This window comes from Benincasa hispida, chromosome 1 (assembly GCF_027475165.1).
Source record: "Benincasa hispida cultivar pf3 chromosome 1, pf3_genome.v1.1, whole genome shotgun sequence".
NCBI lineage: Eukaryota > Viridiplantae > Streptophyta > Magnoliopsida > Cucurbitales > Cucurbitaceae > Benincasa > Benincasa hispida.
The window spans coordinates 38,008,025-38,079,079 of record NC_143478.1 but is presented as its reverse complement, the minus strand read 5'-3'; the positions used below and the strand labels follow the sequence as shown (position 1 = coordinate 38,079,079).

At 33.5% G+C, this 71,055-nt stretch overlaps 4 protein-coding genes across 6 annotated transcripts; 2 read left to right on the top strand and 2 right to left on the bottom strand.

Annotated features, from left to right (window-relative positions):
* Positions 1-15,984: 15,984 nt before the first annotated feature.
* On the bottom strand, positions 15,985-19,187 carry LOC120090408 (peptide methionine sulfoxide reductase (Protein of unknown function DUF829, transmembrane 53)). The gene is made up of 7 exons (XM_039048047.2): positions 18,685-19,187; positions 18,317-18,374; positions 18,004-18,084; positions 17,840-17,875; positions 17,477-17,716; positions 17,255-17,396; positions 15,985-16,994 (listed from the first exon to the last, which is right to left on the bottom strand). The coding sequence occupies exons 1-7, from the start codon at positions 18,870-18,872 to the stop codon at positions 16,510-16,512; spliced, it is 1,230 nt and encodes a 409-aa protein (XP_038903975.1). The 5' UTR covers positions 18,873-19,187; the 3' UTR covers positions 15,985-16,509.
* Positions 19,188-31,046: 11,859 nt separating this feature from the next.
* On the top strand, positions 31,047-35,326 carry LOC120089382 (protein-protein interaction regulator family protein). Its single transcript, XM_039046834.2, has 10 exons — positions 31,047-31,262; positions 31,367-31,474; positions 31,687-31,752; positions 32,001-32,174; positions 32,275-32,388; positions 33,290-33,361; positions 33,444-33,527; positions 33,627-33,727; positions 34,100-34,184; positions 34,593-35,326. The coding sequence occupies exons 1-10, from the start codon at positions 31,179-31,181 to the stop codon at positions 34,980-34,982; spliced, it is 1,278 nt and encodes a 425-aa protein (XP_038902762.1). The 5' UTR covers positions 31,047-31,178; the 3' UTR covers positions 34,983-35,326.
* Positions 35,327-36,710: 1,384 nt separating this feature from the next.
* Positions 36,711-41,471, top strand: LOC120071869 (uncharacterized). The gene is made up of 2 exons (XM_039024281.2): positions 36,711-38,044; positions 41,056-41,471. The coding sequence occupies exons 1-2, from the start codon at positions 37,181-37,183 to the stop codon at positions 41,140-41,142; spliced, it is 951 nt and encodes a 316-aa protein (XP_038880209.1). The 5' UTR covers positions 36,711-37,180; the 3' UTR covers positions 41,143-41,471.
* A 2,788-nt stretch (positions 41,472-44,259) lies between these two features.
* On the bottom strand, positions 44,260-48,576 carry TLP10 (tubby like protein 10). Of its 3 annotated transcripts, none has more exons than XM_039041395.2 (6): positions 48,240-48,576; positions 47,685-47,762; positions 46,613-47,050; positions 46,407-46,494; positions 45,877-46,009; positions 44,260-45,268 (listed from the first exon to the last, which is right to left on the bottom strand). In XM_039041395.2, the coding sequence occupies exons 3-6, from the start codon at positions 46,961-46,963 to the stop codon at positions 44,554-44,556; spliced, it is 1,287 nt and encodes a 428-aa protein (XP_038897323.1). In that variant the 5' UTR covers positions 46,964-47,050; positions 47,685-47,762; positions 48,240-48,576; the 3' UTR covers positions 44,260-44,553. The 3 variants fall into 3 exon arrangements, with proteins under 3 accessions (XP_038897323.1, XP_038897328.1, XP_038897315.1); XM_039041400.2 differs by having other exon boundaries at positions 48,232-48,504; XM_039041387.2 differs by having other exon boundaries at positions 48,029-48,290.
* Between the last annotated feature and the right edge of the window lie 22,479 nt (positions 48,577-71,055).

Here is a 71,055-nt window from a genome sequence, read left to right as displayed (position 1 = left end):
AGTAGCAGGTATTCCGTAAAACGTCAACTTAAATACCTCCAACCTTAGACAAGATCTCACCAGGTGAGTATTCTTATAACCACTAGTTTTATAAGATATCGACCTATTTTAACTATTAAAATAGGATTGTTTGGATTTCGTTAACCCTAAGTGAGCATGCTTTTATCTTTGTTATAGATTTTTAAATCTATCACTTTTTATAACACTTGTAACATAGACAATGAACCTATAACATGCATCTGACATGCTTTATATAGAAATTATATAAACATCCATTCCATGCATTAATATAACAACTTATATCAAAAACCATGGAATCCTACATATGCATACTATATATTATAACACTTATAACATACTTGCAATGCATGCTACATGCTTATTCTATGGTGAGATTTTAAATCTACATGGCATACAATATGCATACAATAGATAAATTATTTAATTTATATATTCACAATGTATAATTAAATATGCAGACTAAAATGGACCTGTTTTGGCATCTTAAGCTAGTTAAAAGCTAAACAAATTACAATAACAAAAAGAAAACAACCTCAAACAGCCTCTGACCGAATCGGACCTTCAAAATTGTAAAACCGGCTAAAACCACCTAAAAACTAGTAAGAACTGGTCAAACTAGTCGAATCGAACCGGTTTGAACCATCTGGACTGGCTGAGCCACACGCAGGTCTATGGATCGGACGAGCGCGCAGGTTGACGGGTTGACTAGCACGGATCTTAATGCAGACGCAGCTGGGCACGAGTCAATACTTTAGCCGAGAGGGCCTTCGTAAATGGATCAACTAAGTCGTCTTGGGAAGCAATCTGGGTGACGATTACGTCTTCTCTGTGTACAATCTCCCTAATGAGATGGTACTTTCGTTCAATATGTTTTCCCTTTTTATGGCTTCATGGTTCCTTTGAATTTGAAACTGCTTCACTGTTGTCACAATAAAAAGTGATAGGCAGGTGCATATTAGGAACTACTTTCAGATCTGTCAGGAACTTTCTGAGTCATATTGCTTCATTTACTGCCTCGCTTGCAGCTACATACTCAACTTCCATTATGGAGTCAACAATACAATTCTGCTTTATGCTTCTTCACATAACTACTTCTCCGTTTAAAGTGAATACTGACCCCGAAGTTGATTACTTCGAATCAATGTCGATCTGAAAGTCAAAATTAGTGTATCCAGTAAGGATCAAATCCCTAGTACTATACACGAGCATATAATCTCTCGTTCTCCGTAGATATTTGAGAATATTTTTAACAGCAGTCCAATGATCATGACCAGGATTAGACTGAAATATGCTACAATTCCTACGGCATAGCATATATTGGGACGAGTACACAACATTGCATACATCAAACTCTCAATGCATATGCATATGGAATTCGATTCATCTCCTCAACCTCCTGAGGTGTCTTAGGACTCTGTTCCTTAGACAGGTAAATTCCGTGCTTGGAAGGTAAAAATCCTTTCTTGGAATTTTGCATTTTATACCTAGACAACATCTTGTCTATATAAGATGCTTGAGATAATGTTAATGTTTTATTCTTGCGATTCTAAACTATTTGGATTCCAAGAACATACTATGCTTCTCCCAAATATTTCATTTGAAATTGTGAAGCCAGACATCTGTTAACATCAGCTAGATATTCTACCTCATTTCCAATGAGTAGAATATCATCAACATACAACACCAGAAAAATGACAGTTTTGTTGACGATTTTCTTGTATACACAGGGTTCGTCAACATTTTGTTCAAAGCCATAAGATTTGATCGTAGCGTCAAATCTCATATTCCAGGATCTAGAAGCTTGTTTTAATTCATAAATAGATCGATTAAGGTTGCAAACCTTTTGCTCTTGACCCTGCTGTATAAACCCTTCTGGTTGAGACATATAGATACTCTCTCCAAGATAGTCATTCAGAAAAGCTGTCTTGACATCCATTTTCCATATTTCATAATCATAAAATGTGGCTATGGACAAGAGTATTCTAATAGACTTTACCATGGCAACTAGAGAGAAAGTTTATTCAAAATCTACCCCCTCTCTTTGGGTAAACCCTTTTGCCACAAGTACTTTATCTTCCCAAGGATATAAAAGAAACCACCTTTTGTTTCTTTTAGGTAGCCTACAAATAGGCACACTTTTGAACGATTTTTCAATGCTCTAGGATTTTGCACCAATACATGTGCTGGATAATCCCAAATCCTGAAATGATGTAAATTTCCTTTACGTCCCATCCAGAGCTCGTAAGGTGTTTCAAAAACATTTTTCGAGAGAATTATGTTCAAAATATACACCGCAGTCTCAACTGTGTGTCTCTAAACAGAATTTGGTAACTAAGCGTAACTCATCATGGAACGAACCATGTCCAACAAGGTTCTGTTTCTCCTTTTTGCCACACTGTTCTGCTGAGGTGTGCCAAGGGCTGTAAGTTGAGACTGAATTCCATGTTCTATCAAATAGTTCTGGAATTCCATGTCCATATACTCACCATCTCGATCTGATCAAAGTGTTTTAATCTTTTTACCTAATTGGTTATCAACCTCAGTCTTATCCTCTTTGAACTTTTCAAAAGTTTCAGACTTTTGGTGCATTAGGTAAATATGCCCATACCTGGAATAATCATCTACAAAACTGATGAAATATTCATACCCTTCTCTTGCTCTAACATTTAAAGGCCCACAAAGGTCTGAATGAATCAGCTCTAGTTCTTTGGCTCTAAGACCTTTTCTAAAAAAAAGATCTTTTTGTCATTTTACCCTCGAGACAGGACTCACATAGCGGTAATAAGCTATCTTTCAACTTATTTAGATGACCATTCTTAACCAATCTCTCAATCCGATTGAGATTTATGTGATCCAGTCTCAAGTGCCAAAGATAGGCATTTAGAGAAATCTTCCTCTTCTTATGAGTTCCAGCAATTTTAAACATCTCTATGTTTAAAACAACTTTGATGAACACTTGATGAACACTTATTTTCTACTTAGGTGGTGGATAATGGAAAATTTTCTTTTTCCATTTTGTGTGTTTTGCTTTTCTCTTTTTCAATTTTATCATAAAATCAAAAATGATTTTATAAAATCTATTTTGATTTTAAAACCGAAAAAATTAATTATAAATAAAACTTAATTAATTTAATATCAAATATTAAATTAATTTTAACACATATTCATCTTTATATATTTAAATCATATTTAAATATATAAATTCTCCTATTCCGTTTAATTCTCAAATTAAACATGTAATTATATCTCATATAATTACTAATTTCCTTAATTCTAATTTGAACATTTCAAATTAACTTATCACGCTATTCTAGAGCTAGTCCGTTATGAGCTAGTAGGGGAACCTCGCGGACCTACAGATCATGAGCTCCAATGATCCGAGATTAATTGTCTAAACTCATTAGACCAGATTAATCCCCATTCGTTAACTAATGGGTCACTCCACTAAAGCCCATAGTTGCACTCCCCTCACTGTAGATATATTATGTCCACATGATTTAACCATAATAAGCAAGTCGACCCTTCACAGGTTGTTCGTAATAATGGTTGGGTCAAATATCTGTTTTACCCCCGAGATTACCTCTTATTCCTCAAGTCCTTACTGATCCTCTAATGGACAACTGGTTTGTGATCCAATCACTAAACCCAGTGAGAGGGTGAGGCTCCTTGTTCAAGACCTGGATTCAGTACTTGAGAGAACAACCTTTCTCTTATCCCGAAATCGGGTAGGCGTGAATTCTGTCCTACGCCCTATATCCCCAGCTATCTATCCAGTTTTACCCTTAAAATAGGAGTCTTATTGAGCCGGCGCTGTTGAGCCAACCCTCACCTATGCAAATCTAAAGACAATCCTTAATAAACAGGAGTTCATAGTTAGCTCAGGATTAAGATTGAGTTACCTAGGTCATTTAGGTGAAATAGTCAGTCTTATACAGTAAACATCGTTATAAAGTAAGAGTGACTTATTTCTTGGTCCTGATCTTATGCAAACTCATTGCATAGGACGCCCCCACTCCTCATGTCATAACATGTACGAATTCAGACCACGTCTTATGTAGCACTTTACAACTCTTTGTAACAACTACATAGTAGGCCGCATCCAATGGTGTTACTAGAATAAGATACCCAACCTTATTCATGTAACATAGATCATTTTGGCTATTTACTCGAACCTGATCCACTCTTATGTCTCCACATAAAGTTCAAGTACTCATACAATAGCCATGGGTCTTAGTTTATTGGATTTAGACTTTCATACAATATATGAAATCAATAACAAGTATATTGATTATAGAAAATGTTTATCATTTTACAAACTGCGAGTTTTAGGATATAAAACCCAACAGACAAAGCCTTAATAGCATCTTTATTGATAACAGAATAAGTTTATTATTTACAAACCACGAGTTTTAGAACATAAAACCCATTATAATGTTTATTTAATTAATTAGCATATTAATTAAATAACCATCTGTAATTAAATCCAATTTAACGTATATATCTAATTAACATAATAAACATCGTATGTTTATGTGCATCACCTCTCTATTAATTTAATTAATTTATTCTTTATGAATCTAATTCACTTGAATTAAATATTTGAATCTCATTCAAATATTTCTCTCCAACTTTATTTCAATTATAGATCACATCCATAATCAATTGCGTATTAATTACATTAATATACAATTTCCTCAAATTTATTTGAACAATTCAAATCATTCCTTTTTAATATCTTTTAATGAGCTAACAAGGGGTCCTGGTGGACCTGTAGATCATAAGCGCAAACGATATGAGATTAATTGGCTAAATTCATTAACCAAATTAATCAATATTTGTTAACTATGAGTACACTCTACTAAAGACCACAGTTACACTCTTCTCACTGCAGATATATTTCTATGTCCATGAATATAGACTAATAATAGCAAGTTAGTCACGAGTGTCTATAACACTAATTGAGGCAAATTTTACCCTTAGTTTTACCTCTGTATCCTTAAGTATCAATGCTCCTCTAATGAAAAACTTATTTATGGTCCAACCAATAAAAAGAAACCCCTCTCGGGCCAATGAGAAGGTAGAGCCCTTTGTTCAAGTACGGGAGACACCACTTAAGGGAGCACTCATCTACTTACCTTGAAGTGGGAAAGGAATGAATTCTATCTTGTATTATTATGTTCCCAACTCATCACTTGGTCTTGTCCCTCGTTAACAGAAGTTTATAATACACTTAGGATTAAGACTAAGTTGCCTAGGACATCCAATTGAAATAGGAACCAAACTAGTTAACGATGTTACATCTAATGGTTACTATTTCGCGGTCCGATCTTATGTAAACTCATTGCATAAGGTACCCTCGTCTGCGTGTCACCTACACGAACACGTTGAATCATTGCATTTGTATCAAATACAAAGTGGATCATATCTATAGTGTCACCAGGATAAGGTACCCAACCTTATCCCTATACTATACATTCTTTAGGTTGTATCTTAAACATTGATCCCTATATGTCTCCACATACAGTTCAAGACTCATAAGGCAATCTTGGATGTTAGTGTATTGAATTTAGGGTTATTGAGACAAAATAAAATACAACACAATCAATAACATTTATTGAATTAACATTAATAACTCTTTATTGATGACGGTCAATTGATAACATTTACTATCTACGAGTTTTAGGGCATAAAACCCAATAAACTCCTATTTGATCTAAAACTCTAGTCAGTGGGTTGTACATAATATCATAATCCAAAATAGTGGGAATATGGTAAATAAATATAATAAACTAAGGCATCTATACTCTTTGAACTCTTTGAACTTTTCAAAGGCTTCAGACTTATGTTCCATTTGGTATAAGTGATAACGGGCAGAAATGCATGTTATTACAATGCAAAGATATAAACAATGTAGGATTGTGACGGGAAAAAAATGTAAAATCGTGTCCAAAAGCATTAAGTTGAGAACATTGCGTTCGCATGCGCCAATTGCGTTAAAGCAGCTAATTTACATATTTTGTGCAGGAAAATGCGTTGGCACAAGGCAGAATTGCAATCCAGGGAATTCAGCGTTCGAGCGCATTAGAAGATTGTGACCGCAAAGCTATGCGATCATATGCGTTCACGAAGATCTGCTCAAGAAAGTGGCCTCATAGAGACAGCGCATCAAGGTAAAAGCTTAATAAATCATGATGGGACAAAAAGCTGATGATGGCCGAATCCAAATTTAGTTGACAAGCCGTTAATGACACACTGTAGCAAGTACACTCAACTTTTTGGTGACAATTAATTGGTGCATCAGACAGAGAGATTTAATGACATTCCATCAGTGCAATCATTTGAGAGAAAAGTTTCTTCACCTTGATCTCTATAAATACCGAAGGCCACCATCGATAAAAGGGATTGGTCGTATAGAGAGTTCGCCATATAGAAGATAGTTAGCTGTTGTTCATAGTTTTCTTACACTTAGAAGGCGGAGGCGAGTGAAGAATTGAGGACGCCGAGAGATCATTCCTAGGAAGCTCGGAAGACTGCTAGGAGGCGCTGCAAACAGAGAGACGACCGACTCTTGTGGAAGCAAGAACATTCTTTTGGGTAGAGTAGAGAAAAACACAGTGTAAAAGCCTTGGGAAGCAAGACATTGCTACCAGGCTCACTATCCCTACTTTCCATTTTCATTTTGTACCCTGATTCTAATTATAAAATGGAATTTGCATCTCTACATCTGTTCACTCTCTTTACATTATGCATGAGTAATTAAACTTCCAAATGGGTTGAAAAGCACTTAGCTAACATAACCTGAGATCTTCATTTTATGCGATCATCTTGCATTATGTATGCGTCATTCGTCCTTTAGAGATGCTCAAGAGGGTCGTCTAAGGATAGAATCTAGGATTGGGAAAGTCATATTAGAATCTAAGCTCAGGAAAGTCATATTAGAACCGCATAAGTAAGAGATAGAAACTTAGGAATAAGTTCTGTTTACTATTAACACATTGCATGCACCTTAGAGATAGGATATGATAGTATGCAGTCACCTTGTGTATGTGTGCATCATTCATCATCGCATAGACAAGAATAGAGACTTAGGAATAAGTCTTATCGACATCATCGTATACGTCGCATGCGTCCTGGAAATAGGAACTGTGGCATTTGCTTTGGAAGATGATTTGCTGTTATGTGTGTGTAGCATGATCGCATAGCTTGAACGCAATCTTAGGAAGTGTTAGCTAAATCCCTTCTCAACCCCTTTCCCGCATACTCATTGTTACTTTCGCTGTTATCAACTCTTTCTTCAATTCCCTCGCATAGGATTTATATTTTAAACGAACATACTAACCAACTTATTGTTTTGATTGTTACCGTAAAGGAATCTAAAATTACCATCGCATACTGTCTTCATAGTCCCTATGTTCGACCCTGAGCTTACCAAGCAACCTAGTAGGATTTATACTTGGATTTTGCTAGGAAAACTTGCATGTACAATGCATACACCACCATCGCAATATACACCATTATTTCATCATATTCACAACGCATCAATAAGTAACCATCCTCAAATAATCATCTATGAAAGAAATGAAGTATTCATACCCTTCTTTAGCCTTTACATCCATTGGACCACAAAGATCCGAATGTATGAGCTCTAAGAGCTCTTTGGCTCTATAACATTTTCCACTAAAAGTTTTTTTAGTCATTTTCCCTTCAAAACAGAATTTACACGGAGGTAATGAATCATCTTCTAACTTGTTTAGAAGTCCATTCTTTATCAATCTAACGATCCTATCAAGATTTACTTGGAGAAATTCTTCGACTTTTTGTTTAAGTATTTGCAATTTTAAACATCTCATTATTTAAAAGTGTTTTTTATTCAGTTGGTCTTAACACATATAAGTTGTCTTCTAGTTTAGCTAAACTGATAGACACACCATTTTTCATAATTAACACTTCATTAGATGAAAAGGAAATCGAGTACAATTGTTCAATTAAATAGGAAATAGAAACAAGGTTCCTTCTCATTTTAGGAACAATGTATAAGTTTTCTAAAAACAAAAATCTATTTCCAAAAAACAACTTAGCAGTTCCCACTGCAAAGTTGAAATGGCATCTCCCGTTCTAACTTTGAGCATCATTTCATCCTCCTCGAGCTGCTAGAGGGAATTAATTCCCAGGAACAAATGTGATTAATGGCTCCCAAATCAAATATCTAAGCATTTTGGTAATTTTTCACTAAACAAGTTTCCAGAACTAGTAAATCATATTTACCTTCATTCTCTTTCTTTTTCTCGGTGAGATACATGGGACAATTGCATTTCTAGTGACCATTCACATTGTAGTGGAAGTACTTGCCCTTGTCGGTCACCTTGGCCTTACCCTTGCCTTTCCCAGCAGTGGGAGCCTTCCCCTTCCCTCATTTCTTTTTCTGGATCTTCTTAGGACCAGAGGATATAGGAATAAACTTGGTTCCCAAGGATGAACTCTTGTGGAACTTCTTGGAATGGATAACATTTGCCTCTTCTTCTACCAGTCTCTTACCTTTCATAAGGGACTGATAAGCCTGTAACTCATTAAGAAGTGAAATTATGGTGTATTATATTTTGTTCATAACTGCTTTGCTATGGAATTGAAGGAAGCTCTTCGGAAGAGATTTCAAAATAAAAGACATTTGACTCTGCTCGTCAACGACCGTACTATTCATTTCGACAACATTGAACTAGATCATCAGGTCTGACATGCCAACCTCATGACCTCATGCTTCTTGGTAAGAACGTCAGCCAGACTTGCCAAGATGTAGACTCAGACGATGTCATTGGCCTTCGTCCAACGATCACAAGCATCTTTCAATGTTTAGGATGCACTGCGAGCAGGGACTGAAGGACATTCCTCCGTCAAGACGAACCGCAAATCATCAATAACCAGAATCGTATTCAAGTTTGATTTCAACATTGCATAGGTTTCAATGGTTAATTTTTTGTTTTTAAGTAAGTAAATGATTCTAGAAAATATGTTGAAACGAATAACAAACAATTGATCGTATTGGTTATATTTTTCTTAACCTATTACTTAATTATCCAATCAGTTTAGCAAAAATCACGTGTAATCATAAAACCCTAATTAAACTATTAATTTAGTTTTTGTAACGATACTTCAGAGGTTTAGAGCAACAGCCACTAAAGGGTGATCAACTACTCCTCCCCTGAATTGAGACAATCTTAACTAATCACTAATACCGAAATAACTCTGATTCCTATAGTTTATAGCTACCCTTTTTTGGTCAAGGATTCATTAACTAGCTTAATTCATCCCGTAAGTGTGACCCTCTCATTTTCGGTTCCCAAAGGTACTGTTGGGATTGGTATCCTAAATGTCCTTGTAATATCGTAGTTTGTAAACTTTGTATAAACATATTGTTGTTAATAAAATAAGTGTTATTTTATCAACACATACTCAATCCAATAAACTAAGATCCTAGGTTATTTTATGTAATTTAAACAAATATGTAGAGACACAAGTGAATCTTGTTTAAATAATAACCTAAACGGTCTGTAATAGATAAATAAGATTGGATACCTTATCCTGGTGACACTACGGACACGACTCGCTTTGTAGGTGTTACAAGTGTTGTAAAGTGTTACAAATGATATGATCATGATCATTCATGTGGAGACATGTGAGGGGAGTATCCTATACAAAGAGTTTGTATAAGACCGGACCACGAAATGATTAGTCTCTTTATGTAACGTTATTAATAATAGAGACTTACATTTCACTTGGATGACCATAGGTGACATGACTCGAATCCTAAGTGAGTTGTGAATTCCTGCTCATAAAGGCGGTCCTTTGATTTATATGGGTGAAAGTGACCAGATTGTTAACTCATAAGCCTACCATTTTGGGTATTCGTCTGACTAGGGAGTTGGAAACACAGCTACACGAGACAGAATTCACTCATTCTCCGATGCAGGGTCAAGTAAATAAATTGTTTCCTTAAGGGCTGATTCTGGAGCTTGAACATAGTGGCCACACCCTCTCCTAGTCTGAGAGGGACTTGGTTCTAGTTGGACTATGACTTATTGTTCATTAGAGATATTAATGGTACTTAAGGAGTTAGATGCAACTATAGGGGCAAAACGGTAATTTTGGCCCAGTTGTACTTATGAGCAATTTGTGAAGGGGCATCGCACTGTTGATTGGTTATAACCAATGGAGATAGAAATTTATTTGTAGTGCGAAGAGTGTACCTGTCGGTCTTTAGTAGAATAACCGACAGCTAACGGATGTTGGGTAATTTAATTAAAGAGTTTAATTAATTATCCAAGTACCTTGGAGCTTCAATCTACATGTCCATAAGGTCCCTCTATAGCTCAACAGGGATTTAATTGAGAATTATTTTTGGATTAATTTGAAGTGTTCAAATTAATTGAGGGAATTAATTATATATGATATAATTAATTAAATTAATTATATATGTAATATAATTAATATAATGTATTTGATACATTATAATATAAGGTAATATGAGAAGAATTTGAATATAATTTAAATACTAATTATATGAATGAGATTCATGTAATTAAATTTAATATAAATATGATTTATATTAAATACCATAAATAAGTTGAGAGGAATTAAATATTTGAATATGATTCAAATATTAATTATATTTATGGGATGCATGAGTATGCTAATTCAGTCATGGATCCATAAAATATAACCCTTATATTTAATTATGATGCATGAACATGTTTATCCTTAAGTACGATTTTTTGAATCTATATGGCATACAATATGTAATATGAATTCAAACATTAATCTAAACATACATCCAATGCATAATTAAATTAATTTAAACGGAAAAAATTGGACTAATTTTGGCACCCTAATGAAAAATTAATTAATTAAATTAATATCAATTTTATATCAATTTAATTAATTAATCCTATAATTAACAAAAAAAAAACTAGGTCAAAAAAAGTTCAGCACTCCTTAAGCTCGCGCGCGCCGCCAGCTTCCGTCAAACTTCGTAGCATCACAACGCCGAGGAGCAGCGTCACGACACTACAACTCCTTTGCATTATGCCCGAACACCTCTATTTTTCCTGATCTCTTCAACAACACTTGCTCTTATGGTCAACATGAACTTACAAACTCGGAGCAAAAATTAAATGCCCAAAAAAACAATAGGCCCTTACATTTTAATCACATTAAAAGTGATCTAAGTGCCAAAATTGAAAACATCCAATCTTGCAAACCTTCTTTCAAAATGCAGATTTAAAACTCCACCTTTAAACTAATTTTTGTTTCAAAATACAATGAACAAAGATTCTTTCAAAATGCAGATTTAAAACTCCACCTTTAAACTAATTTTTGTTTCAAAATACAATGAACAAAGATGCAAGAAGTTGGCTCTGATACTAATTGTAGAGATCAAATCCCGAGTGAAAGTATGTGAATACCTTGCATCTCAAAAATCAATTTTTGAAGAAACAAAAACAATGTTTTAAAACAAAACATATGAAGGATAAATATATGAAATAACATGCTTTGGAGAAAAGAAACTAAGAGAGAACCATTCTTACCTTTGAAGATTCCCGAGCTCCACGAAAAATCCTCTCGATCTTGGAATAAACTTCTTCTTGATGGAACTTGAACACAATCGTGAGAATAATCTTGTTATTCTCAAGGATTCAAATAGAATGGTAGGTGGTATCCAATTAGTTGGAAGAGGAAGAGATAGAGAGATTTTTTCTAGAGAATAAAGAAAGGATTTGTGTTTTGGTGGCTAGGGTAAACCTCACCAAAATGAATATCTTACTCTAAAAGGGCCACAAGGAAGAATTTATATGGAGAAGGGTTAACCTCTTCTCTAAGTCTTTCCCAATTTACCCTTGTGCTCAGTTAATTAAATAACATTTATTTAATTAATTAGCACATTAATTAAATAACCATCTATACATTAAATCTAATTTAACGTGTATATCTAATTAACATAAATAAACATCGTATGTTTATGTGCATCACCTCTCTATTAATTTAATTAATTGATTCTTTATGAATCTAATTCACTTGAATTAAATATTTGAATCTCATTCAAATATTTCTCTCCAACTTAATTTAAATTATAGATCACATCCATAATCAATTACATATTAATCACATTAATAAACAATTTCCTCAAATTGATTTGAACAATTCAAATCATTCATCTTTAATATCCTTTAGTGAGCTAACAAGGAGATCTAGTGGACTTGTAGATCTTAAGCTCCAACGATATGAGATTAATTAGCTAAACTCATTAACCAAATTAATCAATATTCGTTAACCGTGGGTACACTCCACTAAAGACCCACAGCTGCACTTTTCTCACTGTAGATATATTTCTGTGTTCGTGGATATAGACTAATAACAGCAAATTAGTCCTTAATGAGTGTCCATACCACCAATTGGGTCAAATTACCATTGTACCCTTGGGTTATCTCTATATCCTTAAGTATTAGTGTTCCTCTAATGAATAACTTGTTTATGGTCCAACCAATAAACAAAAACCCCTCTCAAGCCAATGAGAGGGTAGGGTTCTTTGTTTAAGTCCTGGAGACACCACTTAAGGGAACACTCATCTACTTACCCTGAAGTCGAGAAAGAATGAATTCCATCTTGTATTATTATGTTCCCAACTCCTCACTTGGTCTTATCGTCAAAATGGTAGGCTTATTGAGTTGGCAAATTAGCCACTCTCACCCATACAAATTAAAGGACAATCCCTCGTGAAAAGGAGTTCATAATACACTCAGGATTAAGACTAAATTGCCTAAGTCATCCAATTGAAATAGGAACCAAACTAGTTAATGGCATTACATCTAGTAGGTACTATTTCGTGGTCCAGTCTTATGCAAACTTATTTCATAGAATACCCCCGTTTGCGTGTCATCTACACAGACGCGTTAGATCATTGCGTTTGTATCAAATACAAAGTGGGTCGTATCCATAGTGTCATCAGGACAAGGTACCCAACCTTATCCTTATACTATAGATCCTTTAGGTTGTAGCTTGAACATTGATCCCTATATGTCTCCACATACAGTTCAAGACTCATAAGCCAGTCTTGGATGTTAGTTTATTGAATTTAAGGTTATTAAGACAAAATAGAATACAACATAATCAATAACATTTATTGATTAACATTGATAACTCTTTATTGATGATGATCAATTGATAACATTTACTATCTACGCGTTTTAGGGCATAAAGCCTAACAAGAACACTAGACCATATATTATCCAGACATATAGGATGGACTTGGGATTCAATTCACGGCATCGTTGGGGTGATATTTAAGCCTCTCATCCCAAATTTCAAGAAACAAAAGTGAGGTGTTTGGAGTATTAAAAAGCGTGTCTGGAAGGTCATTCAAGGATGGAAGGAGAAATTCTTCTCTACTGGTGGCAAAGAAGTGTTGATTAAAGCGGTGGCTCAAGCATTCGTGATTTATACGATGAGTTGTTTTCAGCTTCCAAAAGGCTTGTGTGAGGAGATCTGCCAAATTTTCGTAAGGTTCTGGTGGGATCAGCTAGCGACAAAGCCAAAATACATTGGCGCAATTGGTCTAGCATGTGTGTCAAGAAAAAGGATGGTGGTCTCAACTTCCGCGACTTGCATATCTTCAATTGATTATGTTGGCTAAGCAAAGCTAGTGTATCATTAGGCAACCTAACAGTTTACTTACTAAGGTACTCTGAGGTAATTTCAAAACTAAAAATTTTCTAAATATAGGTCTAGGTCATAACTCTTCCTATGCTTAGAGGAGCATCCTATGGGGAATATCTTTGTTTAAGAAATGCTATCGATGGCGGGTGGAAAACAGATAGTTTATATAAATTTCTAGTGATCCTTGGCTTCCGAGGGAGGAAAACAAGGTACCTATATAGGTTCATCCTGATTTACAAAGAAGAAATGTTGCATATCTCTTCTCCGACAATGGAGACTAAAACGAGGAGCTAATCCAATCAAGATTCATTAATGATGATGTTTACACTATCCTTCAAATACAACGACTAAGAGGGCGCCATGATAATGAGATAATTTGGAACCTTGATAAACAGGGAGTTTTCACCTTTAAAAGCACTTACTTTTTAGGATTAAATCTTGCTAATTCGAATGCAGCTAGTTTCGTCTGTAAGGAATGCTTCTAAGTCTTTATGGAAATCTCTTTAGAAGACTAAAGTACCCCCTAAGGCAAAGATCCGTTGTTGGAGAATTATCCCATACATTTTCCCTACCGAATCTAATATTGCTAAAAAGGGAGTATATTCTAATGTTTTGTATATGTTTTGTAGGAAACAGGTGGAAACCGCAACACGTATTGTATTGGAGTGATCGATTTTCAGAGAGATCTGATGTAGGTTTATCTCAACTAATATTGATGTTCTTTGGGATCATAGTCCTCAATGGACCTATCAGGACTTATGACACTAGATTTTTTTTTGTGTCTACTATGGACTTGGATAGGATCGTGATAATTGCATGGCATATTTGGGAAGCTAGGAACAAGATGGTGTTCCAAAGGTAGAATGCTGATGTTGAGTCTATTTGCTATTCCATAGTCAAACATATTCTTGAGGTTCATGATGTTGATGCTAGATCTTATGGTAAAGGCAAAGGTGCAATCTATCCTAATCTCACCATATGTTGAATAGATGGCAGCCCCCTCTAGTTTCTTTTGGAAGCTGAACACGGATGCTACTTGGAACGCAGGCTCCAATTCATGTCGATTGGGTTGATGCTTCAAGATAATTTGGGATGGGCTCGTCTAACTGGTAAGTTCTTCTCTCGCTGTCAAAGGTGAAGCTTCTTGAAGCTATAACGATTTGCTCTGGGCTAGAGAGTATTTCTTTATTAAGCATCTCAAATATTTTGGTTGAGTCAGATTGTTTGGAGATTATTTATCTACTGAATGATGGTGTTATTGATCTCTCTGAAGTCTCTTTCTTCTCTATAGAGGCAAAGGAGCAGGGTAATGCATTAGAGGTTGCCGCTTGTACTCATATTAGTCGTAGTCAGATAACCTTGCACATGGTGTTACACGAAAAGCTTTGGAGGATTGCAAGACTTCTATTCTCTATTTGTCTTATCCTACATGATTTACTCTGCTTATGTCTAGATATGTTTTCTTGTAATTGGTGGGGCTTTTGCCCCTTTGTTCTTTGTCCAAAAAAAAAGAAAGAAAGAAAAAGAAAACTATATGTTTAAATACATTTTTGTTCTCATTCATTAATGTATCTAAATATAACCTTTTTACTAAGTAATTTTATATTTGTTGATTTCTTCACATATATTTTACAATCTAATTCATCTCTTTTTCATAAAACACATTTTTAATTTCACATCTCCATTCTTATTCATCTTTCAATAGAATCTCATTATGATTAATGTAAACGTGACCTGAATGATTAAAGGCCTACTTGAAAGTGAAATTAAAATAGCCTTGCCTAAGGACAGGGATTACACTTGTACTGCGTAAAAGTCCTTCAAAAACTAGTAGTCTCACAAATCTGAATCATGCAAGCACAAAGAGTAAAAAAGTGATTTAAAAAAAAAACAAACAAACAAACAATGAAGACTTTTTCTCCTTCTCCAATTCCACATGTATGAAAGATGAAACAACAATATAATAAAAGATGGAGATTTGCCCCTTTCCCTAAAAAAAGTAGTTTGAGAAAAAGAGAGGGAGAGAGGAAAAGCAGGATCATTTATTGATTTTGAGTTGATATGACTTCTTGACCTTTTGCAAGTACTTGCTGAATCCTTCCCAATCTGCCCATTACTCTCAAACTTGTTTCCTTACCAAAACTAACCATTCTTCCCCTTCTCTACATCCTATGTCATGAAGCCAGAACAACAACCAATGTTAAATGATATAAATCCCATATGTCAAGCAAGACCCAAAAAAAAATAAACACATATCTCTTCAAAATCAACATGTCTTGTTCGTTCAGTTCAAGTGTATACATTATTCAAACATCCAAGTGAGAGTCTGTCAACATACTGGAGTTTCCCTTTTTACAGTTCCTTCTGTACACTAAAACCTATGAACAAAAATCCCTTCCTCAATACCATCAACAGTCTGTTACTGTATGTGGACATCACCATACAATATACCACATCTCTAACCAATCTTCGAACTCGTCGGTCATACCCTATCACACAATAGAGCAGTCTGAAACTTCTACCTCTTTGTATGTTACAATACCTCATTGTAAATTGTACATACGGTTTTTCCAGTACTTGAGGCCATGGTGATGCGGAGTCATCCTTTGGTCCGAAAAGATTCCTAATGAGGTACAACCTCCAAATCTTGCAATTACCACAAAGGAGGGATTCCTTGTCTAAAATTTAAATTAGATGTGCTACTAATGCCTCAAAAGATAGAGGTTAGATGATAATAAACTCACAGACAAAAGCCCAGTTTCCAACTCTCATCTATTATCTATGTCATAGTCTAGAGCGTCGGATGAACTTTGTACCAGAGAAAGGTGAGTGCCTGCGAGCTGAAGCAAGTGGTTGCCCGTTTAAAGAGCCGTGAAATTTAATATCCCAACCTTCAACATTTTTGGGCACACAAACATCGAAGAGAAATTGACCGAGGACACTATGTGCACTGATGCCAGGGGGGCTTGAAAGCGGAGATGTTCTTTCTTTTGGGTCAGGTGAGGATGGATGCTCTCCACCATCCTGAGTATCTGCCGAGCTTGGCAAGAAGAAGTGATCGCTTGGCCCAACTGCCACTCTTCTAAAACTCTGGTTTGAATTAACAGCTGCATTCTGAAGGTCACATATCAATTCAGGCATTTCATCACCTTCCATGTCTCTTCTTTCTCCTTTAAATTGTAGGATTTTGTGCGAATAAACAGATGACGCTTTCTCGAGAAATATGGTCACAGCAGCTCTATATTGAGCTGGGTAATTTTTGTAATGACCTGACAAGAAACAGATATCACATATAATTTAATTATAAACATTTTCCTGTCTAAGGAACAGTATCACTTGGAGAAAATTAGCCCAATACAACCATATCAACAGCCAAATTTTTATTTTAAAAGGCTGCTTTTTGTTTCAATTAAAGGGAATTGAATCCTTCTGAAGAGAAATTTTGAAAATGTAATAATAACATTGAAAACAGGGCACTTCTTTGTTCTAAATGAAGTACTACAAAGGAAAGAGTCAGTTTGAGACAAACCTAAGTGTGGGGAGCCATTGAATTTCACAAGCTGAACGTCGGCCCCTAATTCTTGAATACTCTTGGTGAAATTACAGATAACTTCATACTGAGCACGATCATCCTTTTCAGAGCACATAATGAGAAATGGAGCACCAATGTTCTAATAAGAGCAAGAAAACTTATTAACTTGTGAATATGAAATCGAGTTTAGGGAAGGTGAAAAGAAACTAGGAAACTTACAACAGACGAGCACAATGTCCGCCAATACTCATCACGCTGTGAATCAAATCTAGTGAGATATAGAGCATCAAGACCAGAAGAGACGCCTTTTGCAAGCCAGGAGATAAGTTGAGATGATCCAGGCATTTTCAGAATAGTTGGATGTATGGCAAATCGAGCACCCAAGTCACTTATTAGTTCAACAGGACTGGAATCATATATGTGCCCAGAAACACAAGTTCTGATCATTTGACATTCATTCTTCACAGTAAAAGGAAATGAGGAAACTGTCATTCACCACCTCGATTTCAATTCGAATTGATATCACAAGGAAGACTTTTTTACAAGAGAAACTTAAAGAATACAAAACAATGATAAGCTAACCATGTAAAGTGGACTGCCACATCTTCCCTCGATAATCTGCAATTCATGAAGTAAATTTATTAATAATGCGATAGTTGCAATAAGATTACTAATTCAATATGGATATAAACAGAAAATTGATGTGTGCATTAAATGAAGAATTCTCAGTAATTGAGCTAAGTCACCTGCAAAACCCTGCACATACAAGCCTTTGATGCACCACTTAGAGCTACAAAAACTATAGGACGAAGCTTCAGTCTTAGCTCCTGTAAAGAAATACCAAAAGGATCTTATGAGATAATTTGAAACACACTGAAACTTCCATCTCATTACAATAGTCCATTGTACTTTTTTTTGGAAAAAAATTGGGGTACAATTTAGTAATTGTTTCAACATCACACATAAGTTCATATCTACCCTGTTCAACTTCAACCCAGATTAACCATAAGGTCAAAATGAAAAAACATCCAACATAAGAGAGAGAACAAGGGCACTAACCTCTACAAGCTCATTAATAACAAGAAACGCCAGTGATGTAGCTCTTTCAGGATCAAATCTGAAAGAATTGTAGTGAGGAGAAACAGAACAATACGTTAGACATTTAAAAACAAAAAGGTAACTGACGTTCTCTGACCATGAAACGAGCAACATCGAAAATAGACTTGGGGTCAATCACAACAATTTCCCAAACAAAAACCAAATTCGACGCAGAAAACGAGAAACCCTCCGGCGAAATCGTCTTCCAAAAATACCCAATTGAAGAACGAAGGTACCCAGATGAAAAAGCCCAACACAATTCAAAATCCACCTCCAGGAATACGAAGAAAACCAAAAACATCGATGACCCAAATAGCAAAAGAACTCACATATTAAGAAAATCGGCATAACAAACAAGGGAATTCCATCCAAGCGAGGCATAAAGATGAACAAACTTATCCAAGTGACGATGCTGAATCGAAACCCAAGCGAAAAGAACAACAAGACCTCTACTATTTCGGGGCTCGTTTCTCGTTCCCCAATAAACGCTTCCACCGCCAACACCACCGCCTAACATCGCGGTTTTCGAACTAAATTTCGACCCAGTAGAGGTAGAGACGATTTGGGAAGAGGGGTTTGAGGGAATTTGGAGTGAAGATTCGAAGGATTGGAATCGGAGCGTGTGAGATATCTGGCACGTGGATGAGAGGCGCTGCAATGGTGGATGGGAGTTGGGGAAAAACAAAATCGATGGTTCATCAATTATCAATAAAATCAATAATGTGGTGCTGGGAAAATCGACTCTTCTCTGTTTTCTCTCTCATCTTGTTCTTCGTCGGAGTGGGACCCCATTATTAATGCAGATCCTAACACTCGCTCAACGCTTTAGGATAAGTTTTTGTCGCTCGTTTCAGTTCCTTTGTTTGTGATAGTTCAGACGACGCCGTTTTGCATAATTTCTCGTGGCTCCCAATTTTTTAAAAAAATTATTCAACCCGTTACTAAATTTCCATTCACATCTCTATATTTTGTTTTCGTAGGTTCAATATCGACACATAAAAGGTAAATTGATATTTCTATTAGATAATAAAAAAATCTACAAAACATATAAAATAAGCAACAAAATATCACTAATAATATAAATAATAGATATTTAAAAACCATAAAAAACTTATTTGATAATTTAAATTTCTAAAAAATTAAAGTTTCGATATTTCTATCGACATCGATATTTCAAGCTTTGATTATATATATATATATATTAAAATAATTATCTGCATTTTATTTGTGTTGTTCGTTTGTGTTGCACGTTTTTATTTGCTTATTTTTAAAGGTTCTTTTCTCATACATTTAACCATTTTAAACTAGCAGCTAAGTTGTAGCTATTTTTGGTTGTTAGGCATGATACTTTAATCACAATGGATAGCTTCAGTTTTTTCTTTTTTATTACTTTACTTTATAATTAATATTTCCATTTTTTTTAATAATTAATGTCTTGTTTGATGACATTTTTTTCTTTTTTTTAGTTTTTTTAAATGTACACGTTTTTTGACAACTTCTTTACAATAGTTTTTGGGACCGTTTGGATTCACTCAAGGAAAAAATTATTTTTTTTAAACTTAAAAACTTGTTAAAATACACTTGAAAAACTATTTTGAATGATCGTCAAACAATTCAATTTCTTCCAAAATAACTTACTTTTTTACATTAAACACTTAGAAATGTATTTCAAATACGTTCTCCATTTTTCTAAATTAAACATTTGAATTCTTAACTGAATTCTATAAAAACAAACAAACAAATTTTTTAAAACTATTATTTTTTTAGTTTTCATAAAAATCTTAAAAGAATGGATAAAAAAATGGAAATAATTTTTATAACTTACATTTTAAAATTCAAATAATTATCCAATGAATAAAGTTTAGTTATTTTCTTCCTATTTGAATTTCCTTTTCCTTTTTCTTTTCTAAGTCATGACATTTGCATCGAAATTGAACGACGTTAAGATTGGCCTTAATCCTTTACTTTAAACTTTTTTTTTACCCTCTATTTGGAATTAAAGAAGTTCATAAAAGGGGCTCTAAACTCCATGGTTTAAAATAATGTCATATTTTGAATGAAAATATTTGAAATAAATATAATCTCTATTTGGATGTTAGTTAAAAAAAATCAAAGACTAAAATATTATTTTAGTCAATATAATTTCGAAGATCTAAACTTAGTTCATAATTATGATAGATCTTAAAATCAACTTTTATAGTTGGTTTAAAGTTATCATTTAAAAAATAAAATAAAATAAAATCTCTATCAATTTTCACCCTTGAAATTTTAATAATATAATTATGTTGGGACTTCTTTAATGTAAATTATTATTACTAATTTTCAAATATGAATGTGTTTACAATTTTTATTGAAAATACGAGATTAAATTTAGACATTTGAATATAACAATACTAAATTAGAATGGACCTCGAAATACAAATACTAAGATAACTATTATGACCAAGATTAAAAAAATATATAAATAATATTACTAATATTGTATTTAGATTTGAATTACCAATAAGGGGATTTTTATATATAGAAAAGTGGGCCAAAGTATTTACAATTTATAGCAAAAAAATATACTGTAAAATAGATTAAGAAACGATTACAGCCCAAACCAAACTCAAAAATGATGTAAAATACCCCCAGCCCAAATGCAAAAATAAATAATAATAATAAAAAGAGAGAGAGAAAAGACGGCGACCCGACCTGAAACTCCAACCACAATTAATTGACACGATTTTCTCCGAATATCTTTGCCTCCAACTAACGACGCTTCATATTCTCCAATCCTCTCCATTTCATTGTTCTCTCAAAATCAATTTATTCTTATTCTTATTATTCTTCCTCTTTTTCCATCGACGCTGGTTCACTTCTTCTTTTTTATTTACGTCCTTTTCCATGCACTGCTTCATTTCCATCCTCGTCCGCTATTTCTTGGTCCTCCTCTTCTTCTTAATCCTTATTCCACTTGTGCTTCTTGCTGCATCTTTCTTCTCACTACACCGGTAATAACTCAACTTCAAAAGGTATATCTTTTTTTCTTATCAATTTATGAATGATTATAGTTATTAAGCCTAATTCTAATTTCTTGTTTAGTAGTAATATTTATTAACCATAAATTTTGTATACAAATGGTAAGCAACATCAAAAGAAAGATAATTAAATAAGAAGAATCATTAAAAAAAATTAAAAAATATTTTTTTAAAAAAAGATAAAAACTCAAAAGATAGAGCAAGGGAAACTAAAACTGAAGGTATAAACAAACCTATGATAGACATTGATAGCAGTGTATCACTGTCTATCAATGATATAAAGTGATGGAACATTTTCTCATATATATTTGGTCTGGTTGTATATGTTTTCATATTTGATTGTTTGTCTAGGGGCTAATTATTAGATTGTATATGTTTTGATATTTGTTTTGTTTTAGTTTAGTTTGCTTATAGGATCCACTTCATGGTTTAGTCATGTTGTAATACAAAAAAAAAGAAGTACATAGAAAGTAATAGAACTCTAGCAATATCTATTACAAATAGACACTAATAGACTACTATCAGTGTCTATATGCGACATTAAGTGTTGTATGTTGTCTATCATTCATACCATTACCAATGTATACATATGTTTTCTTAGATATGTTTAGTTGAGGGTTACTTACAATTGGTATTTCTTTTACAGTTTGTATTTTTTTCATTCATAGACTACTTACACTTGATGTCGTGCTTTAGTATATAAAAAGGTACTTGATAGACAGTGATAGACACTATCACTGTATATCACATTTCATGGTTTGCAATAGACAGTATCTATCTATCGCTGATAGACATTATTGTCTATTAGCAATAGACTGTGATAGAAGTTTACCAATGTTTATTGAATGCTAATAGTGAGTGATAACCAATGATAGAATATAGACTGGTTGTTATATGTTTAAACATATGGAACAGAAACATGAACATCAAACAATAATGCAATACCAGAACAAGCATTTGAGGATAACAATATGCATCTCATTAGATGTAATTCAAACTATAAAAAAGCAATTAGATGCATCTCATTAATGAACTTAACTTTACGTCATTTATGTCATTTGTCTCGTGAAATTATTTCACGAGACGAACTCCACGAGAAATGAATTCAACGAACTCAACTTCACGTCATTTCTGTCTTTTATCTCGTGAAATTCATCTCGTGAAGTTATTTTACAAGACAAACTTCACGATAAATGAATTCAACAAACTCAACTTCACGTCAGTTCTATCTTTTGTCTCGTGAAGTTACTTCATGAGACGAACTTCACAAGAAACGAACTCAATGAACTCAACTTTATATCATTTTTATCTTTTGTCTCGTGAAGTTCATCTTGTGAAACGAACTTCACGAGATGAATAGCGTGGTCGAGGAACCACGACACCATGGACGAGGAAGAGGCCATAGTCGGACGCATGCAGAAAATCAAAGAAGAGAATCGCGGAAGAACCATAAACCTATACGCGCAGAAAATCAAAGAAAAAAATCAAGGAAGAAATTGTATCATGGTCGAGGAAGAATGTCTTCGATGAAGAACGTCGAGGAAGAAGTTGAAGAATAATGAGGAAGAAGCCATAGGTGAGGACACACAGATTTCAAATTGCAAGGATATTTTAAGAATTTTGAAAAAAAAAAAAAGAAAAAGAAAAAAGAAAGAAAGAAAACTCCACTTCCCTTGACAATTTTTTTGCTATAGATTGTAAATACTTATGTTTTTTGTATTTATAGAATTACTCTTACTAATATCGTCTTTCGACTTAAGATTGTCTTTTGACTCAAGATTATCACCTGTATAAGTAGTAAACTTTAAGAGAATAACTTTCCAATGAAATAATGTTAATTTGAAAACTTAATAGTTACCTTAAATATTTATACATATAGAAACTAAATAAACACAATTTAGGAACTAATTAGAAAACTCATCTAAGGATTACATTAAGATCACGTTTACCCACTTGTAAATGTAATATATCAATGGTAATCTAAAAAGTGAGTCCCATTTAATTACGCTTGTTATTGTTTATCTGTATTATGCAATTATTATGAAATGTGGGGTCTACTTTGAATTATGTAATCAAATAACGCAATCTAATTAAGGAATGAAACATGCTCAATTTGATTGCATTTGAAATTTACGTAGGACCTATTAGATATTATCGTTTCCATTACTTTACCATTATGAATATTGTTGTTGTTATAGTATTAGAATTGTGAATATTTCATATTTATTGTTACTATTATTATTATCGTTATCGTTATTGTTACCACTAGGGTCTAGCGGTAACAGTAATAGTAAATGTGATAGATTTATATAAGTAAATGTGATAACAAAACAGCCCAATTACATTTGCGATTCATACTCGTTATAATTGCCACTTTTCATTACGATTTGGTAAACGTGGCCCAAAAAGTTTATACTTATGGTAAAAGTAGGTATATATATGTATGGAGGTAGTTGGCTTGCCAACATGAGTTGAGTTAAGTTGGTATAATATACCAACTTAATGTTTGGCCAACCAACTTTAAATGTTGGTGGAGTTGAGTTGGTATATTTTACCAACTCATCCCAACTCGCCTAATCTTTTTCTTCTTTCAATATTTTTAATGACCCCACCCATCGACTGTTGTCGACAATTATCGCTGCCACACTCTAGGAACCAACTTTGAGCTCCGACAACCACATCTGATAACAACTCCGACGACCAATTCCAAGCTTTGGCAACCACCTTCGATGACAATTCCGGTAACCCAATTCCAACAACCACCTTCGTGCGACCAACTCCGATGACCAATTTTGGATTTCGACTAATGGTTGAAAACCCTAACACAGTGGAAGAATCAAGGACCATTACTCGCTATCAATTTAAGTATTTTGACATACCAATACATTGGGAAATTCAGAAAACATTACAGAGACAAAAAATAAACAGCCTACTGTATTATTAAACTAGGTTAAGCATGCTATAGAATTAAATCTACAGAGAAAAGGGAAACGTTGCTTACTTTTGTAGAACTAAATTAAAAACACCAATTTTTCAATTGGGATTGAGAACAATATCACTAAAAAAGGTTTCCTCCTTATTCTCTAAGAATTGAGGATTATAGGTTTGTGGGAACCAAATAACAACTAGGAAGAAGGAAGGAGAATTTCTTTTGGAGAGAAAGTATGTTCACAAAATCGTTCTGTGTCTATAAAAAATCAATCACCTTGCGTTCTTCAAAAAATTGCACGATTATAATCACAAAGAGAGAGACAGAGTGAAACATGGGAATCATTCCATGTTTCTGTTAACTCCCAACATAGGAGTTAACTTTTAATTTTGTATTAAATAAATTAATAATTAATTAAATCTTATTTAATCAATGATTTCATTTAAATCATATTTAAATTAAACATATCTCATACAACCTATAGTTTTAATTCAATTAATTAAATCAAATTAAATAATTATTTAATTCTCTAATTAAATAATTATCAAATTAAATATCAAATATTTGATTTAACATACAAATGAATCATATCCAGTTGTATTTCTCTTGTAACCTATAGTTTTAATGTGCATCAAATACACATTAATTTCAACCTATAATTTTAAGATGAATCTAATTCATATTAAATTAATATTTGCACTGCTTCAAATATTTAATTCTACCACAAATTAATTTTGAATCATTTTCAAAATTAACTTTATTATAAAGTGTAAATAATATATAAAGTTTATATTATAATGTATCATTATACATTATATTATTTTTCTAAGTGAATTTGAACATTTAAAACTCTATTCAAAACATGGTTATCTCAATTCCCTTTACGAGCTAGGAATTAGATCTCATGAAACTACAGATCAGAAGCTCCAGCTATATAAGATTAATTGGCTAAACTCATTAACCACATTAGTCAGTAATCGTTAACTGTGGGTACACTCCATTAAAGACCCGCAACTATACCATTCTCACTGTAGATATATTTTTCTGTCCATGGATATAGACCAACAACAGCAAGTCCTTCACGAGTGTTCGTGACACTAGCTGGGTTAAAATTATCGTTTTACCCCTAGGTCACTTCTGTATCATTAAATACCAGTGCTTCTCTAATGAATAACTTGTTTATGGTTCAACCATTAAATGAAAACCCTACTCGGGCTAGTGAGAGGATAGAGTCCTTTGTTTAAGTCCCAGAGACACCACTTAAAGAAACATTCATCTACTTACCTTAAAGTTGGGAAGGAGTGAAATCCATCTTGTATTCTTATGTTCTCAGCTCCCCACTCGATCTTGTCCCTAAAATGGTAGGCTTAATGAGCCGGCGAACTGGCCACTCTCACCCATACAAATCAAAGGACAATCCCTTGTAACAATCCCTTTGCTTTTGTGTTTGATCTTGAAATAATATGTTGTTTATTTGAAGAAAATGTAATAGTATTTCCTTTAAAGTAATCATAGTATCCAGAAGTTGATTTTCTCTCATATGGGTTTGATGCCTAGTCTGAATCAGATCAAATCCTTGTAATAACAGGCTTCTTAAAAATGTTATATGATCAAGAGTAGCTTCTAAATAGCACAGAAATATGCTTTACATCTTGCCAATGAGCTAATGTAGAGGCATGCATGAACTAACAAACTTTGTTAATAGAACATGTAATCCATGTGCCCCTACAGTACTTCTATAAAGATAATCATGAAACTTTTCACCTTGATGAACTAATAAAATAGACCCACGAAGCATAGAAGTTGAAATTTGTTCTGCTTCATGCAACTTAGTCTCATAGAGAAGATCTGAGATATAGCTCTTTTGAGATAAGAAATTTCTCTAGTATGTGTATAAGATACTTATACTCCAAGAAAAGCTTTTAAAGATCTGTCAAAGCAAACTGATTATGTAAATGTTTAACAATATTATTTATACCAATTGATGAATTTTCGATTATACTACATCATCAACATAAACCAAGATATAGCAATCAAAAGAATGAAGATAAGAGGTTAATTGCTCAAACCAAGCCCTTGACGCTTGTTTGAGTCCATAAAAAGCCTTATAGAGTTTGCACACCATCTGATTATTCTTGGAAGAATCAAAACAGGAAGTTGTCATTAAAAACTTCTTCAATGAGCAAGTTGTTGGGATAAAACGCTATGTCTTTCAGATCAATTATCTCACTCTTGTGTGAATCTAATAGAATACTAATCAACTAGCAACAACAATAATAATCAAGTAAGGACACAAGGAATTTTAATGTGGAAAAACCCCCTCAATGTGTGGAGCGAAAAACTACGGACCAAAGTCAAAATATCCACTATGATCAATAATGGGTTACAACAAGTTTTTCCTAGTCACAACTAGAGACACACACGAATAAATATCTCAAGATTAACAATCTCGACAACAAATGACAACAAATAGTGATGAATAAAATTAAAAATGTCTCACTTGAAGTGACAACTAATTATCCACAGTATCTAACTGTAGGTAGCTCCAAATGAAATCTCCACTGTCCAGTTTGAAAACGCTCATGCCAAAAATACACTGTCAAAATTTTAGTTTGATCGGACCACAAATCGATCCCCAAATGGCTGAAATACGTTATTGTACAGAAGAAAGTTTTTCTCTAATTCTTCTTCACTGCTTTTTGTCTCTCGATTTTTGTAATACACAAAAGCTGATTGTTTTATAAGTCTTAAAATAAAACCTATTTTGCCCATTTAATGGGCCTTTCACTAAAGAAAAATGTGAAATAATCCAACACAAACCGCAGAGGAAAACATTGTTTATATCCACTTTAATTGCCATCTAAACGACAAGAGACAAAGTTAGCAATACTTTAATAGTTTTATGTTTGACCACATGGTTAAAAGTTCTTGTATAATCGAGATTAACTTCCTAATGAAAATCTTTAGCTACTAATCTTGCTTTATAACTAGCAATGGTGCCATCTAAGTTGTGTTTGATCTTAAATAACCATTTGCAACCAATGATATTATTATTTGGAGGTGGAACCAAGGTCCATGTTTTATTATCCACCAAAGTATCATGTTCAGTATTCATCGTTTTGACCCAATGAGGACATTTCAAAGCATCTTTCATTGTGGTGGTTCAATTTTAATATATTCTGTCAGCACCACTTTTGGTTTAAAAAATTCTAGCATTAAACGGAGTAATCATAGAATGTTGGTTGTCAATCTCATTAGAAATAGACGCAGGTAATGGGGAATCATCATTAGATGGAGCCAAAGAAGAATAAGTCGGTAGAGATGAAAATTGGTTAGAAGAAGAGCAGTTATTTGAAGACAAAGAAGTCATGGGTAAAGAAGAAGATAGATCACAACAAAGTAGATGACAAGAACCATTAGAAGTGGGTGAAATAAAAGGTTGAGATTGAGGATAAGATAAAGGATTTGTCATTGAACTAGATTGAGTAGGTTATAAAGGACACATAGTGGTAGTAGGTAGTAGAGAAGAGTGACGTAAAGTACTATTTGCAGCAAAAAATGAGGAAAGTTTAGGGTTAATTAAAAGAGTAGAGGAAATAGTTGAAGAGAACTAGATGAATTAGATAAAAAAAAAGGATGGGATAAAGCTAGAAAGAAAAATTCAGAGAATCGGACATGTCTTGATATGTATAGAAAGTCCAAAAGAAGATAAATATTTATACACTTTATGAACATTGCTATATCCAATAAAAATATAAGGGATAGATTTTGGTTCAATTTTATGATGATTATAGGGTTGTAGAGGTGGTTAACATAGACATCCAAACATTTTAAGAAATGAATAAATTGGTTTGATGTTGAATAACTTCTTCAAAAGTGAAATAAATGGATGAACTATAGTAGGAAGTCTGTTAATGAGATAAATTGCTAGAGAAAATGCATCATCCCAAAATTCTAGATTCAAAGATGCATGAGAATGTAAGGTACGTAAGACTAGTATCTACAATATGTCTATACTTACGTTCTACGATACCATTCTGTTGAGAAGTATAGGGACAAGTAGTACGGTGCGTTATTCCATTGGTTTTAAGAAAAGGAATAAAAGGACGAAACTCTGCCCCTCCATCATTTTGAAGATGTAAGATAAAACAATTAAGAAGTTATTGTATATATCAACAAAATAATATAGTATTGGAAGCCATTTTTAGAAGTGACAAAAGTTGGTCCACATAAATCGACAACAACTGATTATGAAGAAGAAGAATATTGTGTAATGGAGTCAACAAGATGTACAGTATGAATCTTTCCAACAACACATGTATGAAAAAGACATTTTTTATTACGAGGGTAAGAAATTTTACAAGAATAAAAAATGTGTTTATCAGTAATATAAGATGGATGACCTAAACAACATAGTTCACAGATGGTAAAGTTCCATCTAAATTAATGGAGGCGTGACTTTCAATCCAACTCTCTTGGATGAGTAACATAGAATAGACTTTTTTTTTGTAGACATGGAGTGTTTCTCTCTTTCAGACATTACAGAAACAGTGGAATCATATTTCATTCCAAGCTAGATAAAATGTGCAATGTTAATGAATCAACAAGAATCTTGATGGTTTGAAAATAATCTCTGAGAGTATGATTACTCTTCTTCACGTTTTCTAGCTTTGATTGCAACTGCATCACACGAGCAACATTCTTCGAGGAAAAACGAGTTTTAAGACTCTTTTATATTTCGTTGGCAATTTTGCAATCAAGAACTTCTAATAACACTTCGTTTTCCATAGATCCAAAGAACTGGAAGTGATTAAATTATCCCAGAGAACCTAGAAAGCATACTCAAGATTTGGAGAAGGAATAGAAGAAGATTCATTTTCAATGTTTATCGTCTTTGCCAGTATTTAAATATCTTCATCAATGAAACTTTGTAAGTCATGCCACAAAATGCAACAAGAATTAACTTTCCGTAGTTGATAATTTTCTTCATCTAATCTCATAGTATTTACTTTGCTTCAAGGATTAATTGGCTTTGAATTTTGAGAAGAACAAATCAAATCGAATGTTGTTGAAGATGACACCAATATTGGTGGAAAAAAACTTTGAAGTCATTAAACTCTAACCTTGGTACCATCTAAAGTTTTGAACAGAGAGAGATGAAATTGTCATAAAAGGTTTTGATATTTATATATTATGATAAAAAAAAAATAGTGAACTCTATATATAAGATATCGAGAATAACATAAATAATTACACAGATGATAAAATGTTGGGTCTGCACACTTGAAATTATGAATTGGGAAAGCCCAAATGATAAAATGTTGGCCCTGTTTGCTGATCCAAATCGTGATCCACCAAGTTATTTTGCCCCAAAATTAAATTGGTTTGGTAGAAAACTTGATCCTCCTTTGTCCACGATCTTCCAGCTGATGTGCACCACGTGGAATAACCCACTATCTTTTGTCTGATAGAAGTGAATGCCTATTTTGTTTCTGATGGGATTTTCAGAACAATTAATTTCTTTCTCTCTCATTCTCTTTATCGTTTTGCAGAATACTTTGCTAACCCTTTCTTTCTTTCTGATTGTTTCGAGCGATTTCCGTGTGAATGAAGAAGATGAAGAACATGCAATCTTGTAAAAGAAAAGAGAAGGAAGAGATCTACACGATGATATACGTGGTTCGGCAAACGATGCCTACATCCACGGGAAGGATAAGAGTTTTTATTCAAGAGCTAAGTCACATTTTTTCTTTACAAATTACTAGCTTTCTTGTAAGCCTTTGTATGTTTTTCTACAAATTGTAAATGATGCTTATTTATACATTTGTCTGATACAAATAGTTACAATAACAAACTGTAAAGAAAAAGAAATGTGAACTACTGTTGAATATATGGTTGAATGTTTGAGCTTATTTTACTTCATAAAACAATTTTCACAAAAACAACACTTAACAAATACACTAGAAAAATAATATTACTCAATAAGCTTTCTTAATAGAGGTTGTTATGTTGCATTGAAATGAGAGATTACATATATTGTCTCTACGTAAGTCGTTGGTGTATTTACTGGCTTGGCAAGCAAATGGCTTGCCCCATTGGACATTTAATTGGTCTCGCCCTCGATTGCACAACTCAAACTGATACATTTTCTTAAAACTGATTTTGGTTATGACCTTATTTGTTGCTTTTGCTTTGTAGCTTGTTATTTTATTAGTTTTGTTACTATGTGTATGTTTAATATCGATTATATCCCTTAGATCTTAATTTGCTTATAACAACATAAATTAATTAAAGAAAAAAAATACTCGAATACATGCATTGTTATAGTTCACTCAAGTGTCTAATCACAAGTTAATATATGTCAAATTTTCATTGTTGTAATGTCTAATCACAAGTTGGTGTGTTAAATTTGTTGTTATATATATAGTACATACCTATGTATGTATTGTATTTTTCTCTCTTCATGGAATGCATGGAGATGAGTGCAACATTTCTTCTTAACTAATTGATAAAAAGTTTACATATTTCATCGATAATTTTAACCAACACGAACATAGTTGAATGCTATCAACCTTAAGTTGAGAGTTTTGATTTTCTACCCTCTACTTTTCATAAAAGTGCGATTCAAATATATTGAGCAAACGAAAACGGTTTGAGGCCTTTTGGGTCATATTGGGCTTTAGGCAAAATGGGCCGCAATGAATTCAAACGAACAAAAGAGTGAAAAACGCACTTTTTGAGAGTCCGAGGGAAAAAAAGAAAAAGAGAAAACAGCTCCTTGAAAGGGTTTTTGGCGAAGCGAAACACTGGAACTTGAAAGTCTCTACTTTCTTCTTCCTCCTCTCTGTTCACAGTTCCATACAAGATCCTTCCAATGGGAACTAACGCCGCTGCCGTCGAGAAAACGGAGGACGATCTTCGCAAAGAGATCGATGAGCTTCAACGTCAACAACGGGAGGTCCTTCCTTTTTCTTCTTCATTTTTTCTCTTTCTTCAAATTTTCTTCTTCGGTTTCGTTCTTTCCTTTTTCCGATACTCAGTGATGCATTGCTGGTGTTTCAGATTACAGAACGGCTTCGTGATCCTCGCGGACTCCGGAGGGTGGGATTTGCCGGACCTGGCCCAAGAAACTTCGCCGCTAATGGACCACGTCGGGGATTTGTTCGACCTGTAATATAATCTCATCTTTTTGTATCTATTTTGCGCGCGTATTATCTCTCTACTCGTTATGTTTCTTGTTATTTCGTACCTCATGAAGCTTGGTTTTAGTTTTAATTGCATCCCTTTGGCAATTTGGGTGGAGACCATGACGAGTTCTTTCGTTTTTTTATTGCACTGTAAATAATTGAGGATATACCGATAATTCGAGTGTTTCGCTTCAGGGGGAAAGGAACGATGCTGAAGACCAGCCTCCTGCTAAGCGGCGGCTATCATCTGCTGTTGTTAAGGTGAGGCTCAGAAATTGGTTTGTTTTCTTTGGGTTTCTAGCTGGGGTGTTCTTAACATTTTTTAATGTTTTATTTTCTTTGGGTTTTGTTGCTAGAGCTAGGAATTATGCTAGATAACCTAATGAACATGAAAGATGAGCTTGGTTGGCCTCATAATTTTCTTCAAACCATGATTGCCATGTCGTTCATTTGCATAGTTTAACATTTACCCTTTTTATCTCTACCTTTTAATAAATATTGGAGCACAGATGGAGGAGGATGGGGAGATAAATGAAGAAGCTGAAGGAAAGGATGCAATGAAGGATACATCTCGGGAAGAAACTTCTGGAAGTGATACAGCCTTCCAGAACGATGTGAAACAAAATCATTTACGGCAGAGTGGTTCATTTAGATTGGATGGGAATAGAAGAGGAGCCAGGATGGTAATTTCCATATATACTGTCTTTTAATCATCTAGACAATGCTTTGGTTTGATGCCCCACAGCAGGAAGTCTCAAAGCTCTGTTTTATAATTTATATCAGGATTTTGAAGTTCCAGCAGCAGAAAATGTTCCAAGGATATTGCCTAAGAATGAGGATCCTAGCTTAGTTAGCAGGAACAAGAGAATGCTGGGTCAGCTTTTGGGAACGTTAGAGGTATGTGTAAAATGATTGATTGGGTTAAATTTGTCATGTGTTGCACCATTTTTCCAGCTTCAATTCTCTAATCTTTGCACTCGAGAGAAAAGGGTAGAAAATGTATCTTTTATGTTTCCAATCTTTTAATTAACAAATTTGTCCCCGCCATCGAGCATTTACTCATATTGGTGAAAATATTCCAAAAAGGAAGTAGATGCATGCAATCCATCAATCTACGGACAAGATAAATAGATATTTCTGGATGAGCAAGTGAATGCAATGCACGAAGAACTTGAAATGTTGAGGATAGGCTAGAGAAAATAAATTTTAAGCTACATCCTTTTTCAATTCATATGATCATACATCTCTTTTGCCCAATTGGAGAAGTCTTTTGTAACTCCATTGGATAGGGTTTCTTGCCCATCTTTTGTAATTTCATACATTAATGAAATTTGTTTCTTATCGACTAATAATAATAATTATAAATAAATAAATAAAATTTAAGCTGTAAATCTAGATTTTATGTTGATTAGGTCCTTAAGTAGATGCATGTACATGTTCTGTTGTACTTTGGGCGTTAATCTCTTTTCATTACATCAATGAAATGTCTTGTTTCCATTCCCCAAAAGAAAGGAAAAAAAAAGGTAGATGCATGTACATTTAAAGTATTGTGTTACCTGGCCAGAAATCATGAATAAACTACAATACATTGATTATTGTAGGTCTTTAAGTTTTATCCTGTTTGTGTGGGTTCTCTATTCATGAAGATGTTGCTCAAAACCATCTTTCCCGAAGAGCTGCTATATCATAATTGTCCGTCATTAGCCTAGTTTCAATAACTGTGTCCGTCATAATTTGCTTTTTTTTTTTTTTTTTTTTGGGGGGGGGGGGGGTGGGGGGTATTTTTATATATCTTCAGAAATTCAGGAAGGAAGACAAGCAACTCTCAGGAACGGAAGCTTTTATGAGAAGATCGGATTCCTTACAAAGAGTGAGTTATTGTATGTCCTTTTTAAAAATTTAACTTCCTAGCATGTTTGAAGCTGATTTCCCCTTTTGATAACTTTTGAAAGGCTGAGCAAAGGGCACGAGAGGAAAGCGAAAGATTGAGGCAACAAGAGCGTGAACAAATTGCAGAGAAACGAAAGAGAGATCTGGTCTGTAATTTAATGAAAGGCTAAATTAGATAAATATCTATGAGGTTTGAATCTATAATTATTGTTTTTTTTAACCACTTCTATCTTCCACTTCTTTAGATGCTCAGAGCTCGCGTGGCTGCCAAGGCAGAAGAAAAGAAGTTGGAATTACTTTTTCTTCGATGGAGCGAGCATCATAAGAAACTTTGCAATTTTATAAGGTCTGGTCGTGTTTAATTTTCATGAAAGCATTCACTGATGTCACTTCTGAGATTACCAAGCTATATCATTGATCTCGCTTTCCTATTTATGCAGGTTATTTTTAATTTTGGTCCAAAAGTGTCCATATTCACATTTTATTGAGACAAAGATAAGTTTCTGTTCATGAATAGTGCTGAACTAAATTCATGGGTTTTGATTAAAAAAGATTAAAGAATACTAACCTTACTAGTAGATGTTTCCTTTTATGCTGGAACTTAAATTGCATTTGAAGGCTTTTTTTAATATTTTTTTTTTATTTTATTTTTATTTTTAGTAATAGAATTCCATTTTGAGTTTTGAGGGTACTTTTTCACGAAGTTTGTGTTTTCCAGGACAAAGACTGAACCTTCAATTTATTATTTGCCAAATAAACCATTGGACGAGGATGCAACCTTGGCCGAGCAGCGAAGAGACGAGGTTAGTGCCTAGTTTGATATTTTCCTTGAAAAGGCAATTTTGCTTTGAGATCTTCTGCAAATCAACTGCCTTAACCTATGAGATCCTAATACTATTCGAGTATTCCGCTCCAAGGGCCAAGTTCGTTTAGTTTGAACTTAATGTACCCTTTTAATCAAATTGGGAGATGTTGTTTGATGTAATTGTTTGACTCGGAATATAGTTGAGTCCCGTTTGTTACTGAGAGAATGGGGATTGGGACACACACACAGATATATAAAATAAAACATCACTAAAGGTGAAGTTGGTTTTTCTTTTGTGGGTGGGGGGTTGCATCTCGATGATGCCATTGAGCGGGATAGTTTATTTACATATTGATATCATAAGTATTTGCCCATTCACTCATTTTATAACAAAAATGCATTTCAGGCTTTTATGGAGTGGAAAACCTCCAGAAGGGAAGAGTTGTCCGAGTATCAGAAACAGATAGGAGAACAGTATATTGCAAATGTTGAGAAGGACTTGGAGAGGTGGCAAAATGCCAGGAGGGCAAGAAAAGGAAATAACGATGTATCGAATTTGCAGGAAACCATGGACAAAGAATTGGACACCCATAGACTTGAGCATGGTCCAAAGAAAAGGAATATCCCTGGTGGTAGCAACAACGAGGACGAGGATGACGTGGAAGATATTAACGTTGGAGAGGATGACATGATAGATGACGTACTTGGTGTTGAAGATAATGGGCGTAGGGGCGAGGAAACAGCAAAACCCGAAGCTGATGTTGCAAGTCCAAAAGCTGATAATACTGTGCAGTAGAAGCTGTAAGTACCTATTTGATTTCACGTAGTAGTCCTATGTGTTTGTATCTGTCCTTTCTTTGTCTTACTAGTTTTATTCTTCTTGCTTTTTAAAATTATTGTTTGTGTTTTTTAAATGGCACCAATGGGGTTCCACACACTCTTTTTCATTCTACTTTTTCACAGCCTTCATAGAATTGGTAGATGCTTAGTCACCAAGTTTGTTCGAGGCATGACTTGTAAAAATATCTCAACTTCTTTCGAGTCATGACATCAGAAACGTACTTATGTTGCCATTTCTTTTCTATTGAATATTAATCGACCTTTTCTTTTGATTGACATAATGAAATTTTCTTTATTCCATTCTGTTACATGGTAATTTTTAAAGGGTGTTTTAGGGGTATTTTATTCATATTTATCTTTTTATTTTGAGTGTTTGGTGGGTCAGCTTATGCACACTTCAATTAATCTCACAAGACAATTTGTATTTATCTATTACTAATATGCGAGTAAATGGTCTATTAATAGTTGACAAATTGGTCTATTTATTATAGATTCAATATTACCAAATGACAAAAATTACATGTTTGATGCCTTGTTTGATTTTATGTTTTTAGGAAGAGTATGTTCTTAAGCTAAAATGAGCTTGTTGATAAGGCGCCAATTTCGATGTTTCGTAACAGGATTAAGGTAGAGGATTCTCTTCAAATAGAGTGATTTTTAAATAAGAATGGAAATCATTTGAATTACAATTAAGTTATTCAATTGATGTTTGGCTGATATGACAAATTGAGCATTTAGACTCTTGATTTTGGGGAAAACTGAATCAAAAGTTTTAGGGGAGATGTAATATTATCGTCCTTTCCAATTAGATTACTAAAGGAATTGTGTTTGTTAAAATTTTAAAAAATATATATATAAAAAATTGCGTTCTTTTTAAAGTTATCTCAAACTTATCTTTTAATTTGGCTAAATCTTATTCAGGATTACATTTATTTTGTATTTAGTACTTCTAATTATGGAAATTGTTTGATGTATTATATTGTGTTGTTTTGGTTTTAATATTTTAAAAAATGGTTGTAAATCAGAGATGGCTTCGTGAATTATTATTATTTTTCAATAAATGAGATTTGAAAAAAATAATATAAAATTTTAAAAAGATTATGAAAATTAAAAAAAAATAATAATAATAAAAAGAATTATTTTAACAATTGTGTATATTAAATTGCTGGGTGGCAAATTAAACCACAAAAATGGGAGTGCTTCATAACGTTCTAAAAAATCAAGCTCTTATTTCAGGATTAGGCATGTATTAAATTTCATATGTCCAACATTTCTATCTTTATTCACCCGTGAATTGGTATTTTCATTAGGTAATTGTAATTTGTAGTATTTTTAAGAATAATAACCAAGTGTATAACACCATTTAAAAAAATTGAAGTGCCATGATCAATATTTTGGATCTAATATCTATATTTTCAACTGTCCATTTTCATTATATGTTTTTGATGTGGTATAAATAATAACCGTGAAAATATTTATTTATTAAACTAAATATTTTTCTTTGAATGTTTGTTTATACAATTTTCATAAATTTTTGTTAGATTTTTAAAAATAGAAAAATAAGAAAAATTATTTATACAAAATAGTAAAATTTAATCTCTTTGATAGAGAAGATAGAGACTCATAGAAGTTTATTATCTTTAATATGTCGATAGAAATCGATCCATGCTTATTTGTATTTTTTTTTTTTTTTTGCTATTTCTATAAATAATTTGACTTTTTTTATAGACATTTTTGTTAACGTCATACATTTAAACTCCGTATGAAAACCTATATCATGATTCCCAGCAATACAAAACGAATATTGAAAATTCAAACAAAAACAAAATTGTAAAAACCAAAATTTGAAAATTTAACTTGAGCATGCAATCATGAAGTTTAACCTGACTAGGTGAAAGTGAAATATTCTCAAATATAATAATGAATAAAAAGATATTGAGAAAAAAAGAAAAAGAAAAAGGGGGAAAATAGAGAAGAGGAGGGTCAGAAACTTTTACTTTAGACACAGTGCGAGTGTGGCTTTAGTTAAGTATTAAGCAAAGTAGCCGAAGCCCACACACAGTGTCTATTGTAATTCTCACTTAAAAAAAGAAAAGGAAAAAAAAAAAGAGTAAAGGATTCACTGAAAGAAGAAGAAACCAGAGAGAATCGATAATGGAGGAAATGACGTCACGGCCTCATGTGAACCCTCGCAACACGCAACGTCCTCTTCCACCGCCACCGTCAAGAAGAGCCGACAACGACAACCACCACCGTCCTCTCCCACCTCCACCTTCAAGAGCTCCCTTCAATGTCCACAACACTCACCGTTCTCCTCCTCCATTCCCACCGTCCAGGTCAAATTCCGACGCTCACAACACTCGCTATCCCTCTCCGTCGTCTCCGCCTTCACCGCCTACCTCTCGTCGGCAACATTTTGGTTACGGCACCGCATCGTCGTCATCTTCCTCATCAGCTTCCTTCCGAGGCTGCTGCTGTTGCCTCTGTCTCCTCTTCTCCTTCATTGCTCTCCTCGCTCTCGCCATCGTCCTTGTCATTCTCCTCGCTGTCAAACCTAAAAAGCCTCAGTTCGATCTCCAACGAGTCGGCGTTCAATACATGGGGATAACCGCTCCAAATCTCTTCTCATTGTCTTCCTCCGACGCCGAGACCGCCGCGACAACGGCGACGACCTCCGCGACAACGGCGACGACCTCCGCATCGTTATCACTCAACATTCGATTGCTGTTCACGGCGGTGAATCCGAACAAAGTCGGAATCAAATACGGTAATTCGAGGTTTACAGTGATGTACCGAGGGATTCCGTTAGGGAAAGCGATAGTTCCTGGATTTTACCAAGAGGCACACAGTCAGAGAGAAGTGGAGGCGACGATCGCGGTGGATCGAGTGAATTTGCTTCAGGCGGACGCCGCCGATCTGATCAGAGACGCTTCGTTAAACGATCGAGTGGAACTGAGGGTTTTGGGGGAAGTTGGCGCCAGGATCCGCGTCTTGGACTTTGATTCGCCCGGCGTCCAGGTCTGTTCTTTCTTTTTTCTTTTCTTTCTTAATTACCATTTTCACCCTGCTTTGAAATTTTATTTTCCCCCTAAATTTTATTCGCTTTTGAATATTATGGAGCACGTACTTCACATTTTTAGATAATTGATTGATAGATTTTAGATTCTTTGTAATGAATGAATATATTCTTGGACAAAATAATAAAAGAATAAATGTGTGTATAAGAATTAGACGAAACTAGCTCAATTGCCACGAAAAAAGAAATAGACCCACAAAACAAAAGGTCTCGGTTTTATTCGGTAATCATTCAATTTTTTGTTTTTGAAAATTAAATTTATAGATATTACTTCCACCTCTTCATTTCTTTCTTAATTATCTATTTTTTATCAATATTTTAAAAAATCAAACTAAAATTTAAAAACTAAAAAAATAACTTTTAAAAATTTGTTTTTATTTTTAGAATTTGACTAAGGGTTTAGCTATCGTACTTGGTAAATATGCAAATAATTATAAAAAATAGGAAGAATTATACTTAATTTTCAAAAACAAAAACAAAAAATAAAATGGTTACCAAACTCTAAAATGAAGAATTTATAGGGGAAATAATCAATTTATTGCTTTAAATTATTAGTATTTCGTGTAGTACCTAGTTTTATTAATTTTTCACGATTTATTTAAGATTTTTTTTTAAAAAAAATTTCATCTCAAGATAATTGAATCTCTGATCTTATATTGATAGTATAAACTTCGTGTTAGTTGAAATACCTTTTTATATATATATAAAACTTAGATTGACCCATCTTTTTGTTCATTAGATGTGTTTTTAATAAAATATTTGTCGAAGGTTATATACAAGTGTTGAAAATGCAGTTAAATTTCAATTAAAAGTATTAAGAAAAGGAAATTATATAATTCATAAGTCTATATTTGAATTAGAATATTAGAAAATATAGAGATAAAAATAGAAATGAAAATTAATTGAAATCTATGGAAAATCTGTAAATTAATCCCAACAAAAGTTGATATGAAGATTTCAAAACTACATACTCTCCAATAAAAGTTTTAACTTAAAAAAATAGAAAAAGGTAGTTTTATAAGTGCTTGTTCAAATAATTAAAAATGATTTTTAAAGTAAAAATTTAGACCATAAATTATAGTTTGTAACAACTTATTTATTAGTTTTTCTTTAAAAAAAATTATTTATTGGTTCAAACTTTCTAATATTATATATATATATATATATAATATTAGAAAAATGATTAAATTGTTATAGAATTAAAAGTGAGTGAGTACCTTTAGAGTGCGACTAAATTGTTACTTCTATTTTATAATATATATGATCCAAATAGTTTCAAACTTTAATTAGGATAACAGACCAACCAGGAAAAACACATAAGAAAACAAAAGTAAGTACAAAAGTCAATATATAGGCCAACCCTGAAGTCCAAAATAATTCTCAATCCCAAAAAAAATGCAAACACAAGAAGAAGAGAAATAATTATGGTATATTTTTCCAAAAAGGAAAAAGGAAAATAATTGTTTGGAGGATGCTTTTCTTGTTTTTATAAATAAAAAATTGCAAAAATAACAATCACCAAATAATCATATTAAAAAATTAATAATAAACTATAATGGAACTGGAAGGATGTAAAAGATCATAATTAAGAAAAATGAAATTACACTGAAAAGTAGAAAAGGAAAATTGGAGCCGAAGAGTAATTAAAATTAAAAAGAGAAAAAAAAAGGGTTGAAAAGTCGAGAGAAAAAAACATCGAGAAACCGTTGTTCAAGGAAACGGTGTCGCTTAATTGCTTTACTTTTACGCGGTCATTCAGGGAGGCGCCAAATTGGTGGGCCATACCGACCGAACAAAACTACTTTTGTTTTCAACCCTTTCACATTTATAGGCTTTTTTCTTTCTTTTTTTTTAGTACTTTCACATTTATAGTTTATTCAAAACTGCTTTATCCTTTCATCCACCATGTGTTGTCCCTATTCATCTACGTAATATAATAATGGTTAAAATATCATTTTAGATCTCATTTATTAATTATTTTATTTTTGTATTTGATAATTAAATCTATAGATACTATTTTTACCTCCAAATTTCTTCATTTGTTATCTACTTTTCATCATTGGTTTAAAAAATCAAGTTAAATTTTGAGAACTAAGTTGTTTTTGTTTGAATATGGCTAAGAATTCAACCATTGTACTTAAGAAATATGTAAATTATTGTAAGAAATGTGGATAAAATAAGCTTATTTTTCAAAAACAAAAATAAAAAATCAAATGATTACCAAACGGGATCTTTGTTTTTCAATTTTAGCCTAAATTTCAAGTATCCAATTTTAGTATTTGCAATTTGTTAAATCTTGAATTTAATATTTCTATCTAAATAGGTTGAATAATAATTTTCATACAAGAAAATGCAATATGTGTGAATATGCTTTCAAATTTATAGTGAAAATGTTAATAGATAATAAATTTTTTTTGAGAAAACTAACAATAAATTAATAATAGGGTCTAAATTGAAGATTAATTTAAAAAATACATGAACTAACATTGAAGAAGAGTAAAATTACAGTATGAAAGTTGAATACTTGGAACTGACCTTTTGAAGGTTCAGAGACCAAGAAAGAACCAAAGTAAATGTTTAAAAGAAATTTAAACCTATAAATAACATGTTAAATATATTCATGACTTGACATATTAATCATTTCACACACTATTGTAACATGCTTCTATTTTTTGTTATTGATTTATAACTCTTAGAAAAAGATTTCTAAAGATAACCAAACTATGCCATCATCTATTACTCTTATATGATAAATGCTTGAGGCATATCATGTATTATCTCTAGCGAATACGATCCATACTTAGATGTTGTTGTTTTGACAATGCTATTCCTAATTGAAAGTCAACTATATAAGAAATTCGATGTGAGCTCTTACTAATTAGTGCGTAGCGAAATATTGTTGTTTTGTTGATGACAACGACGACGAAATTGAAAAAATATCGATGATTGACAGGTGTCGGTGGATTGCTCAATAGTGATAAGTCCAAGGAATCAGTCTCTGAGTTCCAAGCAATGTGGATTTGATGGGTTCAGTTTATGATTCTTTGCCCCCACTTCTTTTTCTATTCTAACTGGTTTCTTCTTCTTCTTCTTCTTCACTCTCTATCTCTGCCATTTTATACTCAACAGAGATTGGAATGATTGGGGAGAAAAAGAAAAAAAATGTACACAAAAAAAAGAAAAAAGGAAAAAAAGAGAACAATTAGGTGTGTTTAAAAGTAACAAGCAATCCTTCTGTTCAGTACTTCACATGGAATGAGTCATTCAAAAGCAATGCTTTTTTCTGATTCTTATTATTAAAAACAAAAAGGAATGGTGAGAATCAGAAAACTTTATTCTTTTATATTTTGGGAAGTTTGTATTTCTTCACTTGTCCTCTTTGTTTGATCAATTTCAATGTTTAGTTGATTTTTGATCCATTTACATTCCAAGTGTTGATCTTGAAGCTAACTCATTCGTTCATGAGTTGATTGAATTGATTTTGAGTTGAACCATTTAGGTCATGTTTACCAATTTATAATGAAAATTTGTTAATTGTAATGAGATTCCATTGATAGACCAATGGTAATGGACTACAATCGCAAACATAATTAGATTGCTTTTTATCACAATTACTTATAATTATGAATTTGCCATATTTACTATTATCGTTGTTGTTGTTGTTACCATTTAAGATCAAACGGTAACGATAATAGTAAATATGACGATAAACGTGACAAATTCATAATTCTTATGTTGTAATGTAACGATAATGGTAACAATATTGATGTAATTTTCAAATGCAATTGGATTGAACATCCTTTTCTCATCAATTAGTTTGTGTTTTTTTATTACGGATTTGGAAACGATCCCCAAATGTCAGTATGAGTACGAAATACAAGTAAACAACACCTAACGTAATCAAATGGGATCCACTTTTTAGATTACCATTGATTTATTATGTTTTCCTGAGTAAACATGGCCTTGATTGTTTTGTTTGACTGCGTTTTAAATCTGTGTTGAAATTTAAATTTTGGTCACTACATTTTTTTAGCACAACAAATAGAGGTATAAGAATTTGAACCTCTAACCTAAAGGGAGATAGTACATAATAATTGTCGTTGAGTTATGCTTGCTTACCGTTTTAAATTTGAGGGCTGAAATTATAAGTAATCTTAATGTTTTCTATTGAACCAACCATTTGGTGGTGTCTCAATTACCTTCCATTCGGTGAACCAGAAATTTGTCATTGTTTGTTGCACAAAAAAATCATGTTTTTTTTTCCTGTTAAATACCAATATTAAGGTTCACAAATCTAATAATTTAAAAATGTTTGTCATTAAAGTTTTTTAAAGAAAAAGAATGTAACATACAAAAATTCTAATTTCAATAATGCTTAAACTTTCAATATTTAACTTTTAATTTTAAGCTTTAATTTTGTTTCAAAATAACAATTCATACAATTTTTTTTTTTTTTTTGTGGAAATGGAGATGAAAAATATGATGTGATAGTAATAATATTTAAAATAGTGGTACACTTATCATTTCAATTACACTCTTTATCATTTTAAAATTTTTATTTTTAACTTTAATTTTTGGATTTAGACAACTATTTAAAATGAAGATGAAAATGGATGACCTTGAACTATAAAATATATCAAATGCAAATCTTAGTCGCATTCAAAATGACATTACATAAAGGATAGTAACAATTTTAGTTTATGTACTTTTAATCTTAGTAATAATTGAGTTCCTTCCACTCATTAAATGTCAACTTTTGTTAACAACTTAGTCTTTATAATTTATAAAAAAAAAAAAAAAAATTGATTTCCGATCAACTAATCGATTTACATGTGTAGAAGTTTCATTAAGTCGTAATAATCTTTTTCACAACAGAAGCTAATTCGTTACAAATTGTGCAGTACAATGATTAAATTGTTACTTATTAATATTTAAAGACTAAATTATTATAAATTTGAAAATACAAAGACTAAATTATTATCAACTAAAATTTTTGGACTAAATTGTCACTTTCATTATAGTTTAGAGACCAAAAGTATTTTTTTTACCAAACAAATTGAGACAATTGTTTCTTCATAGTTTTTTTTCCCATTTCTTTGTTTTTCTTCAACCTTCAAACTAACGCTTTCAATTGACTCCACTCTTCTAGATTTTTTCTATCCTAGACGTGTTTGACTTTTCTAGTGTTTAATTTTTCGTAGTAAAAGAAGATTGTAGATTTCTTTTCTGGTGAATTACTTTAATCACGATATGTGGTTCTCCTGCCATTTCAATCAAAACTCTATCTTCTAAAACTTAGTTTAAAATTGTTGCAATTCCTAAACTAAGCGTTGTCAACCATGAATCAGTTGTATTATGAAGTAAGTTAGCCCTCATTTTAATAGAGAAACTAGTGATGTTGTTTTTTAATTTGAAACAATTTGGAGGGCTGAGGATTAATATAAATTTAACACTATCAATACACAAGTGAAATTTTTCCTAAAATTTATACGCAATATTGAAAGTCCAGGAGGATAATCATAATCAATATTTTGTATAATTTAAAAGAAAAAAAAGCATTGATTAGCACAATTTTGTCCTTCGCTAGAGGAAAGCTACTAAATTTTAGGCACTGTTCACTTGTTTTCGAGAACTTTGTAAAAACATTTGTTTAGTGAGCCTTTCTTTAATGATTTGTAAAAGTAGAGACTATTTTGTGTTTGAAATTACTGTTCATAATTTTATAATTAAGATCAGTTCTTCCAGAAAAAAATTATCCCAAACTTTTGTTCTAATAAGTAAAAAAAAAAAAAAAAAGTATTTTCAAGAATATTCTCTGAACAACCCTTTCCACAAATCACAAGTTCCAAATCCAAGACTAAATTTTATTATTTTATGTAAATACTAAATTTTATTATTTTATGTAAATACTTTTTTTTTTTTAATTTTTGAAAATCCTCCTAAAATGAGTATCTCAAAAAAAAAAGAAAAAAGAAAAAAGAAAACTATTAATTATAATAAATAATAAAAAAACTTACCTTGTATCCAAGAAGCATCTCTTGAGATTCAAGAAGTCATATCATATCAACTTTACACAAACTTTTTAACATAAAAACCAATACTCTCTTTTTTACTTTATTGTCTATGCTTTATATAGAGAGAGAGAGGGAGGGAGAGGGGTAAAAAGGGCTTTTTGCCTTCATTCCTTTTCAAAGTTTTTGAAGTTGCACATGTAAGAGCTGTTATGAGGGAAGATGTCCCAGTTACAATTAACTTTTACACCAATAGCCACAACAATAACTATTTCACTAACCTAACCATGAAATGACAAGAAGAGGAATACAACTAATAGAGTGAAATCCAAAAGTTAAGGGGGTGGAAAAAAGGGGGGGAAAAAAGAGGCATAAAAGTGGGGTGTTGTTACTTTTTTTCTTTTCTGCTCATCATATGCATTAGCTTTGGATACTTTTCTTTATTCACAAGCCAATTTGGTATCAAAGCTGCTCAAGCATATAGCAAAGGCCTGAAAAGCAGACAGCGGATATCGATAGTCCATCGTGAACATGTCTTTACCAACCTTCCCGAACTGAAGAATGATCTTGTCGTGCTCGGGTGGGCCTGGTTGAGACGGTGTTGGAGCGCCAGCGGCTGGTTGTATAGCTGCAATCAACTGAAAGTTCTTCACTGATGCAACGGTTACTCGCCCACGAAAGTTGAGGCACCAACATTGCAGCTGTTCGTGCCATCTTGGGGGCTTGTTTTTTAGAACCAAAGGTCTCATCTTTCCCTCCTCGTCGCCATCCAATGCTGCCCTCCCAATTTCAGAAAATCTAGCACTACTGAACTCCATGGAATGATCTAGGGCCTTGGAGAAGGATGCACTACGAAACGAGTCGTCGAGAGAGTTGGGAGGGAGGAGCTCGGGTTGGCCTGGAACAGTGCCACCAGCATCGAGAGAAGACACTGGTATTGAATGCATTATACAGTGCATTCTCCGGGGTCCCCGTGTGCCTAAGACGTTTAGTTCATAACTTATATGGGCTATGTTGTAACTGCCAGTTGGGACTTTTGGCGAAACCTTTTTTGAATAAAATCTACGGCTAGTTTTCCCAGGAGGAGGGAGCGGGGCAGCGGTGTATGGAGGTTGAGTGTCATAGACAATGAATTTTGTTCCGAGAAAATTCGACCTGGAAATAAACACAAAAATTGAATCAGGGAAGATATTTTGACTATATGGATGAATGATGAATACCAAAAAAAAAAAAAATCCCATCAAGGATTGGCGGAAAAATTGCTTATTGAAAGCCACCATGAAGAACAAAACTCAAAGAGTTCAAAACTTCACACCAATATAGAATCAAACCAATCATGGAAGACCAGAATAAAATGAAAACTAGTTATCACCTCAAGTCTTTTAACTGAAAAGAAAATTAACTATCAAAAGAAGTTGTTGCTCGATCAACACCTTTCATAAATTCAGTTTAAGGGGTTAAATAGGAAATTCTCCTCCTTGTATTTCCATTTTGCCTTCATCGGTTTCTCTTTCGACAGCTAGAATTTTACAAAATCTCTTGCAGTACTATGTCATTACTGGAAACACTACTCGATTCAACAGTGTAGACCTAAGTTTTATATCACATATGAAATCATTCTCAGACTTAATGTATACTATATATGATCTAAACCATAATTTGTGCCCTCAAAAATGTGAGTTTTCAGTGCTGTAATTAACGCATGTATAAGAATAATCAGAATCAGACAATATATTTCATCTGTTCTTCAAGTGTAGTCTCACCTCAGTTTTCCGATGTAAGAGCTACTTGATCTCGAAATGTTTTCTGCATCCATCGAGATAATATACTCTGTGCTAGTAGTTCTTCGTGTACGCTTTGCAGAGAGAAGAAACTTCCCATTTTCAACCAGCAGAGCTGTACCATTTAAGTACCGAATTATAAACAGATTTAAGGTTTTCAACAAATTAAATGGCAGCAGAACAAGAGGCAATTTCCAATTCACAAGCCTATTAGTAATCACATAACATGGTCTATCTTGTTCATTTAGAATTTCTTGAATCTTGATCAACGAGCAGTTTTGCAGCGCCTTGCATAAACTTGCAATTGAAGGAATGCATAAAACAAGTACAACTTTGAAGTGCACAAGTTAATGTGAAAAACCTTGTCAAGAATTCATTTTGATCAGAAAAAACTTTTCTGTCATAATGCCAAAATTAAGTATTCTGGTAGTGTATCTCTATCTACAATGTCAATCAGCATATTAAGAAAAGATTGGCACACACAAAATCAAGCAGAGAAGCATATTCCTTACCAGGGCTAAGACACAAGTAGAGATGGTATGTTAGGTTGGATTTATCCCTCTTAATGAAGCACTGTACAGATCCATCGCGTGGTCCGGGCTATAAAATTTAAAACAAAAAAAAGAACGTACAATGAGTATCTAATTTCCAATATTTGAGCCTGTAAACTTCTCGTCTAGGTATATCAAGAGAAATGTCATATAACCGGAAGCTGTACCTGCTTTAGCGACACTGGGAAGGTAAGCTTCCCACAAATTTCTGGACCTTTAACTATCTCCATGCACATAATTCTCCAAGAACGGCATACTGCAGCACAGGCAACGACATTTTTTCGTGAAGGCCACGTGTTTTCACTCTCTTCAAGTCTTCGAATGACATCATACAACAGCTCGGGTGGAAGGCTGGCCCAGCAGCCATTCTGAACAACAGGAGGCTGGTCATGTAGATCATTCAGTGACGATGCATTGGACTTTCCTCTATGATGACCACTCAACTTGACCTCGAACCCCCGTCTAGATAAGCTCCCAATACTATCTCTCACATCACGAACAATGCTTCGGAATGACATTTTACACAAAACTGATAATACTAAATCTTGACGCCTCTTTACAACAATTTCCTGGTAGATTATATACCAGTTGTCATGTGCCTATGGCTGCCAAAGGATACAAAGCAACTCATAAAGTGCCTCAGAATCTTGTAAACGAAGGCTAAAAGATTGAAAAAAAATTCAAGAAAAGGGCCAAAAGTGAAAAGAAAAGAGATAAGTATTCATAAAAAAGCTGGAAGTATTAATAAAAAAAGCTGCTTTAGGATGCACAATAAAGTCTAAAGAGGCAAGATTAGCAAGTGTAACTCAATCAGGCTCTTTATTCTAATCTTTAGCTTTAAACTTCTGGCTATAAACATGGGATAGTAAGACTACTCCACAAATTCCAAAAGGAAAATCTAGCACAATAGTAACATTTAAAACTACATAGATCTAAAACAAAATATAAACTTAACCTTTCCAACCCAAATGGAAAATGAATCCATCAATATTTCCACTTTCAACATGAGAAAAATCAAACAGTATTGTGCAGGAATTAAAGCAAGTTACCAACAGAATCATTAATTTTCATCATCATAGACAAAAAAACTTGGTCAAAATTCAACATCAGGAAGGGCTTCATGGACTAAATGAGCTAAAAGAACAAACTAGTTCATTAAGGACAAGTCATCTCCTAAAAATCATGAAGAAACCAAGTGATTCAGTCCATTAATCTCTATCATTAAGCTGAAACACAAACCTGTAACAGATGTTTCGAGCTCAATCAGGAAGCTAAAATCAGATCAAGCTCTTGAACTGAGAACAAACCACGAAAGATCTGCCAGTAAAAGAAAGGATGAGGAGCCAGAGAAATTTCAACAACTTTTTTGAAGAGAGAAAGAGAGAAATGAAGGTGGGTGGAAAGTTTTTCTGGGTAAAATCACAAGAGAAGAAAACCCCATCATCAAAAAAGCTGAAACCCCAACATTTTCCCGGAAAATCAGAGGGGGGGTTTTCAGAATCTGGGAAAACGTTTGAAAAGTAAAAGATGGGGTTGAGTACTTAGATTTGAAAAAAAACAGAACTGGGTTACGAAGACCAAACCTGAATGATTAATAAAGGACTGGCAACAAAAAACTCCCTTTGCTACAACAAAAGAAGAAAAAGGGGAAAATCTAAAACGAAAACCACTCAACTTTTTGGCTAAGTAACAGAGGAAACCAAGATATGGGTATGAACAATGAAATCCCAGAAATGGAAAAACAGAAAGAAAGATGAAAATCAAAGCTCTGGATCAGAAACATTACATTGCTACCTTTATCAGGCCTTTTCTCTCTCTCTCTCGTGCGGACCCCAAAGGCTCATTGAATTTAGCTCACAATCAAGGACCAAAGAAGAATAGCTACAGTGATTCCATTTTCCACCCAAAATTTTTTAATTTCAAGTAATTTCTTATGCAAATTCACAATAAAAATTATGTCTTTTTTCATTTAATAAATTGAATTTCAACTATTTCACTTCAATTAATATAATTCCCACTAACAGTTCATGACCAAATGGCCATTTGACTTTTCCCGTGTATTGTCTGATGAGGAGGAAGAAGAAAAAAAAGGGTTTTTGGTGGGTTTTGATTGGGTGTGGCCGTTTGTATTGTATAATTTAATTTGGTCAATTGTACTTTCCATTACTTGCTTTCTCCTCTCCTCCTCCATGTGATATTATTCCTTTTCCTTTTTTTCTTTTCATTATACTAATAAAAAATATATTTGTCTTTTTTTTTTTTTTTTATTTCTTCCTTTTAGTTGAGTAATGATATTGTATTTTTAATAATTCCATGCCTTTAGGTTGTAAGTAATAAAGTCAAACCCATTTTTTGTTTCCAATTAAGGGATGTTTTGCTTCAATTCATTTTTTTTTCCACATCTTTTGATTTCCACTATTAGATGTTATAGCGAGGAAGTTGTTTGTATGTATAATTCCACACGGAATCTCTTTTGATGTCTTAAGTAAAAGTTACTAGAAATAGCAACTATCAATGAAAGAAAAAGAAAATGATTATAAAAAGTGCAATGTAGGCCTATTGATTAATTTTTATTTCGAATTTGTAATAACATCTAACTCAAATATGTAATGAGCAAAAATCTCACTCATTGACCTAAACGACAAGTAAACATTCGATTGGAGGAGAAGGGATCAACTAAAGAATGGAAAAATTTCAAGGAGGGAGGTTAGAATCGTACTCTCAAAGAAATGGCAGTCCGACTCTTATATGAATTGTGAAAATAACTTACTCATCTATTGGCTTGTTGTGATAAGGGACGTGATTGAAATTCGTCTTTTCTTTGTTTGTATCATCGAGACACCTGAAGTGTTGACCATATACATGGGAGAATTGACCCATTCAAATCAAAATCAAATGAGCACCTATGACTAAGGAGAATGGAATGTCAACCATAGAGTGAGTGATCTTCTAATACGAGGACAAGTGACTGACCAAATCATGAATCTTTTGCATTTTGATCAACATAGTTGTACTGTAAGTGGACTGCATTTATGTGTTCAAACTGATTATGACCGAAAAAGGACGACTCCTTTTCAAACTGAAAGAGTACCTCACCTCACTTGAAGAAGTAATTGGAGTTGGGTTCCGCTTATTGTTTCTTGTTATATATCTAAGTCTTCTCTCATCGGCAATTGGAAGCACAACTAAGATTTGATGTAACTGAAGGAAAGGAGATAAAGATATAATAGGAGGGCATGGTTAAAAAGGTATGCAAAGACTCTCTCTCTCGCCCTATTGTGTAAGGGTCTTGTGTAAAGTCTTTCTGTTCGTTATTTAACTTCATTCTAAATAAGCGATCAAAAGTATTTTAAGAAGCTGAAGCGAAGGGGCCTTCAAAGAACTTTTGTGTAATCAAACTTTCATTTCATTGGTCTCCAAGGCAAAATCTTGCATAATTGTTTATCAATTTAGGAGAATTGACTTAGTGTTCATCTTGATCCTCTTAGGATTAGGAAGTGTGTTCTTCCTAATTGTGTATAAGTTTTATTAACCCAATGATTAGTTGATTCTTGACTTATTTGAATCTTGATCCACTTTCATTTATGTTGATTTTCTATAGTCTTTAGTCTATTAATACTCTAGTGATTTTCTAATTAATTTATTTATTTTAAGATTTGGGATTAACTAGGTATGACCCACCAATTTTTCTCTCTCGTGTGGGTGTAGGATTAATTGAACATTTTATGTTACTTGATATCAAGCATTTTATTTGCTGAATCTGGTGTGATCTTTAAAAAAGAAAATTGTCAGTACTTTCTTAAAATTTTAAATAGTGAAAGGGTGCTACCAAAGTAGATAATACATATTATTGTGAGACGATGTGTGGTAGATCTGTTCTTACTGACAAATATAATTATGTAATTTCTCAAATTATTCAATTTTAGTGTTGTGTTGTTTGTAGAGATTTGTGTGATAGCAGTGAGAATACGGGAAGTGGGTTCAACTGTGCATATACTTTTGGTAGTAGAATCAGATTGCGTGACAACAATGCATTTATTAACAGGTGAAGAAGATATGTTAACTCTAGTGAAATTTGTGGTGAAAGACTGTTCGTGGGGTAGTAGGAGATTCGGTTTTGTCGCATTTGACGATCTTAGAATAGGGTGGTTGATGGTATAACTCATTGGACAACAAATGAGGTCGATTTTTAGTGTTGGTCGGATGATTTTCCTAATTGACTCTGTCGTTTGACTGAAATAAATAATACTCTCTTGTCTTTGTAATGATTTGTTGTTTGCTTTCCGAAAAAATCAACCTATAAAACTTTAAAACCATATTTATTAATTGAGAAATTTGCTGCATTGGGAGAAATTGTGTGCAAAACGTATTCATGCATTCTGGAATAATTAAAAGTTCTACCATTTGTAGCACTTTTCTTATTTTTGCTAACTTTAGGAGTTTTTCAACCATTTGTATCCTTATAATTAATTTTACTTCTTTGATAAGCTTTAGTAAGTCCCCCTTTATCTTGGAAGTACATTATTTAGTCTTTATGGTAAAAGGTAAGTCACTCACACTTTATTACTCAAAATAAAAATGATAGTGTAGGAGTCCAAATTATTGTGCTATATGAGCAAAAGACTACGTGAATTCAAACTATTTATTATTTTGTATCTTAAATTTGGACTTATCTTAAAATTATTTGTACATGCAATATTTTCTATTGCGATTTACTATCTCAAATTATAATATGACTATACTAAGATCTTATTCTACAAATTTTGTTTAAAAAATAAAAATAAAAACACTATAATTTAATTAAGATTCTAAAATTAGAAATATTAGATTATTTTCTCAAACTTAAGTTTGACCTAACAAAAGAAACCTAACATAGTTAATTAAAGTCAATGGTACACACCTAACCAAATAATATGAACTATCCACTTGGCATGACTTGATTAAAAGTGAGATTAAACAAGTAATTTTTGCTTGATCTTAACTTATGATTTATGAGCCACATGAATTTCATTTCAGACAAAAGTTTAACTCTTCTTATATGTTTTACTGATACCAAACCCAATATATATGAGCTTCATGTTGTTATACATCATTATCTCGTGTAACGAAGATTATTTCACTTCTCATATTCCTATTCTATGACAATTGCGATAACATATTTTTGACAATCACAACCAGTCAAAGTATACTTTTGATTTAGACCATTATATTAATTTATTTAAACATAACCCGTTCATAAATTTCGTTTAAAGTATTTCTCTATAATCTCCCAAATTCTATTAAAAATTTCAGCTCAACCAAATGGAGTAGTAGATTTCCATCACCTACAAGGCTATGCAATATTTTTCTTCAATGCACTACAAAATTTAATGAAAAAGACTCAATCAAATTTCTTGCAAAGTTTATGACCATAAAAAATTATTCCAAATTACAAATATATATATATATATAATAAAAGTCAAAACCACCAAAATAGAAATAAAATTCACACATTGTAAACATTTATATCCTAAAACTAAATATAGGATTAAAAAAATTGTATAAACCAAACCAAATCAGGCACGTATGAACATGGTTGAAGTGACCAAATGCCAATTGTATTTCATTAATTTTTTCAAAGTTTCTGTTAAAAAAAAACTAGTTTTTTTTTTTCAAGTCTCTCACCTACAATTTCTTTCAACAAAAGAAAAAAAAAGGCTATTTATTACCATTTCATTTCTTATTTTATTTAGAAAAATTATTTCAAAGGGTAAAATTGATAAAATTATTTACAAGATATAGCAAAATTTTAGAACTATCAGTATTAGACGATGATGGATACTGATAGTCAGTGTACATTGATAAACGCTGATAGAAGTCTATCAATGTCTATCATTGATAATTCTGAAATTTTACTATATCTTGTAAATATTTTGATTTATTTTTCTATATTTAAAAATAATCCTATTTATTTATTTACAAAATATGGAAAGTCAGCTAGTAAAGTGAAGTGATAAAATAAATTTTTTTAAAAATAATTGGTGTTATTTATGTTTTAAACGTCAAAACATCAAGGAAATTTATAATGGGTATTTTAATTTTACATTTGTAGTACTTTTCAAAAATATTTGTGTATATGACAGATTTTGCCCGCTCTATTCTTTTTTTTTTTTTTTTTTTTTTTTTCTATTTCTTTTTTTTTTTCCAATTTTGCCCTTCTTTCAATTTCTTAAATCTTGATTTTGTGTGATTTCATCCCGATCATTTTAATCTAGACTTACAAGGATGTTCATGGTTTGAGTTTTTAATTTCCTATTTTCTCTCCAATAATAATATCCTTCCATTTTCTTCTTCTCCATATTTTCTCCCAACAATCTCGCTCTTCTATTTTCATCCTATTTGATTTCTTCCGCTTCCATCTTTTTGGGTCCAATTTCGTTTTCTTTCCTCGATTTTGGGTTCTTTGCCATCTAAAGGTCTGTATGCTTTATTGGACTTTCAAGATCCCTTTTCCCCCCTTTTCTAATCCATTTTTTCTCATCCAGAAAGTGGGTTTGCAGTGATTGAAGTTTATTGGTGATATCAGTGATAACCTTTGATATCATTGAAGTCTATTAATAGCTTATGATATTATTCAATTATTGACTAAAGCCCATCAATGATAAAACTTAGGTAGATATTAGTGATATCTATGTATCAATGATGTTAGTGATAGGATTTAGGTAGATATTAGTAATATTCGTGTATAAGTGATATCAATGATAAAACTTAGATAGATATCAGTGATATCAAAGATATATATGATGGGAGTCTATCACTGATAATAATATATAGAAGTTCATCATTTTTTTTTTTGGGGAATTTGAAATTATGGAAGGCTCTTCTACTATTGTTACTAGTGGAAGTAAAATTTTTTTTTATGTATTTTTATGTTTTGCTTCTTCTTCTACTTTGGTAATTTAGGATGGTTTTCATGTCATTGTGAAACTTTCTATCACTTATAGCTTGAAGTGTTAATATTTCAAGGTTAATAGCCACAAATATACTTCCATCACTTATAATTTTAAGGGTCAATTTTTCAAAATTTATGGTTTTTCAAAGTTGATAGCACGTGATAAAAGCTTATCAGTGATAGGCAATGATAGACTTCTATTACTTATAACTTTAAATCTTAATCTTTGAAAGTTGATAGTCACTAATAGAAGTCTATTGGTGATAGCCACTGGTAACTATTGATGATCAAAGAATCATGATCAATCATCATTATAAACAGAGAAACCAACACGAGACGAAGTATTAGTGGAGAGCGTTGTTTGAACCTGAATAATTTAGTTGCTAACAAATGATAGCTAATTAAAGTTGATAGCCATTAATAAAAGTTCATCGGTGATAGAAACTAATAGTTTTAAAGTGTTAATCTTCCAAATTTGATAATCACTGATAAAAGTCTATCAGTGATAGCCGCTTATAGCTTTTTATCGCTGATAGCTTTAAGTGTTAATCTTTCAAAATTAATAGTCATATATAGAAACATCGGTGATTTCCATGATATAAGATTATCAATGATAGTCATTGATAGCTTTGAGTGTCAATCTTTCAAAGTTGACAATCATTGATAAAAGTCTATTAATGATAGCCAACGATAGGTAGATATCAGTGACATCAATGATATGAAAGAGATAGTAAACCTGATGAAACGACGACCTGACCATAGCAACCATATTAGTGAAATTTTCGTGTCTAAACTCTGGGGTAGTTGGAGTCCAAACTTCTCTGAAGCCAGATTACACCAGTTTATCCCATGGTTGACTTGATGGCTTAAAATGAACACTTATAGACAAAACCTGAGGTCAGTCAAGTCATTTTTCGATGAAAAGATTATCTTTGAAAGGAAAAAAAACCTAATAAATTCCAGTGGAAAAAATCAAATGAAGAAGAAGGGTTTGGTTTGGTTGTTCGCCATTTTTACATAAGTGCCCTTAGGAGGTATTGGAAAGAAAACGGCCATACAAATGTTTGGAAAGGACAAGAATATGCAAAAAGGTGATTAGTGACTATCATGATAGAAGCTACTACTGGTAACATGTTATCGTTGATAGAATCTAACACTAATAGCATGTTATCAATGATAGAAGCTACCACTGATAACACGTTATGGGTGATAGAAGCTATCACCGATAGCACGTTATCGGTGATAGAGAACTATCACTGATAGCATGATATCAATGAGATCATTGATAACATGATATCAGTGAGATCATTATTAGCATCTTATTAGTGATGTTATCAGTGAAAGAAGCTATAGCTGATAACCACGATATAAGTGATATTAGTGATATCCGTAGTATAATTCAGGTAATATCTATACATCAAGTTTCTTTCAAAGTTGATAACCAGCTATAGAAGTCCATCATTGATAGCCTTTAGTGATAATATTTCAAGGTTGATTTTAATTGATGAAAGTCTATCAGTGATAGCGACTGATAGCTGTTATTAGTGATAGCCGTGATAAAAGATTATTAGTGATAGTTACTGTGTTAATCTTTCAAAGTTGATAGTCATTTATGAAAGTCTGTCGGTGATAACTACTACTAGCTTTCCATCATCGGTATAGCTTAATCTTTCAAAGTTTTTGGTTTTCTTTCAAAGTTGATAACGACTTATAAATCTATTATTGATAGCCATTGATAGCCTTAAGTGTTGATATTTCAAGGTTGATTCCAATTGAGTGAAAGAAGCTATCACTGATAATCACAATTTGAGTGATATTAGTGATATCAGTGATAGAACTTTGGTGATATCTATATATCGAGTTTCTTTCAAAGCTAATAACCAATTATAGAAGTCTATCATTGATAGCCTTAAGTGTCAATATTTCAAGGTTAATTCTACTTGATGAAAGTCTATCAGTGATAGTGACTGATAGCTGCTATTAGTGATAGCCGTGATAAACAATTATTAGTGATAGTTACCGTATTAATCTATCAAAGTTGATGGTCATTTATGAAAGTCTATCCGTGATAGCCACTAATAGTTTTCCATCACTAGTGTAGCTTAATCTTTCAAAGTTGTTTGTTTTCTTTCAAAGTTGATAACTACTTATAAATCTATCATTGATAGCAACTGATAGCCTTAAGTGTTAATATCTCAAGGTTGACTCCAATTGATGAAAGTATATCAATGATAGCCACTAATAACTGATAGCAAATTAAAAGCTAATGTTTCAATATTGTATTAATATTTCTCAAATTCAAAACTACCACTAATAGCAACTATAATTTTAAACAACTGATAGAAGCTATCATGATAGTAGCTGATAGCTGCTAATAGCAGCTATAAGTGATAGCAGTTGATAGCAGTTATCACTGGTAGCTGCTATCAATGATAACTTTTAATTTGAGAAAACCAGGAAGAAACGAGCAAAATGGTGGTTGGGAGTGAGTTTTTTAGTCTTTTACCATTTTTTTGTTCTATATATGCAATTATTTTATCCTTGTACTACATATTCTATTATTTTGGGCTTGAATTCTATTTATGCAACTAGTCCAAATATCAAAGTCCCAAAAGGTAATAAGAATAAAAGGATTATTTTCAAATATAGTAAAATGAATTTTCAAATATAGGAAAATGAACTAAAATATTTACAAATATAGCAAAATGTTACTATCATTCAGTGATAGACACTGATAAACTACTATCTTCTATCATTAATAGACATTGGGTGTCTATGACTGATAGACTGCGTGACATTTTTGTTATACTTAAAAATATTCTTAGTAGTTTCGCCATTTAAAACAAATTTCTTTATTTTTTTATACTATATTTACATTAACGATATTTTGTCTCTTATTTTTACGTGTTTTATGAATATTTTTTAAGATGTATTGAAAATGTTGATTCAATTGATAAAATAGAAGTATTGGAAAGTTATTTTTTTTAAAATATTACTTTATTTCCTTGAACTTTAGGTGTTGTATTAATTTAAATCCTAAACTAATAATCGTATCAATTTAAACCCTGAACTTTGAGCTTATATCAACCTAAACCCCAAACTAATAATCGTATCAATTTAAACCCTGAACTTTGAGCTTATATCAACCTAAACCCCAAACTAATATTTGTATCAATTTAAACCCTAAACTTTCATAATTGTATCAACTTAAACCCTCAATTATGTATTTGGATAGATTTATGAAAGTTCGAGGTTTAAATTGATGTATTTATAAAAGTTCAGAGTTTAAATTGATATAGTTATGAAAGTTTAGGGTTTAAATGGATATAATTCCCAAAATTTAATGGTATAATTAAATTTTTTTTTTTTTTAAAGGATCTTATTGGACCGTTAATTTGAGTTTTGGGTTTGACTAATCATAATGGTTCAGCCACGCTAATGCAACAATTGGTCAGTGGAAATGAAGCAACTTCCAGGAACCTCACTCCTTAATTGTTATTATTATTATTTATTAATGCTTTTATCGTTATTGTTATTTAACGAAACATTGAACCCAATAATAATAATAATAATAATAATAATAATAATCTTTTCTAGGTTTCATTTGCTTTACGTCTTTATTTTTTATTTTTAACCTACTCTGACATGACGTCATTTTCACACTAATTTGAGTCCTATCAACAAAATAAAATAAAATTCTAACCTATTTCAAATTTGTTTAAACTATAAATTGATTGCCTAAGTATAAAAAGTGATCATAGAAAAATCTCCATCACTTCCACTATGTGATAAAATAAATTATTTATAAATCTATCTAAAATTACGATTTAATTTATTTTAATGTGCAAAAGCTATTAGATACAGATTTATTGATTTTAGCTTTCCTAAAAGTCTAGTGCCTTTCTAACTACTAACCAATCTCAAATTTACCCTTTCATATTAATTTATTTTACCACATCTATTTTCAAAATTTAATTGATTTAATATCTTATAAAAATTATTTTTTTTAGAAAAAAACTTTTTATCAAACAATTTAGATTAATACCATTAGTTGTTATTCAATTCATATAAAATTTTAAATAAGTATATTATAAATTAAATAACAAAAAAAGTAATCTACTTTATTTATAGAGGAAAAATTGAAAAGATATAACTTTTGAAAATAATTATTCAAATATCGTAGTTTTTTAAAAATAATTATGAAAATATGGTAGTTTTTGTGATGTGACTGGCGGATTTTTTTTAATTGTTCGTCGCTCAACATATTTTCTTTTCTTTTCTTTTATGCAATGTTCAACTGTTCCCTTTTTCTAAAAAATACTCTTCCTTTCTTTTTTTTTTTTAATTGAAAAAATGTTTTTTTTTATACTTTTCCTTTTCCTTTTTTAATTAAAAAAAAATGTACTTCATAAAAATTTACTGTTCTATTTCTTAGTAATAAGAAAAGTTTACAGTTGTTTTATCTTTAACTATTCTAACTTTAAGAGACATTATAGTAAATAATAAATTCTCAATTTTTTTTCCATATTGCAACTATAGTTCGTAATTGAAAATAATAAAATGTAAATTAAAATGTCCATATTAATACAAAAAATAAATATTTTTCATTCATTTAAAAATAATTAAAAAAATCAATGTGTCCCACAAGGCGGACGTCGTCGATTTCAAGCTGGTTGTCTTCATCGACTTTGAATTATAGGTTGCTATGGTTTCTTTTGATCCTCTAGAGGCTCCTCTGCAGGCATTAATGTCCATGCATTATGAAGACGATAGACCAACCTCTGAATCATAATATCCTAAACCAAATGTTGTCATCATCGTCATTAGACTAATATAACCCGTCTGGTTCTGCGTTTGCATCTTAGGAGGCAACTCTTCCACATTGTGATCAACCTCATCAAACTCATCTTCTTCTACTTGACCATATCCCCTATGCCTAGGAGCTGGTTGAGGTGTAATAGGTATATCGTACATATAATGTACCTCTTCCATGTAGCTCTTATTATATAGTAAGAACCTGGTTTGGATCATTTGCAACATAAAAAAGGCTATTGTTGCTCGCTCTTTGTGAATTATGAAACAATTAGATAATATTTAAGATAAATTTAAATTTAAAATAATTAGACAATATTTATTTATGTACCAGATGACCCACAACTGCTCCCCGACGAGTAATGCATCGTCTTGTAATATTATTATATCAATTGATGTAATCTTGAGTTGCATCTCTATCAAATTGCCCAATTGGAACCCCCATTGTAATAAACCCTCTACGATAGTGCCATCACACTACTAAATGTGTAACATTTTCATATCAATCTGCAGTTCTTCGATCGATATTCAGTATTGCACTCTAATGAGACATCTTGCTGGAAGCCAAATTGTCTGATCATCCTGTTAGGAAGATGCCACTCACTAATGTGAAAAATGTTAGGATTGATGTCCTAAATCTAGTGTATCTCGTGGTTTTTAGTTTTGTTAGCTCAAATTATTTTTTTAATAAAATCAAAGATATTTTATTTGGTATTTAGACTGTTAGGTTTTATGCCCTAAAACTCATAGATAGTAAACGTTATTAATTGACCGTCATCAATAAAAAGTTATGGATATCGATTCAATAAATGTTATTCCTTGTATTGTTGTCTATTTTGTCTTAATAACCCTAAATCTAATAAACTAACAACCAAGGCTGTCTTATGAATCTTGAACTGTATCTAGAGACGTACAGGGATCAATGTTCTGTTGGGGTTGATGCCCTAAATCTCGCAGGGTTCTGTAGTTTGTAAACATTTGTATGAACAAACATTTGTCATGTAATAATATGAGATATGTTATTGTCACACCCAGCTTCAGATTACCCTCTAAACCTGGATGGAATGGTGACTGCAGCAGTTACCAATCCTTTTGCTAGCACTTACTACCTATCTAACCTGTTAAATTTTGCTCAAACCCTGAATATGTACATATCATTAATATACGAACATATTAACTTAGAACTTAATACATTTACATTACAGGGTTTCACAACATTATTTATACATGAATATTACAACTTAGTGAGCTACATTTAGAATACTAGTCACTAGACAGACACATATGTACTAACTAATACATGTCTTTAATTACGCTTCCTTCAACCTGTTTCTTTGAGTGGCAGAGCAGCAGCAGAAAAGTCTTTTGGGAACTGACCGCTACTTGAAAGGAAAACATTTGAAAATATGAGCTAGAAGGCCAGTGAGTGACTAACATATAAAGTATAACGTTCATACATAAATTTCATATTAAAACTGAAAGCTTTCACTGAAAACATAAACTTGGTAACTATTATTCATGTTATCATCAACATCATGGAGCACTATTTTATGCTTTGCTAGACTATGCCTTAATCTATCAGTCTAGAGTGGTCCTCTTGCTCACTCCTTATTATCCTTTACTGCATTACAACTTAACTAGGAAGGAACCCTTTCTGTTCCCTTCCTACAATCATAACTTACATCCTTAGTTGAGAGAGTACCCTTACTCAATTCCTCAACGTCAATTCATAGCGAATGTGGAGTCATCTCGACACTACCAATAACAATTTTTCTTTCATTCATGTAATTCTAGTTTAAGCACCGTCATACCTTGGGTACTACTGCTCAGATACCTTCTCTGTGTACTTCAGTATCGAGTTGCTCAGATACCTTCTCCATGTACTTCGGTATCGAGCTATTCAAATTCTAAGACAAAGCTTCAGTACCTTCTCTATGTACTTCAGTACTGAGCTAGTCACATTCTAGGACAAAGCTTCAGTACCTTCTCCGTGTACTTCAATACTGAGCTATTCACATTCTAGGACTGAGCTTCAGTACTTTCTCCATGTACTTCAGTACTGAGCTACTTATACTTACTTGCATATTCTTATCTCTTAATGACTTAGTTGCCTAAACGCATCCCATACTAACGCATCCTCATGGTCATTGTAAAGCATAGCATAAATATAACATTGATGTGTGATGCATTGCTTGGTAACTATTTGAGAATAGTTGTCATAAATACCTTTCAGTAAACATGCATTGCTAAATATTCAAAAGCATTAGGAATTTACTTAAAATATTTAAAACATTTAGAGTCACTCACAGTCTTTGGCAATCCTCTTCATGTATATGCTTATTGTGCGTTGAACACTTAGCCAAATTCTTAGGCCTTAACTTGACTAGGCAGCAACTTTATTACCATGCATCCATGCCTTGCGTTAGGCGTTCAAGCCTCCTATACGTCCAAGCCTTCAACTCACGCCCATTGCCCATCGCATAACAACCTTTGCGCCCATCGTTCAGCTCATGCGCTCGTCTTGTGGCACATCGACGCATGCCCCATACGGTCGTCCGATTGTGCCCATCAGCTCCAACGCAACCTTGCGCTTATGGCTTCAATATGTGTTGCATAGTCTAATGCTTTTCAGCGCGTCCTTAGGCCAATTCAATCTCCAATGCATGTGCTCATCATCATCGTCAAGCCCTTAAAGCTACTTGCTTGTTCAACCCAAGCAGTTACCTACTTGCTCAAAATTTCAAATTTAACTTACAATTTCAATAACTAATTTTCCAGGCCTTTTCTCAAGAAATTTCCTTCTACAAACATTCTCTAAAATGTCTTAGCAAGCTTAACTTAAAATTTTAGCTTAGAATTCCTCGTGGTTGTGCCGGAATCCTTAGATTATAAAGACTAGCTCGACTTACCCGAGAATTTGACCTCCAGCCGAATTCTTCATACTCTAGCTCGATTCCGCTAGAATCTTCCTCCGGCATATCAACCTCAGCAACTAGACATACTCAGGGTTTGAATGGCTCTGGAATTATTTCATTTTCCCAAGCGAATTTCTCTCTCCCTTGCTTGAAGTCGAGCTTCTCTTTTAAACTAACAGCTGCATGCTTTCCTTTTAACATCAAGCTGCCACCTCATCCTTAAAGGATAATGTCAAACCTGAGTATGACAGCTGGCTTAGCTGATCAATCACCAAGATAATCTTTCCCTCTTGGTTATCAATGCAAGGTCAGCTCCTAAGCCAACGCTTGCAACCCCATGGCTGCATACCTCCTCCTCAATGCATTGCTCAATCTGGCTAACGCATAGCTCACTTAGAGGCTATTGCGTCCCTTCTTTGGTCGCATACTTCTAAGCCAACGCATGTCCTAGCCCATGCATAGTTGTCTTATCATATCAACCATGCGTTAAGCCTTAGTATCGCAAGACATTTTACCATGCATCCACCATGGTTTGTCTCATCGCCTAGCTCGTCGCCTAGTACTGCTGCCGCATGACACCATCGCATAGGCCACATAGTGCCATCGCACAGTGTTGCCGCATGCCATCGGGTAGCGTTGCCGCATAACACCATTGGCCGCATACCTGTGGATGCATACCATCGGCCGCATACCATCGGTCGCATACCTTATCAACGCATCATGGCTTTCAGCTCATGCGTTCATCCTTAGCACCAACGCATAACTTATCCTTGCCTTCAACACTTAGCCTCTACAAGCCTTGGTTGCTACACACGCAACCTCATGCGTCCACACTTCTCCATCAACGCATGCCTATACTTTACTTCCATACTTAGCCAAATTTTACTTGTTATATTATCTAAAACTTACCCAACTAAGTATTTCTAACACTTAGAATTTTTTTCCTCCATCTTCCTACTTTCTTTCCTCCTTTCATAATTTTACTTAACATGCTTGTTACTCATTTTTGTAGGAAAAATAGAGTATGGGGTTGACAGTTATTCACTCCAGTCTTTGAAATATGAGATATTTTAGTTGCATTAACCACAAACCAATAAACTAAGATCTCTATTTATCGTTGTAACTTAAGCATGAATGTGATGACATACAAGTGGATCGTGCTTTAAGTGATAACTTAAATGGTCAGTAGTATATGGATAAAGGAGGGAAACCTTATCCTGATGACGCTACGAGTGTGGCTCGCTTTGTAGATGTTATAAGTGTTGTAAAGTGCTACAAATGGTCTGATTTTGACCATTCATATATTAAACATGGGAGTGGGGATGCTCTATACAAAAGAGTTTGTATAAGACCGGACCATGAAATGTTTAGTCTCGTTATATAATGTCATTCATGACATAGATTTTCATTTCACTAGGATGACCATAGGTAATATGACCTTAATCCTGAGTGAGTTGGGAACTCTTGCCTATGAGGGCGGTCCTTTAGTTTACATGGGTGCGAGTGGCCAGATCGCCGATTCAAACCTGCAACTTTGGGGATTCGTCTGATTGGAGAGCTAGGAACTCAACTACATAAGACAAAATTCATCTTTCCTCGATTTAGGGGTAATTAGATAAATTGCTCCTTTAAGGGCTGATTCCGGTGCTTGAACAATGTGACGCCACACCTTCTCTTGGCCGAGAAGGGTTTACTCATAGTAGGACTATGAAGTATTGTTCATTAGATGAATCAGTGGTACTTAAAGAGTTAGATGTAATTACAGAGGCAAAATGGTAAATTGGCCTGACTATAATTACGAGCGATTAATGAAGGGTCATCGTACTGTTGATTGGTTACATTCAATGGACATAGAAATATATCTATAGTGCGAAGAGTGCACCTGTCAGTCTTTAGTGGAATGCTCGACAGTTAACGGATGGTGGATATCGTGATTAAAGAGTTTAGTCAGTTATTTTCGTACCGTTGGAGCTTCAAGCTATAGGTTCATAAGGTCCCCTTGGTAGCTGAATGGATTCATATTGAGAATTTGTTTTTGGGTTAGTTTGAAGTGTTCAAATTAACAAGAGGAAATTTGATTATATATGATATAATTAAATGGCTTCAATTATATGTGATGTAATTGATTTGATGTATTAGATACATTAATTGGAGGAATTATTATTAAATGCCATAAAAGAGAAAAATAACTATGGTTTATATATTGCATGAGATGTGATATTAAAACTATAGGTTATGGATATATTATTTATTTATAATTAAATCAATTATGGGATAATTAATTTCAGTTTTTTCTCCTAATAACAAACTTAGTGGGAAGTTGTGATCAGTTATGGTAACTGATGGATAAAATGAAAATCGTTTTCATTTTTTGATAATGCGATCAATAAACGATTGGTAATCGAACGCATAAAATGATATAGCTATACGATAGCTTGAGAGCATAAACGATCATGCATTGAGTTTGCTATACGATAGACACTCGTTTTCTAAATGATCGAGTACACAGTCTATACGATAGACTCCAAATTTCTCCCACTTACTCGATCGTCTATATGATCTGTCATTTCCTCCTTCCATCTACCAAATCGATACAGAGCCCATAACTCCTGGATTCTTACACCGGGAATACCAAGGTAGCCTCGTGGTGGTGTCTACTTGTTATTCAAGGGTCGAGAGTTATTTGTTCCTGTTCGAGGAGATTGCTGAGGCGTTATGTTCATGTTGTTAGATCGGGGGGAACAAGAAGAAAAGTTCTTCAAGGGTAAGTTCACTTGATCCTTAGTGTTATTTTTTATGAAGCATGCTGTAATTTAGAGTTTATGCATAACTGATGCTGTTTGATTGTAAAATGTGTATGTTCTGTCACAACGGAGTTTGGAACGATCTTGCTTCCACTCACTGGTTCTCTTTGTATAAAGTTTCTTCAATTGGTATCAGAGCCAGGTTGTTCTGATAGTCCAAATTCCATTGATGCATCAGATTACATTTAAAGTTTTGGTGGGTTTTATATCATCTGCAATGTGTTTAAACGTTAGATGTAGTTGTGGATGTGATTCGATGGATGTTTCAGAATGATTGCCTCTGTCTATTAAACCTTTCTTTACATTTCAAGTCAATTTGTAAGGGTCCATGTGTTTCTGGGCATAATGACATTGCTATTTGTATTCAAAGTGTTTGAGTCTGTAAGAGTCATTCGTAAAGAAGCTTCAGCGTGTGTAGATGTTGTTCTCATCAAGGAAGAAGACCAAGGGTTGGTCGCATCGTGTCCAGGCTAAACGATCGTTTAGATACGCGATCGTGTAGAAAAGTTCTACTCGATTGTGTAGTATTTGCTAAACGATCGCATAGCTGATGCTAAGCGATCGGGTAAAGAGTTTACTTGGTCATGTTGCATTGGCTACTCAATCATGTAAACGCTGAGGTAAACGATCGTTGAGTTTATAATACTCGTCGCATGGCAGACGCGCGCACTAAACGATTGAGTTAGCCAACATGCTTCATCGCATATTAACTGGCTACTCGATCACTTGGTATACGATACTTGACGCTTGCTCTTCGATCGTTTAGAGGATCATGCTTCACCGCATAATTGTCGTCTACTTGGCCGTTTAGGCATGCGTTACATGATATGCACTGCACGATCGCGTGGCCTTCATGATTCATCGCATTGTCATAAACACATGATACATGCTACACAATCGTTTATTCTTGTTCAGCATCACTAGATGATCACAAGAAGTTGCTATACGATCAAAGGAATGATGCTTTACTCGGGCAGTTCAAGACTTGGTTCACCTGTTTGAACCGGTTGGCTCGTTGGTTTTGTAATACATAGCTTTACTTTTCCGATTTTTTTAGGTTAATCATCCCAGTCCATTGATTCTTGACGAATGTACATGTGATGTACGTTTATTTATAGGTCATAAAGTATGCCATACAGTTTTAAAACCCACCATAGGTTATGCATTAGTCATGCATCATCTTTATATTATAAGAGTTATGATATAGTAGCTTGCATGACTAAAATTACTTAAAAGCATGCTCATGCATCATATAATATAAGAGTTATAATATATGCATGCATTAAGCATATCCATGCATCATCTTTATATTATAAGTGTTATAGTATAAGGGTGTATGAAAGCAAGTATACTTAGTTCATTACAAGTTATATAAATTATATATAGTAATGAATGAATATTGCATGAAGTATGACACATAGGTTAATTTAGAAAAGTTATAAATACCTAGTCTAGCTTAGCAATGTGGATGGTTTTAGTTGTTTCTTTTATAAGAGTTATAATAGAAATTAGAACTAAAATCAATAAGAAAGACATGCATGCAAACTTAGGTTTAATCATGTTTTAAAAGAGTTTTAAAATTTGATTGAGATAGACTTAAGATCACGACTCTAATGAAATTAGAAGCCTAAGTTTAATCTTTTAATCAGTTTAATAGGATTGAATCGACTAATAAAAGATTAAATATGTACCAAATCTATCTATAAGGGACCTTTTGTCTAAGGTGGATTCTGGCTAGGCTAGGGTATTTAAGTTGATGGAAACGAAACACCCCTACCTGGGAACCTACCTAGAAAGGTGAATTAAATTGATTTGTTGCATGCATGCAAATTTGATGATAGTCTGTTAAAGTGTTTAAAAAGACTTGATTCAAACTTGTTTAATTATCAAAAGCAACAATTGTTTTTGAGCAAATTAAACTCATACTTAGATAAAATCAGTAGCCAGATTGTCTAAGTTTAATGAATCCCTGGGTAGAACATTTAATGGGAGGTACTTGGGGTATATGATACTTTACTTAAACCTCTACACGTTTCTCCCTAAAGTTCACACTGTGAGAGCTATCTTTGACCTCGAGGCACCCTGGGAGTGTCGTCCTAAAGGATGGTGTTTGGGTAGGTCAATACCAAGGTGAACAGAGAGAATGTTCATAATAAGTGGGAGCGGAATGTGTGACAACATATCCCACGGTCTTTCTCATTAGGTTGGATAACGTTTTGTGCACCGCCTCGAGGCACCCTGGGAGTGTCCCCCTAAAGGATGACAGTTTTGCACAATTCTTTATTTAATCTCTTGTAAGGATAAGGTTGCTTTAGTCTCTTATCCTAATTTGTTTTTTTCCCTACGATGGGCGTGTAAGGTGAGACTCTAGGGCCTAAAATGAGGGGTTACACTTACGCGAAATTGTTAAAGGTTAATAAATTCTGGACCGAACAATGGTGACTGCTAGAGTCAGTTACAAAAGTTGTTTCTGTCTAATGATTGAGAATGTCTCAACCCAGTGAAGGGGTACTTGATCACCCCAACAGTGAATTTTATTCTGCCTCGCCGAGGCATCATTGAAAAATAGATGTCTTTTCACTTAGGATACAATAGAACTATTTTGCTAAAACCTAAAATTGGTGTAAAAAGTGGTAATGCAAGTAGACATATTAAGTTTATTCTTGTTTTTAGCAACTTTTAAATTATGGCAACCACAACATTAGCTTTATTAGCCGCCGAAAAACTAATTAGCAACAACTACGCTAGTTGGAAAAACTTAATACTTACAATACTTATCATCGATGACATCCGATTCGTCCTTACAGAGGAGTGTCCTCCTATTCCACCTTCTATTACTTCTCAAAACGTTCGAGACGCGTATGAGCGATGGACACGGGCGAATGAGAAGGCCTGAGCGTACATCTTGGCCAGTCTGAACGATGTATTGGCCAAAAAGAATGAGTCCATGGTCACTGCACATGAGATCATGGAGTCTCTAAAGGGAATGTTCGGACAATTGTCCGGGCAGCTCAAGCATAACGCTCTTAAGAGCATCTTCAACTCCAAAATGAAGGAGGGTACATCTGTTCGAGAACATGTTCTGAACATGATCGTCCACTTTAATGTGGCAAAGATGAATGGAGGCCGCATCGATGTGGGCAGCCAGGTGAGCATTATTCTGCAAACATTGCCAGAAAGCTTCCTGCATTTTGTAAGCAATGTTATTCTGAACAGGGTTGATTACACCCTTACAACTCTCCTCAATGAGTTGCAAATGTCAGCAAGGAGAAGACAGTTTGTGAGGCAAATATTGCTTCATCACTTGAAAAGTTCTACCGAGGTTCGACCTCAGGAACTAAGTCTGAACCTTATACTTCCAACACTAACAAGTGGAAGAAGAAGAAGGGTAGTAGAGGGAAGGGGAAGGCACAAGCTAACCCATAACCTGCCACTCAACGGGGTAGGCAACCAATGCTGGTTGAAAAAGGAAAATGTTTCCAGTGCAACCAGGATCGGCATTGGAAGCAGAACTGCCCATGTTGGCTAAACGAAAAGAAGAAGGCTAAGGCCAAGGCCAAACAAGGTAAATATGATTTACTGGTTTTGGAAACTTGTTTAGTGGAGAATGATGATTATGCTTGGATTATAGATTCTGGGGCCACTAATCATGTTTGTTCTTCTTTTCAGGGGATTAGATCCTGGCGGCAACTTGAGGCTGGTTAGATGACGATGCGAGTAGGCATCGGGCACGTCGTCTCAATTGTGGCAGTGGGAGGCCTTCAGTTGACTTTACAGAATAGATTTATCATTTTAAATGATGTATATGTTGTTCCCGAGTTAAAGAGGAATTTGATTTGTGTAAAGTGTTTGCTTGAATGTAAATACACTCTTAACTTTTCTGTGAATAAAGTATTTATTCTAAAAGATGGTGTTGAGATATGTTTAGCTTTACTGGAAAATAATTTGTATGTGCTAAGATTGTTAGCAACAAATTCATTCCATGACACAGAAATGTTTAAACCCATCGTAACTCAAAATAAATGACTTAAACTTTTCTAAAAGAAAATGCCCAACTTTGGAACCTTCGATTAAGGCACATCAATCTCAATAGGATTGAGAGATTGGTGAAGAATGGCCTTCTTGAAGGAAATCATACATGAGGATTTCCATAACAACGAAAGAATCGTTCCAAATTCAGAGTCAAGGGATAGAGTATGTAAGAAACATTCTTCACGATTCCCTCGATCAATCTCCAAGAGTCCAAGACAGTAATAAACGAACACTCGAACACCACGACTGGTACAACACGAACACAACGAACTCAACGATCACGAACCCAACGAACGACCTTTAGATCCTCGAATTCAATCGAGTTGAATGAGGACACCACCACAATGGTTACCTTGGTATTCTCAGTGTAAGAATCCATGAGTTGTGGGCTCTGTAGAGACTTGGTTAGAGGAAGAGACAGGAGGAACAACAATTGTGTAGATGATCAAGCAAGTGGGAGATGGTATATTGTCTATCGTATAGACGATATGCTTGATCGTGTAGAAGATGGAAACCTATTGGATAGGCAATGCCACACGATCGTTTAGCTACGACCCGCTGAGTGAACTATCGTATAGTTATACTCCACAATCGTTTAGTCTCTCTACTAGCTATCGTTTAGTGAAACACTTTCACTTGATAGCCTTCTTCGTGAGTTTCTTTCCGAAAGTAGTAACTTTCAATTTTAGGAAAACATTTTTTCTTTTATCTCACGGTTACCAAAAAATCACCAACAACCTCCCACTCAATTGGTTATTAGAGAAAAAGAGATAATTATAAAATAATTAATATTATTATAAATATATATGATAACCAGCTTACCATATTATATTTATAACCTATAGTTTTAATATCTCATCTCATGAAACATATAATCCATAGTTCTTTTTCTATTTTATGGTACTTAATGTAAATCATATTTACATTAATCCTCCACTTGATGTATCTCATATATCACACCAATTATATCATACATAATTGAATTTCCTCTTGTCAATTTGAACACTTTAAATTAACACCAAGAACGATTCTCAACTTGAATTCATTGAGCTACCAAGGGGACTTTATGGACCTGTAGCTTGAAGCTCTAACAATACGAGAATAACTGACTAAACTCTTTAGTCATGGGATCCACCATTCGTTAACTACCGGACACTCCGCTAAAGACTGATAGTTGCACTCTCCTCACTACAGATATACTTTGTGTCCATATCAACCAATCAACAGTGTGGTAACACTTCACAAATCGTTCGTAAGTACAGTTGGACCAATTTACCGTTTTTCCCCTGTAGTTACATCTAACTCCTTAAGTACCATTGACCCTTCTAATGAACATAAGTCATAGTCCTACTATGACTAAGTCATCTCTTCCAAAGAGAGGATGTGACCACTATGTTCAAGTCTCGGAATCAGCCCTTAAGGGAGAATCTATCTACTTACCCCTACTTCGGAGAAGGAGTGAATTCCATCTTGTGTAACTGAGTTCCCAGCTCCTCAATCAGACAAATCCCCAAAAAGGTAGGCTTGTTGAGTTGGCAATCTAGTCATTCTTACCCATACTAATCAAATGATCGCCCTCAAAGGCAAGAGTTCCCAAAAAACTCAGGATTAAGGTCATGTCACCTATGGTCGTTTAGGTGAGATGTAAGTCTCAAGTATCAACGACGTTATATAAAGAGATGAATCATCTAATGGTCCGATTTTATACAAACTCTTTGTATAGGACACCCTCGCTCGCATGTCTCCACAAGAATGGTCAGGATCAACCATTTGTAGTAGTTTACAACACTTGCAAACCTCTACAAAGCGAGTTGTATCTGTAGTGCCACCAGGATCAGGTATCCTTCCTTAATCCTTATACTACAACCTTTTTAGGTTATCACTTAAGGCATGATCCACTTGTATATCTCATATACATGCTTAAGTTTACATACAATAACCATGGAGCTTTGTTTATTGGATATGAGTAAATGCAAAATAAAATAACTCTTATTTTATTCATAACAATGTGTACAGTATTTACGAACTACGAGACTCCGGGAGAATTAGGACACCAATCCCAACACTTCTAAATGAGTTAGAGGAAAATTCTTTAGCTGTGTGCGAGTCATGCCTTGAAGGCAAGATGACTAAAAGACCTTTTACTGGAAAAGGTTATCGAGCCAAAGTGTCTTTAGAGTTAGTACATTCAGACCTTTGTGGTCCGATGAATGTGTGAGCCAGGGGAAGCTATAAGTATTTCATCACTTTTACTGATGATTACTCAAGGTATGAGTATGTTTATTTGATGCAACGTAAGTCAGAATCCTTTGAAAAGTTCAAAGAGCTCAATGCTGAAGTTGAAAATGCATTAGATAAACGAATTAAAACACTTCGATCTGATCGGGGTGGAGAGTTTTTGGATTTTGAGTTCCAGAACTATTTGATAGAACATGGAATCATTTTCCAACTCTCAGCACCTGGTACACCTTAGCAAAATGGTGTATTGGAGAGGAGAAACAGAACCCTGTTGAACATGGTTCGGTTGATGATGAGTTAAACTTCCTTACCGGACTCGTTTTGAGATTTTTCAGTAGAGACTGCAGCTTATATCCTCACTGCGTTCCTTCCAAGAGTGTTTCCAGAACACCATTGGAGTGTTGGAAAGGGCGTAAAGCTAGTTTGCGTCACTTTTGCATCTGGGGTTGCCCAACACATGTGCTTGAGGCTAATCCTAAGAAATTGGAACCATGTTTGAGGTTGTGCCTATTTGTAGGCTATTCCAAAGGGACACGAGAGTGTTACTTTTATGATCCTACGAAAAACAAGGTGTTTATGTCGACAAACGCTACCTTCCTTAAGAAGAATCATAGAAGGGAGCATAGTCCAGAAGTAAAATTGTATTGAGAGAACTTTCCAAAGAGACTACTGAAACTTCGACAAGAGTTGTTGAAGAGCCTGCTACATCAACAAGAGTTATTGATGGGAGTTCATCTTGTAGATCAAATCCACCTCTAGAGTTAAGGGAACCTCAACGTAGTGGGAGGGTTGCAAACCCATCTGTTCGCTATATGGGTTTAACTGAAATCCTGGCTATGGTAGTCAATGACGATGTTGATGATCCGTAGTTTTACAAA

What these genes read in the sequence shown, in the direction of transcription:
- TLP10 (XM_039041395.2), bottom strand. Translation starts at nt 46,963, where the DNA reads ATGTCATTCCGAAGCATTGTTCGTGATGTGAGAGATAGTATTGGGAGC. An exon ending in TCCCAGTGTCGCTAAAGCAG is followed by an intron (nt 46,495 to 46,612) that starts GTACAGCTTCCG and finishes TAAATTTTATAG; the next exon opens with CCCGGACCACGCGATGGATC. An exon ending in CTACTTGTGTCTTAGCCCTG is followed by an intron (nt 46,010 to 46,406) that starts GTAAGGAATATG and finishes TAAATGGTACAG; the next exon opens with CTCTGCTGGTTGAAAATGGG.
- LOC120089382 (XM_039046834.2), top strand. Translation starts at nt 31,179, where the DNA reads ATGGGAACTAACGCCGCTGCCGTCGAGAAAACGGAGGACGATCTTCGC. An exon ending in GTCGGGGATTTGTTCGACCT is followed by an intron (nt 31,475 to 31,686) that starts GTAATATAATCT and finishes GTTTCGCTTCAG; the next exon opens with GGGGAAAGGAACGATGCTGA. An exon ending in CCGAGCAGCGAAGAGACGAG is followed by an intron (nt 34,185 to 34,592) that starts GTTAGTGCCTAG and finishes AATGCATTTCAG; the next exon opens with GCTTTTATGGAGTGGAAAAC.
- LOC120090408 (XM_039048047.2), bottom strand. Translation starts at nt 18,872, where the DNA reads ATGTTAGGCGGTGGTGTTGGCGGTGGAAGCGTTTATTGGGGAACGAGA. An exon ending in GTATGTGCAGGGTTTTGCAG is followed by an intron (nt 17,876 to 18,003) that starts GTGACTTAGCTC and finishes CATGAATTGCAG; the next exon opens with ATTATCGAGGGAAGATGTGG. An exon ending in CAATGGCTCCCCACACTTAG is followed by an intron (nt 16,995 to 17,254) that starts GTTTGTCTCAAA and finishes GTTTCTTGTCAG; the next exon opens with GTCATTACAAAAATTACCCA.
- LOC120071869 (XM_039024281.2), top strand. Translation starts at nt 37,181, where the DNA reads ATGGAGGAAATGACGTCACGGCCTCATGTGAACCCTCGCAACACGCAA. An exon ending in TTGATTCGCCCGGCGTCCAG is followed by an intron (nt 38,045 to 41,055) that starts GTCTGTTCTTTC and finishes GATGATTGACAG; the next exon opens with GTGTCGGTGGATTGCTCAAT.